Raw genomic sequence first — 72,089 nt, 5'->3', positions numbered from 1 at the left:
GGCCTTCACCTTTGGTTAGCACTCAGCAATTCTGAGCTTTGGCTAGTTATCAGTTCCATAAACTCATGACAGTTGTCATTCAAGATGCCACTCTGGAAAAACACGGAAGCAGCAACTTCCCAAAACTGCTCCAGTAAACCAGACTAAAGAGGCAATGCGTTCAGGCTCACGCAATCTTACCACAGGGGTTCTGTGAGAAGCATTGCACACTGAAGTCTTAATGTTAGATTTTGTGTGCATGTTGCTTTTCATATCCTCATATGCAGATTTCATATTTTCCATGAAAATAATAATTAACACCACCCACCCTTTCTGAGCAGCTGGCAGCTGGCTTCATGTCCTAAATGCTTCAGACCCGAGACAACCACAGGAGAGTGCTAATTGGCAATGCACCTCTCACCAAAGTGCCTCTCTATCAGCTGAACCCGTTAAATTGGTGCCTAACTGGTGTCACCATCATCAGCATGAATCTATTTACTACACTTCAGTGAATGTGAAAAAAGGGGTTAAGTCTCAGGACTGTACAACTTGTGATTTGCCAAGTCAAATATATGGGTGATTCACATGATGCTTATTAGGGTAGGGGACACCTAGTTCTTCGGCTATGTGCACTTCCGACATTTGATCATCTGTGAGGGAAAAACAAGGTCAGAGTCTCCTTCCATGATGGTGTGGTAAGCAGCAGCTGGGCCACAGGGCTTTTCCTCCTACCTCATTCAGCAGCTGGGTACAGCTGCCGGGTAAAAGGGAGGCCACCAGCAGAACTGCTGCTGCTTACCACACCATCATGGAAGGAGACCCTGACCTTGTTTCCCCCTCACAGACGATCACATGTCTGGAGTGCACACAGCTCACAAACTAGGGTAGGAGGCGTCTCCTACCATAGTAACCATCATGTGAACTGGTTTATAGTTAGTCTGCCAACCAGATATGGTGGCCCTCTAGGGACATGATAAACTTTTGTTTGTGTGTGCTCCCTGCCTGTCTGCAAAAACACTGAGGTTGTGTCACACACCTGGCAGGCCACAATAAGTAACTGGTCATTTGCATTCAGCATGCCGTGTCACAAGTTGTGCAGGCCTGTTATAACTATCCACACATTATGTACCAGATCTTTTATACATGGGAGATGGTTTTATACATAGAAGCAAAACCGTGGTGTGTGCACTTCTTCAGACATGCAGGAAACGGAGGAGTGGGGTGGGGGATCCTCTGAGAATGCAGGGCTAGAGTACTATCTAAAGCTACTTTGTGTTCTAAGTGAGGCAACAACTAGCTCCTTAGACAGAACTGTGAAGTTTGATAGTACCCAAAATAATTGGAAGAAAAAAAGAATCCCACTATCCTATCTGTTACAATGAGACCATTTGTTTTCATGTTATACATTAATGCTGGTGGAAAGGGCTGAGATAAATACATAACTACATGTGCATCCTGAATTCCAGATACAGCTCATTAATAGGGTGAGGAGGAGGATTGGGGGAGAAGAACAGAGGAAAGAATCATGAATCTTCAGTGTGAGACATGCATGGCCCACCTGGATGCTGCTCAATGAAAACTTATTGCAACTTAAAGCTGAAGTCTGCCCAGTTAGGCAGATTTTTAGGATGCCTTTTGGTCAGAGTATTAGACATTGCCTCTGACTTTCCTTCATTCTAGGGATGTGCATGAATCACGATTCGAAGCACGATTCATAGCACATCCCTGGCACTCCCTGCATACCTCTGCCGCCTGCTGCCACTTCCTTTACTGGCGGTGCTCCCCCAGCTATCATTTTGCACCCAGGGTCTGCACAACGCAGGCATGTACATGGCCTTCATGAATGCACAGAGGCCATCTGTGTGTTGACATCTCATGAGGTCAGCTGGGGAGAATGCTGATGGCATGCAATGATAGCTGGGGGAGTGCAGCCGATACAGGAGGTAACATCAAGTTGCAGAGGAACAGGTATGCACCTGCTCTCCTCTCTTTTAAAGGTGCCGAGGATGTGTGGTGAATCGCGCTTCAAATCGTGATTCGTGCATATCCCTACTGCATTCCCCTCCTCTTCCTTACTTAGGATAACAGAAGAAGGCCTATTCAGACATTACGCTGTATGTTCATTCAGGCGCACACACGTACATGTTTTTGTGTGAATGACTGCACATGCATTCATTTTTCAAATGCATCGTACAGATAGGAAGTGTGTGCGCGTCCTACTTAATGTGTAAAAAACTGTATTTCAGATTTGTATGTTGGTTCACTGTACACAGATTGTATGTGCGAAGAACATTACGTATGAATAGGGCTTATGTAGTGCTGGTATAAGGAATGGGTCTTTATGGACTGATGTCGGCTGCTTATTACTTTAACATTCATCTCTAGATGGATGATGTTGTGGTGGTGTCTGTCTGCAGAAATGAACAAAAATTCTAGATCATTTCGATACTCTCTCTCCCCCCCCCCACACTTTAATTCATATAAGAAAATGGTACAACTTTTTCCTTTTTCAAAAATCCCAGCCTATTTATAGTCTCCCAGCACTGTTCAATTCAGCTACATCTGGGGTCTGTTGACAAGTATTTTAAATTGTGATTTGAATGGTACATGAGTTCCCATGCCTTCTCTCTTGCCTGCTCTGTGTCTTGGTGTATATAACACGCCCACAACTTTAGGTTCTGAAGAAGCAGCACTTTTGGTCAGTGTTGTACTGTGTGATGGATTCTTTTTGGCCCTTTTTGGTTTTCTGCATTTTTACGGCAGAAGTTAAGTAACCAGACTTGGTACCTTTATTCTTTTTACCTTTGTAAAGCCCACAAGGGGATCCACTGTGGATGTGCTATTTAGAAAATACATTTGTTGTAATTTGTATGTACATATAAGTAAATATATAAATATAAATATATATATATATATATAATGACTATATTGAGGATATTTCTAAATAAAAGTTTTCAAAGCAACATGCTCTCCACTCTCCATCTCTTTTTTCTTCAAGGTTACTGCATGCTTCCACTGTAGCCTGGGCCAGCTCAGCAAGTCAACCCTGTGTCTGCAACAAAGAGAAAGCCTCGGCATTGCTACGCTTAAGTGGCTTTATGTCATTACCTCAAGTCTGGAGGCCTTTTAGCCAGAGAATGACATGGAAGGTTTGGGGGATGGGGTGGGAAGCATCAGATCCACCCGCTCTGCTGTGACCAGATGAGGAGCCCTTTCTAATATCGCCAGACTCAAAGGACTCCGTAGGTCATCCACCAGTGAGGTGGAAACGCCACATCCTTGCCACAGCCTGCATCTACAAAACAGGCACAGACCCTTTAAGCTCTTCAGCCTTTCAGAAGAGGATGTGTGGCCAGGCTCCACTTCCCATTCAAAAGGGTTCAGTCTGCTTCAGGACTTTGCTGAAGCAACATAGCTGTATAGAAATCCTTACCAGAGGTTGCCTTTCTCCCGTGTTGACTTGATTTACTGGTGTGACCTTTGCTTTTTTTGGATTGACTCATGCCTGTTCCTGCATATACCTGACTTATCTGCTGTCGACCTGGCTTGCTTGACCGTGGCTCATGCTGCTCCTGCATAAACCTGGCTCTTGACCTCATCTGGCTGACCTTGTCTCATGTTGATTCCTCAACTGACCTGATCTTTTGGCTCATGACCTCCGCCTTTTGACCCAGTCCTGCCCTGGTGGGTGAAGCCTTGACATGGGCACCAGCACACCTCATCCCCTGAAGGTCATGGTATGATAGTCTTCACCAGCAGTGCCTTGCGAAGTGGTGCAGCATGTCAGAAGAAGCCAGAGGCGTAACTAGGGAAAACGGCGCCCGGGGAAAGCATTGAAATGGCGCCCCCCCGCCCCCCCAACATACTACATTATACTTAGGTTTTTCCTCACAAGCGCCCGCCGCCGCCGCCGCCAAGCCAGGCCACTGACTGGCCGCCAGGCGCCAGCAAAGCAATGGGGGGACGCGAGCGGGGCGGAAGGGACCGCTCGTGGGGGAGGGGGCGCCAATGCGCTCCCTTGACTACTGCAGCGCTGCTGCACTGAGCAGGAAACATTTATATTAAAAAAAAAATTTAAAAAAATTTAAATTTTTTTTTGTCATGGCGGCGCCCCCCATGTGACCAGAAAAGATGGCGCCCGGGGCACGTGCCCCCCCTGCCCCCCCTATAGTTACGCCTCTGGAAGAACCTGTTCCTGAGCAGCACTTATCTTCATTGGTGGGCCTTGTGGGGAGGCAGAGGGGCACCTGGGTCAGCACTGCAGACCCATAACTGCTGACTAGTCACACATGTCCTATTGTCAGGATGCTGATTCTAAGAAATGACCAGTTGCTCCTCTGTCTCCTGTACTGCCTTGCCATGCCCGATAGTAAAGGAATGGAGACTACTCTCCCATGCATTGCTGCTCACGGATGGGCAGCCTCTTCTAAGCTGCTGCACCCCTTGTGAGCATTTTGAAGTGGTTTACTTCCCTGTCTAAAACGGTGGGGACATTGAGCAAACTGAAAAGTGGGGCTCACCCTATTCCAAACCAGGGGATCTAATCACCCTGTGCAAAAATTGCCACAATAAGACCTTTAACAATAAGACCTTTAATAAGACCTTTAATGGTTTGCATTCAATATATGTGGGGACGATCTAGGGAGCCATGATGACATCTCATATATATAGAGGTGCACCTAGGTAATTTTGGAGCCTGGACCTATAAGTCTTTTGCCCACCCCCACCCCACCCCTGCTGCTGCCAGAGAAGCGGCAATGCACTATTTTTTACACCAGAACATGCTCAGGGAAAGCTGGAAACTTTCTCTTTTGTATTTTTAGAATAGAATCTGAATAAGATACTTCCTGCTGACTTGCAAAGAGATACCACGTTTTTCATGGACAATCCTGTAACTTAAATTAGCAGGCCACTCAGCATTTAGAGGACAGTATTTGTCCCTCTAGGACAGCATTTGGAGGCCTACTGAGGACTGGATCTCTGCCCAGAAGTCTGGTCCAAAGAGTGCCACTGCATATATTTTGGTATCTTTTCTCTTCTCTTGCGAATATTTTGGGTAGTGGTTGACCAGTTCTTGTTTCCATCATGGCTCAGATTTGCAAGGGCTGGGCTGTGAAACTTCACAAAACCCTTGGAGCCAATCAGCAACACAGTCTGTTTTATGTATTTCATCATTTTGCACTTCAGCAAAAGAAAGAAGAGGGGGGAGAGAGAGAGAGAGAGAAAGAAAGAAATGTCCAGCAAAAGCAAAAAGAGCTTCTTTCTGGTGCAAGAGACAATTTCATAGATTATTTTTGTCTGCAAGTCACAGTGCATTTCAAGAGACAGCTCTTGTTCGGGGAATAAGGCAAAAAGATTAATCAAAAATAGCACCCCCAGAGGAACCAAGCTCCTTCGAGACTGTCCTGCATGGAGACAGCACCAATAAGAGGAGCTATCAGTAGGCCCAGCCTACTATTGCTGCAGGGACAATGCAAGGTTGGAGTGGGCCCTGGAGTGGGACAAAAAGTGGAGATGAGCCCCTGCCTTCCCTCCTTCAGAGAGGCACAAGGGAGGAGAGAGCAAAGAGCAAGCTGTCACCTTCTCTTCTAGGGACCCAGGGACATTAGCCCCCCACTTCAATTGTAGTGCCACCCCTGCATGGCCATAATGGTCTGTTCTTGGCATGCTGTGGACTTCAAAGCAAGTCCAGGACATCTGCAGATGTCCGGGTTGTCACAAACGGGGAACGACCCTGTGGAAACGCTGCTTCAGAAAACACTGCTTCTTAACTGCAGTTTTTATTTTTATTTTTGACACTGAAGATTAGGGAAGCAAAGCCATGTTTAGGACGAGGAAGAAAACATCTTTTTAAAAAACACCACCATCACATTGTATTATATTGATGCAAAACAGAAAGGTACACATAGTTTCCCCATCCACTGTCAATTTGCATTCAGCTTTCCTTATCTGCTTTGTGAACGGCACCGCTACGGTCACTCATACACTCAGGCATCTTCCTGGCTCCAATCATCCCCAAATCATATTGATGAGAAACGCTTCATCTCCTCATTAGTATACAGAAGCTGCGATGGGAACAAGCTGTTTAGTGCTTTCCGAATCTGCTCAGCACACCCCTTTCCCCATATGTTGGACACAGACCTGCCAGTTATCTGCCTTGTTGCACTATTCTCACTGCAAGACAAAAGCTATAGGTCAGGGAACTAACCAGGCCCAGGGGAGAAAAGACCAGTGAAGCCAGAGTCCCTGGTGGAGTCTTCAATAAGTACTGGCCTTTGAAGCTCATTCTGTGCAAGAGACTTTGGATGTCTCTTGGTGCAATTGAGATTTAAAAGGAATGCTATGAATCTGAGAGTAAAATTTTTAAATTTACACGATTTAAAGCCAGATTGCACAGAATCTTAAAGTGTTTTCACCTAATATATCAAACAATGAAACAGTAAGCCTGAAGAACATGATGGAGAGGACAACTTGCATCTGGAGATAAATTTGGTTTTTTGGAGCCCAAACATTAGTGATGTATGAACCGGCGTGGTGTAGTGGTTAAAGTGCTGGACTAAGACCAGGGAGACCCAAGTTCAAGTCCCCATTCAGCCATGAGACTTGCTGGGTGACTCTGGGCCAATCAGTCACTTCTCTCTCAGCCTAGCCTACTCCACAGGGTGGTTGTGAGGAGAAACTTAAGTATGTAGTACGCTGCTCTGGGCTCCTTGTGCCAAGCTGATGCTGGGAGACTAAAGAATAGCCTGCCTTGGCCTCAGTGGCAAGGCACTTCCTTTCTCCCCCTCACTTGTGCACAAACTCTCAGCAATGGGGGTGGGTGAGTGTGAGGCATGGTGGGGGGAAGAGGGCAACTTGGTATGCCCCTGGGCCCCATGGCCAAGGGATATTCCCCCCACCCCAGCTCCATTATTCCTAAGCACCCGGCCTAAATACAAAACACCAAGAATGAACCCCAGCTCAACCCCTGTACCTATTTTCAAGGAGGCCGTGACAGTTTTTTTTTTTAAAAAAATTAAAGCAATGCAATGCAATATTTCCCTTGCAGAAAGAAAGTTGGTGTGCACATCCAGGACAACATTCTGAGTTTCAAGGATGAACCCCAGCTACTTTCCTTGAACGCTGAGAACTGGAAAGAAAGCTTGTCCCCATGCGCAGGATAAAAGTGTGCTTGTCTTGTTCAAGTCTAAGCTCAGTCTCTGCAGGTGTTTTCAGGAGGGCCAGGAGCAAACCAGGCCTCTCAAACATTCGTCTTTATTAGCTGCCTTAAGGCCTTACTTGGCCCTGACTCCCTTTAACCAAGAGTCTGTGAGAGTCTGTGAAAGACACTTCAAATATCTTTCAATAAATAGAAATAAAAAATGTAAAATAATGTAGAAATGTTTTTTAAAAGAACTGTGAAGAGGCTGCTGTGTAGGGCTATTACATACATTACTATTTTCTTAAAAGCAGGGTACACATGCTGTGAAACTATAGACATGTGTGGATTCCCAGCATGTGGTAAAAGTAAAGTGTGCTGTCAAGTCAATTTCGACTCCTGGCGCTCACAGAGCCCTGTGGTTTTCTTTTGGTAGAATACAGGAGGGGTTTACCATTGCCTCCTCCCATGCAGTATGAGAGCATGCCTTTCAGCATCTTCCTATATCACTGCTGCTCAACCGGCAACCTTCTGCTTGTTAGTCAAGCATTTCCCTGCTGCTACATGTAGCAAAAACTAGTGGGCAGCAGTCAGGCTAAATTACTCTTGAGTAATCCTATTGAAATTAAGAGTCCTATAGAGTAACTGCTGTGTACTCCTATTGAGGAACTTAGTCTGAATGCTGCTTAGCATTTTCAGTCATCACATGATAGCAATGCTGCAGCCTTCTAGACGTCCCCTTCACTATCATTTTACTGAAGAGAAGGCAACTGTGTTCAGTCAAGTGAAAGAATTGAGTCAAGGTATCTTTGACCACCAGCCCCCACCCCTTCACCCAATGTTCAGCTCAGTTTGAGTCCCCTTGGGCCTTCAGGGCACATCTTATATTTGGAATGCTATATTTTATTTGTTGATCCTGGCACTAAAATGAGCCCCCTCCTCCACAAACAACCATCCATCACTTCCCTGATCCTAACCCTAACAAACTCTGAAGAGTAGTACCGGTTGCATTGTGCTGCCTTTGCATTTCAATATATTGTCGGTGGCTGGTGGGATCCTGGAAGAGCTGGCATTTCCACAGCTCCCAGGGGGCTGCCCTGCCATTTGTCAAAGGGGCTTCAATGATCAGTTTGTTCAACATGGCCTGAGAATCTCTGCGTAGAGGATTCATGATTCCTCAGCTGGGAAGGGGGTGGGGGTGGCTTATGATTTTCTAATTAGTAGGTCTCTTCAGTCCTGGCGTCCTGCCTGTTCCCAGGCCCCACTTGACCAAAAAAATAAAAAATAAAAAAAATCTAATTTTTGCAGTGCCAGCACACAAAAAATCTAATTTCCCCACTGCTGACAGCTTTAAAAGTGGTGGCTTTCTTATATTTCACAGGGGAAGATCAACTGTTCCTGTTCAGCCCAGGATAGCATCTTTGTGTTCCCTGGTGTTTCTCTTCATATTATTTATTTATTTATTTGACAAATGTCTATACCACCCAAAACTCACATCTCCTTTTGAATCCTTTTGCTACAGGGAACATCTTCTTTGCCTTCATCTTGCTGTGGAAACTGCTCGGAAAACTTTTATATCGTTGAAAAGCAGTCTATAAATATTCAGAACAAAAATAATGGTGACAACGAAAAAAGTATGTGACTCCGTCTCTCCCACTCCAGCACCAATGTTCCCAATCACAGGGATTCCCAGATGTTGTTGACTACAACTCCCATCATCCCTAGCTGCAATGGCCTTTGGTCGAGGATTGTGGGAGTTGCAGTCAACAACGTCTGGGAAACCCTGTTACAGGAAACATTGCCCAGCGCTCAACAATGAGCAACCTCAGAGACAGTCTTTCCATGAGGTGAGGTGAGCTGGTCACTTCAGGCAGCGGATTACTGGGGCAGCAGAGAGGTGGCAAGATACCCTCCTGCCCCCCGCTTTGTTTCTAAAAGGGGAGAAGAGAAGGAGGAGGGTGCACACTGGGGGGGGGGGGGCGCAGCATTAGACACCCACCTCAGATGCACAGAGGCCTTGAGCCACCCCTGAGCAACCTTCGTTCTTTCGCTATAGCCTCATGCTCTTAAAAAGAAGCAGCAGCATATAGCTTGGAATCAAAATGGACCCAATCCTGTTGCTCTGTCTGCTTGTTGCCAGAGCCACCATGACCCTCAAAGTGCCAGCTTAGTTCTCGTACTAGCACGGCTTTCTTCAGCACCTGCATCTGCTTACTTGGGCCCAGGCCAGCCCCAGGGTGACTGACGAAGGCAGGCAGTTTGTGTGTGGTTTCTTTCTTTCTTTCCCAAAGCCCAGCCAATCCAGCCCAGTTGTTGTGGTGCTTTCGCCTGAGTAGCCAGGCCAAATCCCATCCCACTGTCATGGTAATGTGAGGGGCCTGCTGCCACTGCTAAGCAGATGCAGGTTGGTAAATAAAGAGCTTGTTTAACAGACACCAAAGAGGAGAGGAAATCTTTTGTTAGGCACTTGCTGAGGTTTTGAGTGCACTTGTAAGGAAACAACAGTATGCAACTGGCATTCCCTGAATGGAAGTGGAGGTGATTAGATGCATTTCACTTGCTTCTGATGGGCTCCCCTTCACCCCCACCCCCTTCACTGTCAATCCCTTCATGAGTCTAAGGAAGACAACATCAACAACTGCCTTTCAGGCAGCATCCCCTTGGGTGGTGCTTGGAGAAATAAGTGACTGCTCATACGTAAACCACACCAGCTATTCTGGGGCTACATATGAAGGAAGATATCTAGACATCTGCATGGCTGCAATCTGACAGGAGAGCCTGTTTAGTGCTTGGCTGGTGTCAAATGCAACTCTCTTGGAATTGGGAATGTTGTGTTCTGATTTGTGTAGGCCATCTTCTAGTCCTTATGTGAGTGGGTGGGTAGGCAGGTAGCCTTGAGAACCCATGCAACTTATTTGTTAAATTACTTAGGGCTTCAGCAGGTGACTCCCTGAATTACTTAGGGCTTTAGCATATTAAAGCATGTGTTATGCATTGTAAGGACATAAATAGGCCAGCGTGGTGTAGTGGTTAGAATTCTGGACTAGGACTGGGGAGACCCGAGTTCAAATCCCCATTCAGCCATGATACTAGCTGGGTGACTCTGGGCCAGTCACTTCTCTTTCAGCCTAAGCTACTTCACAGGGTTGTTGTGAAAGAGAAACTCAAGTATGTAGTACATCGCACTGGGCTCCTTGGAGGAAGAGCGGGATATAAATGTAACAACAACAACAACAACAATAATATTAGTCTCCATGCAGCATCAGTGGCACTCTGTCCCCACTCCAGAGTGATCCTTGGCCATGGGAAAAGGGTAGCATTGCTACCCTTAAAATTGTAAATCTAATTAAAAGCCTGGGAGGACAGATGTGTCTTGACCAATCTTTTAAAAGTTGTCAGAGATGAGGAGGCTCTTATTTCAACAGGGAGCACATTCCAAAGCCTGGGGCAGCATGGAGAAGGCCTGTCCCTGAGTAGCCACCAGACAGGCTGGTGTCAACTGTAGATAAACCGCTCCGATGATCTTAATGGGATGAGGGGATCATGCAGAAGAAGTCGCTCTCTTAAATACCGTGGGCCTAAGCTATTTAGGGCTTTATAAGTTATAACCAGTACCTTGTATTTTGCCCGGAAACGTATCGGCAGCCAGTGCAATTTCTTCAACACAGGAGTAATATGGCCTCTCCTAGATGACCAACCTGGCTGCCACATTCTGTACCAACTAAAGTTTCTGCACTACATACAAAGGCATCCCCACATAGAGTGCATTGCAGTAGTCAAGGCTTGAGCTTACCAGCATATGTGCCACTGTTCATATAGTCATTATATGTAACAAAGTACATAGGATACACACTCTCTATGCACAGTCTATGAATCAGTTTTTGAAAACCTGACAGAACTGCATATCCACGTGTGCTGGGAAGTCAGGTGGAGGCTTGCTGCAGGAAGACTGCGCCTGGAACTTGTGCAAAACTTTTGCACATCCCAAAGTTCAATGCCACCTGGAAAGGCCCCGTGCCACACTGTTATTTCCCCATTTAGACACATCTTTACAATGTCTTCTGTTTAAAAACAGGGTACGAAGAGCTTAAATATCAATATTTTATTTCCGATAACCCCTCTTTGTGGACCTCATCCTTCCACCTACAAAATAAGAACAGAACAAAATAAAAGATCAACTACTTGCTCCTCTGTAATGCCAGGTCAGTCCAGAATAAACCTGAAATCATCCATGGTTTGATTCTGGATGAAGGGGCCAATCTGGTGTGTATTACAGTGACTTGGTTGGGGGAGGCTGGTGGCCTAGTCTGGTTCCAGCTTCTCCGTTCAAGGTACTCTGTTGAGAAGCAGGGGAGGGGTGTGGGCGGGGAGGTGGAGTGGCTGTGGTCTATAAGAACAATATCTCTCGTGCCAGGATCCCTGTCGAAGTGTCTGACCATATTGACTGTATGTACTTGAAGTTTGGGGACCAGGAATAGACAGGGACTTCTGTTGGTGTACTGATCGCCCCGCTACCCAATGGAGTCCTTAACTGAGCTGACAGACTTGGTCTCGGGCTTGGCATTGGAGTCTCCCAGGCTTGTGGTGCTGGGGGACAATGTTCACTTTGGGACCAATTTATCCGGGGCAGCTCAGGAGTTCATAGCGGCCATGATGACTATGGGCCTAGCCCTAGTGGTCTCAAGACCGATGCATATTGCTGGTCACATGCTTGATCTGGTCTTTCATTCTGAACATGGTGGTGTTCTGTGGGTGGGGACTCCTGTGATTTCCCCATTGTCATGGATGGACCACCATCTGGTTAAGGTTGGACTCACAACCACATCCCACCTCCTCTGGGGTGGAGGCCCCATTAGGATGGTCCACCCGAGATGGTGATTGGGTCCAACAGGATTCCAAGAAGCCTTGGAGGGATTTAGTGTTGTCTCTGCTGGTGACCCCGTTGACACTCTGGTGGATAATTGGAATAATCAACTCACCAGGGCCGTGGACACAATCGCTCCTAAGTGTCCTCTCTGAGCCGCTTTGAACTGGCCCCTTGGTATACGGAAGAATTACAGAGGCTGAAGTGGCAAGGGGGATGACTAGAGCGCAAGTGGAGAAAGGCTCGACTCAAATTTGACAGATTACTACATAGAGTGCATTTGAAGATCTATGCTCAGGTAATACGTGCAGCAAAGAAGCTATTTCCCCCCTCCAGTATCGCAGTACCGCAAGTTCATGTCCAGCAGAGTTGTTCAGAGTTGTGAAGGGGCTAATGTGTACGCCTTCCCCCTTGAATCAGTACTTGGAACCTACAATTACTTGCTGTGACGTTTTAAATGATTTTTGTGTGTGGACAAAATCCCTCTTATTCGGGCTGACTTAGATTCAAACACCACAATTGTTACAGAGTCTGATGCCGAGGTGTCCAGCAGCTCCTCTTAAGTGACAACCCTGGATCAATTTCAGTTTGTGACTCCTCAGGATGTGGACAAGTTACTTGGAATGGTGCAGCCCTCTTGATCCTTGTCCGGCATGGCTTATACTATCTGGCAGGGAGGCTGTTGTAGAAGGCCTGGTAGGGATTATAAATGCTTCTCTGAGGGAGGGCAGGATGCCTCCTTGTCTTAAGGAGGCAACCATTAGACCCCTTCTGAAGAAGCCTGCCTTGGATCCCTCAGAGTTAAGCTACTATAGGTCTGTCTCCAATGTTCCTTGGCTAGGCAAGGTGCTTGAGAAGGTGGTGGCCTCCCAGCTCCAGGCAGTCTCAGAGGAAACTGATTATCTAGACCCATTTCAAACTGGCTTTTGGGTGGGCTATGGGGTAGAGACTTCCTTGGTTGGCTTGATGGATGATCTCCAATTGGGAATTGACTCTGTTGGTCCTTTTGGATCTCTCGGTGGATTTCAATATTATTGACCATAGTATCCTTCTGGACGTCTGAGGGGACTGGGGGTGGGAGGCACTGCTTTGCCATGGTTCCGTTCCTACCTCACGGGCAGATTCCAGACAGTGTCTCTTGGAGACTGTTGTTCTTCAAAATCTGAACTTTCATATGGTGTCCCTCAGGGCTCCATATTGTCTCTGATGTTGTTTAACATCTACATAAAACCACTGGGAGAGATCATCAGGGGATTTGGTGCAGGGTGTTATCAGTATGTTGATGACACCCAAATCTACTTCTCCATGTCAACTTCATCGGGAGAAGGCATAACCTCCCTAAATGCCTGCCTGGAGGCAATAATGGGCTGGATGAGGGATAACAAACTGAGGCTGAATCCAGGTAAGATGGAGGTAGTTATTGTGCAGGGTAGGAAAGGAACAGGTACGTAGTCTGGGGGTGCTTCTGGATCTGAACCTCTCCCTGGTGTCCAAGGTTGAGGCGGTGGCCAGAGATGCTTTTTATCAGCTTCGGCTGACACGCCAGCTGCGTCTGCTTCTTGAGATGGACGACCTCAAAACGGTGGTACATATGCTGGTAACTTCTAGGCTGGATTACTACAATGCGTTCTATGTGGGGCTGCCTTTGTACGTAGTCCGGAAACTGCCGTCGGTTCAGAATGTGGTAGCCAGGTTGGTCTCTGGGTCATCTAGGAGAGACCATATTACTCCTGTGTTGAAGAAATTGCACTGGCTGCCGATATGTTTCTGGGCAAAATACAAAGTGCTGGTCATTACCTATAAAGCCCTAAACAGCTTAGGCTCTGGGTATTTAAGAGAAGGCATTCTTCACCATGAGCCCCACCGTCTGTTAAGATCATCTGGAGAGGTTCGTCTGCAGTTGCCACCAACTCATTTGGCAGCTACCCGGGAACGGGCCTTCTCCATTGCTGCCCCTGGACTTTGGAATGCACTCTCTGTTGAAATTAGAGCCTCCCCATCTCTGGCAACTTCTAAAAGGCACTGAAGACACATTTATTCACCTAGGATTTTAATTAGATTCATGGTTTTAATTTTTAATGTTGGTTTTAAATGATTTTAATATTAATGATTTTAATGTTTAAATGATTTTAATTGTTTATTTGATTTAATTTTTAAAATGATTTTAATTGTAAACTGCCGAGAGACGCAGGTTTTAGGCGGTATAAAAATATGTTACATACATACATACATATATACATACAAAAGGGGATAAATTCAATATTTTCTTCTTCATTTATTTTTCAGGAATCTAAAGTGAACAAATTGACTTGTTGTTTGTTTCTCCAGAAGTGGCAGCTTAAGCCATCTCCAAGAACATTTTTTGTTCATGCTTGTCCTCTTCTCAACCACAAGGTGGCACCATTGAGCAAGAAAAAACCACCCTTGCTTCTGTTCTATTTTCTTACAGAACACAACTGAAAGACCAATCATGTCAGTGGAGGGTCAATCTGTGAAGAATGAGTAAATGTTAAACACAGGCTACAAGCTGTGCTAGTTTGGCTGTTGCCTGATCCTTTGCCTCTGCCTGGCCACCTCTCTGTCTCCCTGCAGTGTGCTTATTGGCAGTGTATGCTGTCAAGCACCAGCACCTTCTGTTAATGCTACTCAGCAACACTGGCTCTCCAGCTTTGATTACTTGCGGCAGAAGCACTGATACTTTCCTTCTGTTTCACATGGCTGTGTTAAATCCCATTAATTATTTTCTACCCGCAATTCAAACGAATAAGGAGTTTGCACAGAATAAATGCCTCAGGAAGATGATGGGATTAGGGGACAAACCAGGCATGGATGTTAATAAAGTAATTTCCCCTTACCTGTGTGTTTTACTTTGTAAACAGCAGCTGTGTGTGTGTGTGTGTGAGAGAGAGAGAGAGGGAGGGAGGGAGAGATCAGACGGAAACTGCAGTGTGTGTGTGTGGAGGGATGATAACTCTTTCCACCTGTGCCACTGTCCAAAGCAACTTGCTCCTCTAATGTTACTAGCTAGCCTAAAGAAGGGGAAACCTAGAGGTGAATAGTGACTGACATAGTGTGCAATATCCCATCTGTGCCTTGTAATGAAATGTGTGCCATTGCATAAGAGCACTTTGGTGCAAAATGCAAGAATTGCACAAGCAGTTCAGGGGCTTTTTCTGCGAACAGGTGCCCCCTATATAAAGGTTTAGGGTTCTTTGCATGGGCAATATGGGCTCCCTCTGCAAGCTATGGACTGTCCTTGCTCACTGCCTAGGAGAGGGAATTGGTAGATTTATGGACCCTGCCTCCTCTTTTACCATTGCTCACTAGCAAAGGATGCCCATCGTTTTTCAAAAGGTCAGTGGAAGACGAGTTAAGCAAATGAATCTATCGCTACATGTCCGCACATGTAAAAGTCAGTTTTCCAAGAGGACAATGATCCTGCTGGCTTCCAGCCTTGTCACTGTGGACCACCACAGAATTAAGTACACCAGCTTAATCTACAAGCGCATTAGAATGTAGAAAAACAATAATCCCAAGAAGGAAACACATTATCTGGCCTTGTTACTTCATAAAGTAATTTGAATTAATTTTTCCCTAGAGTGGTTAGGGACCACTGCTGCTTACCCTTGTCTTTTCTCTTTGGCTAATGAAGCTTTACCGGTGACTGTTAGTGAATTTCTATTAAGACCTCATTTTAGAGGTTATTATGGGGCAAAACAATTCTTGCTCCTGGGAAAGATGCCTATGAATGTGTAATTGTAAGTCTGTGTCTGGTAGGGATTAGCATTTGAAAGGAATAGAATTGGTGTGTGAACCTGGTTGGGGCAAGGGGAGATAATTTCAGTTAGCAGAAGAAAAGCAACGTAACATTTGATTATAGTTTACGCATTTAATTTCCCCCTGCTCAGGCCTCTTGGATAATTATTTTCACAAAATATGGCCTCCCCTCCTCCCATAACTCTAGTGACATGCACATTAAAGTGTGTGATGAAATAACAGACTTTTGACCTCTACTTTCCCTTCTAGATTACATTCACACACTCAGATATCCAGGGGGGAATAGTCCCTGTCTGTCTGTCTATTTGCTGAAGGGGACAGAGCTAAGGCTTTTGTTTTATGCTCGCTCATTGTTATCAGACAAAGAAAACTGGAGGGTGATTTTGTTGTACAATCCTGAGGAAGTGAAAGAAAAAACAGGATTCTAGGAAGGAAGGGTCTCCTAACTGGGAGTTCACTGGAAAGCCCTCCAAGATAAATAAATCAAACTTTCATGTTCCAAAGCTGCAGCAGGCCCCTGCCTTCTCCCTTCCAAAACAAAGGTGAGAAAAATGTCCCAAAATAGCCAAATAACTTACCAGGAAGATTTTCACACAGGGCTTTTAAAGCCCTTTAACGCGCATCTCCTGCAGAATGGAGGGGGTGCATTGAGATATCGGTCAGGTTTACCCCAAAGTCCCTGCAAGGCCACACACAATTCAGGGTTTTTACTGTGTGTTAGGGTGTTACCCGATTTATATCCAGGGTAAAAAGATCCACTATTTGTGTTGGTTTTTTGGGGACAACTTCAGTTTCTCAGTAAAGCTTCCCTGTAAACTTATAGTAAAGCCTGCTGTGTGTAAAAGTCCCTGGTGTCACAGATATACTGAGGTATACAAGAGGCAAGAAGATGGGTAGCAAGGGTTCTGCGATAGGTGCTGACCTGCAACATGACTGCTATATTTGTTTTCTTCCTTGAAAGCATCAGAGACTTCATCTCTGTCTTCTCTTCCAATACAGCCAATGTTGGAAGAGATGGTCGGGACTAGAGGAGCAGGTTTCTACATTTTGCCTCACTGGAGAGGATGAAGAGTTCTTGGACAGGACACAGGGGATATCGCACCAAGGACAACAGAAGAGGGCAACTGTGAAGATGAGATCTATAAGGGAAAGAAAACTGTTTGGAAGAGAATCTGGAGCAGGAGAATCAGAAGGCATTCCAAGCTACTGGAGCTAAGAAATTCCTTTCAGTAACAAGAGTGGATCTGAGCACTCATTTGAAGGATGGGTACAGAAAACTACCTTAACTGAGAAGGAAAATCCTCAGTTCCTCAGGGACAGTAGTGACTCAACCATCACTTGCAGGAAGAGAAGAAGATTGGTGGTGGTATAAGTGATGAGCTCACTGCCCAACGGAGATGGTTGTGTGCAGGACAGACCAGTTGTGGTCTTGTAAAGTATGCCCAGTGCATGGTTCCAGGTTGTGACAGACAGATTGCCACAACTTTTCAAGCCCTTTGATCCTTATACCTTTTTGCTTATTGACATGGTTACAGTCAGAGGTGCTAACCCTGGACTTGGCTGAAGTCCAGGGCCTCCTCACCCCCTTGGACCCCCAAATCATCTCTAGTCTGTCCTGGGTGGTGTGGTTTGTCCCCTCAAAAACCTATGTGTTAAAAAATGATACTTAACTTGCAGTTTAGGTCTAGGATCCAAAATTACCTAGGTGTACCCCTGGTTACAATTACTACTGCGAGACACAGCTATTCACATATTGCATCTAGACTACAAGGCTCTGGGAAGGAAAGTGAAGGAGCTTTGAGGAATTCTCATCAATTATTCTTGTAAAAGGCAGAGAGACAGCGAAGAATACTTCAGAGGAATACTTGACAATGCAGATGACATTGATGTGAAAGATTCAGTTTCTTGGATTAATATAATTTTTTTCTTGACACTAGTGCTAGCCTCAGACCAGCACCAGTAGTGTGAGACCCACTTTCTGTGTAATACAAAGAGGAGAGGTGCTTGAAAAACTACTCTTGCAAGTCTGTGCATGGTGTTGACTTTTACATGTGGCACCTATGGCTGGAAGCCAGTGCATGTACAGGGGATACCTTGCCAGAGAGGTCCTTAGGATCACAGCCTAAGAAATCCCATAGTACCATTTTAAAAAAGGCCCTTTCAGTAGGAGTAAAATCCCCCTTCCTTGCTTCATCTCAAAGACATCCTGACATGTAGCTTTTTGAAAGGTGAAAAGGCTAATTGCAGGTGGTCACTGCTGCTGCCCAGCAGACACCAAACAGAATGAATAATTGACGATTTCATTGTCCCTAATCTGCACCCTCCATCGAATTGGCACTGTGAGGGGAGCATATCTCCAGCTGCAAGCTGCAGTCACTGATAAGTCACAGGGCTGATAGTACTGGAAGTCACATGAAAGTGATAATCTGTCACGGAAGCCTACGCATGGGAAGATTTTCTGACCTTCTTCAGCCATCTAGAGTGACCCTAGATGGAACAGGTGATCTCCCTGTAATTGTAAGGGGAAGGCTGGGGACTCCCCCCATCCCAGCCATGACATTTCTAGTCCTGAAAACTGTTTGTAGATTTGCCGAGGAACAGTTAAACCCAATCTTACAGAGAAAAACAGTTTAACCACAGGTCACCCTCTGGAGTCAGTATAATTTGATTCCTGTTGAGTTGTCTAGAATCTGAAAGATTGTTGAAAGCAGAAGTATGATCTCAATACTCAGCCTGATCCTCAGCATGCTGGTGGATGTGCAACATGAACGTTCATTGACATAGGCCCCATTTACATGTAACGGGAAACCAGAAACACTGAAAAGGTTGAGAGACACACTTATTTATTTTATCTTTTTTCACTTATTCCAGAACGAATCCTTGTCACCTGAAGAGAGGTGCACCCTTTTCATTTAATAGCAGTTCTGAATAGCTGAATATTTCCCCTTCACAGCTGTGAAGGGGAAAATTAACTAGCAGCTTCAGGAGTTCATAAACGTAAGACCATAAGAACAGCCCTGCTGGCTCAGGCCCAAGGCCCATCTAGTCCAGCATCCTGCTTCCCACAGTGTCTCACCAGATGCCTCTGAGAAGTCCACAGGCAAGAGGTGAGGCCATGCCCTCTCTCCTGCTGTTGCTTCCCTGCAACTGGTATTCAGAAGCATCTTGCCTCTGAGGTTGGAGATGGCCTATAGCCACTTAACTAGTAACCACTGATAGACCAGTCCTCCATGAATTTGTCCAAGCCCCTTTTAATGCCATCCAAGCTAGTGGCCATCACCACATCCCGTGGCAGAGAATTCCATAGATTAATTATGTGCTGTGTGGGGAAAGTACTTCATTTTGTTGGTCCTAAATTTCCCGGCTTTCATTTTCATGTGATGACAAGTGGCAGATCCAGGAGGACATTACAGGGGGTGCATCAGGAATCCCCCCCACCATATATAAAAATATTAGGGCTTGGATTTTCTCTCTCTTGCAAATGCACTATGGCAGGATTGTCAAACTCAAATCTGGTGCTGGGCCAGATTGGATTCCAATGAACCTCTGGGGTGCTGCACACAGTCTTACACCACCTTTTGTCACTAGGGGTGTACATGAAATCAGCTGGCCTGGTTCAGTTCAAGGCTGAACCAGACCTGAACCGGACTGGGCCAGTTCAGTTTTGACCCCCATTGACCCCCCCGGTTTGGTTTGGGGGGGGGTTTCACAAATGTGAAAAAACCTCCTCTGTGGAGGTTCCCCCTCCCATCGCCGACCTCCGTTATGCAGTAAATCGCCCCATCTGGGTGTTCTTCAGCCCTTTTGGGACCTTCCCTCTGTCACAGTGGCCATTTTGGAAGCCACCGCACATGCCCAGTGGGCCTCTGCATGGCCTGGGTCATGACCCAGCCATGCAGAGGCCCATTGGGCATTTGTGGCAGCCTCCAAAATGGCCATCGTGATGGAGGAAAGGCCTGGAAAGGGCTGAAGAATGCCTGAATGGGGCAATTTATTGCATAACAGAGGCTGGTGGGGGAGGGGGAACGCCTGTGGACCCCCTGGTGGCCTCAGAGAAATCCTGCAGAGGGGGTAAGTGAAATTAAAAAAAAAAAACACACAAATGTTCGCAAACACACCCAGAACGGTCAGGATGGGTTTGGGCCAGGGTCGAACCGAACCAGGGGTGGTTCAGTTTGACCCCAAACTGTCAAACCAAACCAGTTTGATGTCAATCTGGTTCGATGTTGAACCAGTTTGATGTTGAACTGGCGTGCACATCCCTATCTATCACCTCACACCCACCTTGCATCACTCTCTGTCTTCCTCTTCCCCCACTTCTCTCATTCCTTTTCTCCCCCGCCCCTTGCCCTGCCATTTAAATTAACTGAATGCACTACTTTTTACATCAAAACTCACTCAGGGGAAGAATGAATGTTTATATATATATATATATATATATATATATATATATATATATATATATATATGAAGAAATTCTGAACAACATACCTGCTGCTACCAGATTTTGCATGAACAATCCTGCCACTCTCCCCATTTCCTCTCTCCCTTGCAGAGGTGTTGCTAGGTAAATATCCTGGGCTTGGGCCTAGAGGACCTGCCTGAGGCCCACAGCCTCCCCACATTTCGATAATTAAACCATTTCATGCTCTCTAAAGGTATCCAACACTCTCCTACCTACTAGTTTACTTCACCACTAAAAATGAATCTACCTTTTCTCCTGCATCATGTTTCTCCTGCAATCAATACCCACACAGTTTAGACCCAGTGTGGTGTAGTGATTAGAGCGTTAAGACTAGGATTTGGGGACTGGCATTCCCCAATCAATCATGAAACCCTCTGCAGGACTTTAGGTGAGACGCTCTCTCTCTCTCTCTCTCTCCTCCAAACCTGCCTCGCAGGATTGTTGTGAGAATAAAAGTGAGGAGGAAGATCATGTACACTACCCTGAGCTCTTTGGAGGAAGAACAGGATATGTGTCATAATAAAATATATGTGTCTATAACATAAACATATTTATTTTGACTTTGAGCCACATGCACTCCAATCCTAAACATGTAAACTCAGAAGCAAATTCAAATAACCTTTTTATACCTATCACAGCAGCAAGCAACCCAGTTTGATCTCCTCTATGAACCACATTTTGTTTAAGCAAAAAGTGTATGAAACTATAGTGTATGTCTATACATTACAGTGTATAGACAGTGTATAGTGTGTGTCTATACACTACAGAAGGAAAAGCCACCAATTTGATTTTAAATAGGACAACAGAAGGTCATATATGGAGTTACCCCCCTTTTTTTAGGATTTAAAGACAACCAAGCATTTCATGGGCAAAGGAGTATTTAAAATGAGTTTCTTGTGATCTGATTTGCAAAACCTTATTATGAAGCAAGTATATAAAAATAGACTTTTGGTAGGGGAGCGGAAATAATGTTCATTTTAGCAATTTGTGAATTACTTCACAAATTTAGCTACTTTCAAGAAGAGGGATATTTTAGTCCATTACAAACTTATTAAAGCACAGTATGTAAGTTATTTATATATGAGCTACTGTTACAAGCACAAAGCAAAATAAAATAGTAATGATTATAAGGGGAAACGTTGAAGAAGAACCATTTTCTCATATTTTGCTATTTAAGCCCTTTTGAGAACTTTGTTGCTAAAAAGTCAGCATAGAAATATTTTTAATGGGGTGTGTGTGTGTATAGAGAGAGAGAAAAAAAGAAAGATTAGAGCAATAAGCAGTTTAGTATCTTCAGGAACAAATAACAGGAACAAAAACGAAAAGAGATCAGTTTTGCTAGCGTTCCCCCCGCCCTATCTTTTATTATTTTTAAAGGGTTTAATACTTTTGAACTGACTAATTTCCTCAGAAGAAGCTATATTGTTGGGATGGAGAGGTTTTTTTTTTACAAGTTTGTATTAGCACAGTTTTGGCTTATACTTTGACAATGATTTTTTAAAAGATGTGTAAAATTCTCTCTCTCTCTCTCTCTCTCTCTCTCTCTCTCTCACACACACACACACACACACCACATACACACAAATTGAGATCACTTATCTCACATGTGCATACACACAGACATGTTTCATAGGGGTGAGGGGAAGAGAAACACAGTGACTTAAGCAAGGGGAACAAATCTCTCTCTCTCTCTCTCTCTCTCTCTCTCTCTCTCTCTCTCTCTCTCACACACACACACACACACACACCACCACCACCACCACCACCACCACCACCACCACCACAACAACAATAACAAACAGATAAGGGTTGGATTTTTTAAAATGTTTTACTTTCCTGGGCGCTTTCCAGATTACCCTCTTAACAGCGGTAAAATGCTTTGGCATTGGGCGGAGAGCATTGAAACTGTAAATAAAGGCTGTTGCGCAAAGCCAACAGCAGGAGGAGCAGTTTTACGAAAACGCCACAACAGGAAAATATAGCTCTTTATTTGTGCTGCACATGCAACGTTATCAGATTGTAACGTGGCAATAAAATCCGAAATAAGGCATTGGAAATTTGAACGGCACCTTGCTGACAGAGCAGGGACTGCGATGTCAAAACACATACAGTTGGAAGCATACTTAATGGACATGTAGTGACACTATTCTAGTGTCCAATCTGGAAAGCACCATGAGGAGAGAAAAGCCCAACAGCCATCAATTCCATTGTCCTCATGGCAAATTGCAGTACATTCAGAGGCTGGCCAGAGTGGGGGAGGAGCACAAGATCCAGGAGAACAAATCAGGCTGCTCCTGGTCCTGCAGGGAGAGGGCAGGACTAGCAGCACGAAGTGAAGTTAACCCTTTTGTTGACTCTGCAGCCCCAAGGTACTGCCAATCTGGATCCAAAGTCACAGGGGGTGCAACTGCACCCTTGCACCCTCCTTGGATCTGCCCCTGGTTCTAGTGTTGTGAGAGAGGGAGAAAAATTTATCTCTGTCCACTCTCTTTACTCCATGCATAATTTTATACACTACTATCATGTCTCCCCATAGTAGCCTCTTTTCCAAACCAAAAAACCCCAGATGCTGTAGCCTGGCCACATAAGTAAGGTGCTCCAGGCACCTGATCATCTTGATTGCCCTCTTCTGCACTTTTCCTAGTTCTACATTGCCCTGCTTAAGATAGGGTGACCAGAACTGCACACAGTACTCCAAATGTGGCCACACCATACATTTGTATAAGGGTATTATAATATTAGAATTTTTTATTTTCAGTCCCTGTCCTAATAATCCCTAGCATGGAATTGGTCTTTTTCACAGCTGCCACACACTGAGTCGACACTTTCAATGAGCTGTGCACTAAGACCTCAAGATCTCTTTTCTGGTCAGTTACTAACAACTCAGACCCCATCAGTGTATGTGTGGAATTGGGGATTTTGCCCCAATCTGCATTCCTTTATACTCCCCCCCACTTTGAATTCAGACGTAATGGAGAGCTTGCTTGCATGAGCCCCCATGAGGTATTTGCCTCAGGTGGCAGACAGGAGGTAGCTGTGCCCACAGTGCTGCCTCACCGCGTTTGATACAATAAGGGGGTGGGCATTGGTGGTGGTTGATTTCCCCCTTATCCTACCACATGCAGCCAACAAGCTGCCTCAAATGTTCATTTTCTGAGATTCATGGGTGATTCTGGAGAAGGAAAGATCACACACACAACTGTGAGTTTTATTAAGTGGGCTTTATTAAGGCTAATGATTACAAGTGTAGGTGATTAGGCATCTAGGCAAGTAGTTATCAAATTCATTTTTCTATGATTGTAGTGTAGTGTTCAGTAACAGCTAAAAGCATTCCTAAAATCATTTTCCCCCTTCCCCCCCTCAAAATGCAGAGCTGCTAGCTAGGAGGGAGTTTTGGCCTCACCAAGAAACAGACAGCTGTGTTATCAGCAAGCTGAGGAATTCCTCTTCTGTGTGCAAGAGCACCTTATCTTGCTGTTACTTAGCAACAAGTCAAAACAATCTCCCCAACCTGGTGATTCAATCAGTGTTTCCCCTTTAATTTGGTCTAATAATTTATATGACAGTTAACTCATACCAATAATAAGTGCAAGGCAGCTTTGACTCTTAACAGAAAAAGCATTTCTTTCTAACCCTTTAAATGCTGAATAGTTTAAAATACTTTCATTCCATTAGGAGCAAGTAGCTGAAGGCCTTTTTGCTATCTCCTGATTGTTCCAAAACAATCCTAGAAGCTCTGTTGGCAGAAAGCTAAAAACTAAAGTACAGTTTTCAAGGATGGAGGGAGACCGACAAGAGGAATGTCCATGAAGGCAGCTTAGGAAGAGGGGAGGAGGAGGGACTGGAAGGAGGAGAGGGGGAGACAGACGCAGTTTCCTGCCACCTGGCAAACGATGGCTGTGGCAGGCACTTCACTGGAGCTTAGGATAGGTAAGAGATAAGATCCAGGGACAGAGGGGAAAAGAGGGAGGGGGAAAATATGTGTTAGTCAGAAGTGGCTGGTTTGTGAAAGCATGGCTCTGGGCAATATTTACCAGTTTCCAGGTGAGCTGGAACGAAATCTCCACTGGCTTCTCTGGTGAGAGGGTGACTGGCTCTGAAGATACAGAGAGGGGCTACATGGTGCCTCTTCCCTGAAGAAGCCCGTGCCTACTCTTCTCCCATGAATGGCCGCCTGCAGCTTTTTATACATTTTTGGCCGACTCTCTAAGTCAAAACAATCACTCAACAATTAGAGTGTCTCCACTTTGATAAACAATCTCCAGCCCGGCTCCTGGAGTCCTCTCTCGCCCTTCAGGCAAGGAGCCAATCAGGAGCTCGGCCTGGCTCTTTATTTGATTAATTTCAAGATAGAGACACTTTTTAAAAATGTCCAGCCGGCCCTGACTTGTAGCCATTTCAGATCTTTGTTGATAGTCCTCAGCCCAGAGAAATAAGTTAGAAGGACAGAAAATGTTACATGAGCAAGAGGAGGTTCTCGGTGTTATAGGAATGTAATATTCCCCATAGTGCAGCGTAAGTGGTTATCTATATGTGGTTTCTTATAATTTCCTAAATCAGCTAGATATGATTATGCTTGACATGTCAAACTAGTTCTCATGATTGGTTTTAGCAAGTCACGAGCAACCCAAGGCTTTTAGCAAGGCAGTAAACAGCTTCAAGACTGGGAGGGTGAGGGAAATTTCCCCTGGAATAAGCATTTTTGTTCACTGGCTTGGCTTAGAGAAAAATCAAAGTCAGGCTTCAGCTTCCTGTCAAAACGACAATTCAGATGCAGGCCTCAATTTAGCCTTTTGGCTTTTGCGGGGTCTCAGAGCAGGTCCTGGTTCTAAAAAGGGGTCCACCCACCTGTTCGTATCAGGTTGTCACGATTGCTGTTCAGAGTCCATCCTTTATCTCCCTCACCAGCTTCTAATTTCTATACTCTTCCTGCCTGCAGGGAGCAGGGAATGGAGCAACTGGAAGTACTGACTTATGCTTCCTATTGCTCCATTCCCCTTTGCCCCCACCCCTGGCAATGAGAGCAAGAAAATTATAAGCCATTGAGGGAAACAAGGATGAGTCTAGCAGTGGCAGCCATTGCCACAGCCCCCACACTGGGTAAGAAGAGGGAAGGTTGGAGTTTGGGGTTGTTGGAGAAGTTGCTCCTTGACATACTTCACACATTGAGAAGGAGGAAAATGCTGGTGGAAGGAGAAGAGGAAAGGCTGGCATTTGGGTTGCAGGGAGTCATTGCTCCTTCGTGCACTTTTCTGCTTCAGATGCTGCTTGGGCTGGTCTTGCGACAGGAGTTCCAAACATGGAGCTCACACATCATACCTAGTCTGGCCCCCATTGCCATACCCCCATGTGACAGCCACATCCCCTAGCTATGTCCACCCAATGGTCACACCTCTCACTTAGATAGATGTAATAATTTGGGAGCTTCTGTTACAAGATCATGTAGTCTTTAGGGGATATAATAGAATGAATGACAGGAAATGCTCACTGCAATGCTCTGGTTCAATTTCTCTGTAGCCTATGTTCAGATACCCAGATACGCACATGTATTTTTACGTCCTTCACACATTTTGATTTGCACCTATAACTGGAGTTGAGGAGGCATGGCTATCTGATACTAGGAAGTAAAGATTTGTTATGGCTTCAAAAGTGGAAGTGGAAGAGATTCTTCTAAAACCCTGAATTTTAACTAGCGGGAATGCTGGTTACATTTTTTTTTTCATTTTTCAGAGACTCATATTGTTATAGGAAGAATTGTGAAATCATAAATCAGACAAAGGAGTAAGATTTAATCTTGGGAGATAATGTTTCCTGTTGGTATAGCTGCTTGCCACTTCCTTTCCACATCTGGCAAGTTTAAATAATCAGATGCTTTACTGAGCCAGTGTATGGCAGTCATTGTAACATTTCTTTTAAGAACAGTTCTGCCTATAATGGACAGATCATGAAACCAGGACGATTTGCTGGAGTCATTGACTCAGCTCTAGCCTGTATGTGAGATTATTTATATCAGGTTACTGAATTGTTAATGCCTTTTAACATTGTAGTTATTCACATAACATGCAAATATGAATGTGAAGAAAGAATGCAAATGAAGAAATTATATGGAAAAAGAATTTTACCACCCACAGGTTTTTCCCTACCCAGCCTGTTGAAGCATGAGTTTGATGGGATCTATGATTGGCTGGGAAGCCTCAGAGGGCGGGACAAGCTAGTGTTGGGGACGCTGCTCATGGCTGTGCCTGCCAGCAGGGGCGTAGCTAGGGGACAGGGGGCCTGTGTTCATTCTTGTCTCTGGCGGCCCCCCAGAGTGAGGGGGACAATGAAGAAAATAGGGAGGGATGGAGCTGGAGGGCCCTCAGGAGCTGGGGGCCCCTGTTCTTTGAACCCTTTTGCTCAATTATAGCTAGGCCCCTGCCTGCCAGGCCCTAAATTTGGCTTGAGAGTTGTGTCTCTCCTTCCCTGGAGCAGAGTGTGGGGTTTTTGCTGGTCATCCTGTTGGGGACCAGGTACACATTTTGTAGCTCTCCATGAAACGGCCTACATGAAGGGCCCTTTTTGCCTGCCTCACACTATTTCTCTTAGTTAGGTTTCCTGGTCACAACTGGCAGGTACAGTGCAGGTCAGTGAACACTTATTGTGCTTATTGGTGAGCACCCTAAAGTTTGTGTTTGGCATAATGAGGACAAATAAATTGTGGCTGGGGATGATGAGAGTGGTAGTTCAGCAACAGCTGGAGAGTCAAGGTTGCCTGCCCATACCTTAAAGGCTGCACAGCTGGTGGGGAGGGGCAACGTTTTCTGTCAATACCTTGACCTGGTCACCTTGGCTAAGAGGGCCAGTTATCAGCCTTATGGCTGTGATGATGATGCTCTGAGCCAGGGCATAATCGCACAACATAAACTCAGGCAAGGGGCTCATATCTGGGCCTTTGCCTGAGATTAATTTCATAGGAACACAGGAAGCTGCCATATACTGAGTCAGACCATTGGTCCATCTAGCTCAGCATTGTCTACACAGACTGGCAGCGGCTTCTCCAAGGTTGCAGGCAGGAATCTCTCTCAGCTCTATTTTGGAGATGCCAGGGAGGAAACTTGGAACCTTAGATGTTCTTCCCAGAGCGGCCCCATTCCCAACTAAGGGGAGTATCTTACAGTGCTCACACATCAAGTCTCCCATTCATATGCAACAAGGGCAGACCCTGCTTAGCTAAGGGGACAAGTCGTGCTTGCTACCACAAGACCTGCTCTCTTCTCCAGCTCTCCTCTCCTCTCCTCTCCTCTCCTCTCCTCTCCTCTCCATACAGCTCCATTTCATACGGTTGTGGGATGGAGCACTGTTTTATAGCTGCTTCCCTCACAAACACAAAGTAATTTTATGTAGATTTAACTAAGAGTTTTTCCAGAAACAACTCCATTTTCTCCTTCTCCTTTCCCTCCCTTTTCCTCTCTGACTCCGCCCCCACAAATTTTAAACAAGAAGACATAAAAAATACTGGATGGAATACAAGCACCAATCCAGGGGCATAGCTAGGGGAGAGGGGGCCTGTGTTCATCCCTCTCTCTGGCGGCCTCCCCAGAGTGAGGGAGATAATAAAGGAAATAGGGAGGGGTGGAGCTGGAGGGCCTTCAGGAGCTGGGGGCGCGTGTTCTTTGAACCATTTCGCTCAATTATAGCTACGCCCCTGCACCAATCCAATTTGCTACCTCAGTTGGTTGCTGAACGTAAATAAAGCGATGGCCCTTTTCTTCCACGGTCAGCCTTGTGTCTTCATTGGTGTGGGGACAATGCATATTTTACTCAGCTAGAGACACAAACCAATTAAACAAGAATATTGTTATTTAAGCCCATAAAAGCTGGAGATCAAAGCTACTTGGAAGCAAGAGCCAATTCATACAGTCATTCTGCTCATGGGGGAATATTCCCATCTACCCCACCTTTGATTCAATCCAAACTCATTGCCATGTGCTGCTGCTCAACCCACACCTGGGCACTTTCCAGATTACCCACTAGAACGGTGGTAAAATTCTTCAGCTTGGCAGGATCAAATTGAAAATGATCCCCAGAATCTACAATGGAAAATACAGCTACTTTTTGGGGGGGTAACAGACATACAATGTTATAGCATTAAATTGCAGAGATAAAATCTGAAACAAGGCATCCGAAATGTGAACAGCACCCTGCTGACAGCGCAGGGACTGTGGTGTCACAGCACAGGAAATACAAAAGCATACTTCACAAATACATTGTAGGGGTTAATCTGGAAAGTGCCCTAGAAGGGTTCTAGTGGCAAGCAAAATGGTGGCTTCTGCTCATGGGTGAATCAGACAGATAACCTGTTTACCATTAGAAGCGAAACAAATAAAAACAAGGCAAAAGGACAATTGACTTGCTGCTAAGAGATTGAATTGATTCACCTGCTAAACACCAAGTTGCTCTTTTATCCTCTGGTTACTGCCAAAAGAAATTGGTCACAAAAATTCTAATTTGAGGTGGATCTTATTTTGAGACATATAAAAATATCATGAACAACATTTGCAGATCAATCACTCATAGCGCAAGCTATGCCTATTTACTCAGAATTTTGTAAGCAACCATTAGGATCCAAAACCTTCCCAAACCCACTGCTACACAGAATATTTGCCCACAGAGTAGGAGGAAACACAGCAATAAACCACCACCTGTTGCAAAACCGAGGAGCAATTATAAGCCATTTACAAGACGGGGTGGGGGGCACTCTAGCAGCCCACACAGTATGTTTAAAAATGAGGAATCTTTCATTACCTAAGAGCCAATATCATTATTCTATACTAGTGGAGAACTCAGGTGGTTGAGAGTGCCCCAGGGTTTCAGAGCAAACTGAACTCAGTTGCTAGGAATGTTGGGCAGGGGAAAGCAGAGAAAAGGAGTGCTATAGTTTTATCCTGTTCTTTTGAACAAGGGCAGAGTTCAAAAAGGACCCCTAAGCAACTCTAATTGAAGATCTTCTCAGCTCTATCTCAGCTTTGGGAGGGAAGAGGGAGGGAAGAGGACTATCCAGCAGCAGCCTCCCTCCTGCCCTCTGGATGCTCAGCAACATTTGCCTTACTGTTGGGTTGTTCAGGAGTGGGCTGAACTTGAGCACTAACCAGCCATTCAGGAGGAGAAGAGGAGGGAGGGTTGCTACCTGATACTCCTCCTCCTGAAGAGGATCCATCTCACTTGAAGCCAAAATTAGTCCTTTGATCAGCACTGGCAGTGAGATGGGGAGGTAGGAGGGGTAGAGCAAAGAGCGAGTTGTTGCCCCGTGGGTGCCCCTACCTTCTCTCAGGGCCCCAATGACATGCCCCAACCCTTGTTCAATTATAGCTATGCCCCTGAAGAAAGCTAATCAGTACCTCTCCTGTGGTGGGGATACATGACAAGATTTTGTTGCAGGTCCCACTTGGCATTCGTAAATTCATAATATTAAAGAACACAGTAATAGAAACAAATCTTTCTAATAGCTATTGAAAGATAAAGTAGCAATAGAAGGTTAGAGACAGTAAATAAACTGCCAATAGACACTGACCTTTGATCAGAACAAGTAAACTGGAGCACTTAAGTTTTAGCCAAGTTAGTCCCCCTAACTTCAGCTAGTTTGAATTCATCTACTTAACTTTATTGACATGTGGATTACTGCCTAAAACAATGAAAACACTGTTGACAGAAAACTTTCTTGTGAATTCAGCAGTGATAAAATAGTGTTTGATCTTAGGAAGCAACAAAACTAGATTCTACCAAAAAGGTGACTCTGAGATAAACATTTCCTTCAAATATAAACACAAGCACACTGCTAAATAGAATCTCAGATAGGTTTTTAAAAAGTATAAAACAAAATAAAATATGTCATTTTATTCATGCATTTAAGCCAAGATATACACTTCACAATTTTTCAGGGTAAAAATATAAATTTTAGGGCTGTCACCTTGTTACTATTTAGTCGATTGATCATAAGAGTTTTTGATGATATACTGATTGATATGTCAATGTAGTCTGTACAAATTGTATATGAGAAAAAAACAATAGGTTGCATCCTTCAAGGGAAGTAGTCCTATTCAAGAAAAGGAACCTCGAATACAACCCAATGGGTAAAAACAAAAACAAAAAAACTACTATGACTACTCCCACTCCCATTACTAACTTTGCATTTAAATTATGCACACATTCGATGCAGAGTATAACCTTGGAAGAGGCATTCTCTCCTGTGTGTGAAAGCATCTCAGAATGCTTCTTCTGAGATGGTACTTGTCATATGCATTTTGTATAACTACAGGTTTTTAAAATAATAATTAAAAAAGAATTAAAATTTATCTGCTGCCCAGTTAATCAGATCCACTTTTTGGTTGATCAAAACATTTTTAATCAAATAATCTAATTTACGGAATTTAGCAGTCCTAATTATTTTTTAATCCAAGGAAGATAAGAAATGATGACCTTTTAAAACTTCCCACAAAGTTAATAAATCAGGAAGGATGGATGAGATGTCTTGATGATTGTTATAGATGAATATGAGCAAGTAGTTGATATCACTTGAAAGAACAACCTAACACATTCAGGACTTCTGGGACACAAAATCTAGAAATTGGTACTTTAACATCTGTGGCACCTGAAGGCATTGCATGCTACAGATGTTAAAGTATTGATTTCTAGATTTCCTGTTCCGGGACTCCTGAATAGTGGTTAGGTTGTTCACCCATCCCAATGACTTGCTTTTCAGTCCAGTCCTTGGGATGTCTTGCTGGTGTTCCTTCCAATTCATTTGATGCTGGGCCAAACTCCTCTTCACACAGGATTTATGACAACATGTTCTGCTTTGAGATAATCTGCCAAAGTGGTAAATAATACTCCAGCAGTTACAACAGGAACCAGATGCTGCTGCTGACTCCACAGCTACAGAATTTTACACTCAGCTAACCTTCACTGCTAAGTTTTCTGCCACTTTGCCCAACATTCTAAGGACCAGGAACACAGGAGTTGCTCAAGCCAGATGTCTAAAAAATTAGGCATTTTCTATATTGTTGCAAGGGGAGGTATATGGGTGTCTTGGGAACTGGGTAGATGCCTGCCATTGTTATTCCTGCTTTTTTAGATGGAAGACTTAAGATAATAGAGACCAGCCAAAGGCTTCAGGGCTGAGCAGAGCTGAGCTGAGTTCTTCTCGCTCCAGGAAGAACAGGTTATCCTGTGACCCACTCTTGATTTCAGTCAGAATTCATGCCAATCTCTTATTGCCTTTGGCGAGGGGCAGGGGGAGATACAAAACCAAACCAAACCCACCCTGCACCAAAAAAGCCAAATGGCACCTCAAAGACTAACAGATGCATTGTGGCATATAGCCAGCGTGGTATAGTGGTTAGAGGGCTGGACTAGGACCAGGGAGACCTGAGTTCAAATCCCCATTCAGCCATGAGACTAGCTGGGTGACTCTGAGCCAGTCACTTCTCTCTCAGCCTAACCTACTTCACAGGGTTGTTGTGAGGAGAAACTTAAGTATGTAGTACACCACTTTGGGCTCCTTGGACGAAGAGCAGGATATAAAATGTGAAAATAAATGAATAAATAACATGCTTTTATGGGCTACAGTCCACTTCATTAGATGCTTCAAAAATGAATTCTAGTTCACAAAAGCTGCCCCAAGACTCTCTTTTGAGTTTGCTCCTGCAGACGTAGCTCTCCCCTCAGATCTCTCTCTAAGATAAGCCATTTTGATCATATGCCCTAGAGGGCAGCAGTGTACACGCACAAATAGAAAATTCAGTACCCGTAACACATGTTAATGTATTGGAGCAGTGGAGTGTGGGTTAGGGTGCACTTTACCTCAATGGCCACATTTCTTTCCCTCATCCTTGTGTGCATTGTTGTCACCTGCTCACAGCAAATGAGTTAATTTGACTGTTCTTCTGTGATGAGAAGCTCAGCTTTTCCACGTCCCTGCACATCGAAACTGATCTGAACAATGCCATGCAACATTCCAGCTTTCGCTTGAGCCAAACACTCAGATGTCCTGGCTTTTGACTCAGAACAAAAGGCATGAACAGAGCCACTATTCCGTTCCATAGTCTGAAGTGACAGGAGTTCTTCTTCCCAGTTATTTTTTATTTATTTCTTATTTTATTTTACATATTTATATACTGCCCCAAAGCTGCGCCTCTATGCATTTCATGGGAGGTTAGCTTTCATTATGACTGGCCATTATCAGCCACCAATCACAGCACATTCTTTGTGGAAACAAACAGAACTACTTCAGTGTTACTCTCTCTGTATAGGCATAACACGATAAAGTTAGATATCTATTTATTTATTTATTTATTGTTAAATTTATACCCCGCCTTTCATTAGAAAACCCCAAGCCGGCTGGTTCATGACTTTATCTAATATCTATCTAATATTTATCTAATATCTATCTGGTTCATGACTTTAGTATGCACCAGGATTCACTAGTGGGCTAAAATGGACGTGACATGGGAGATTCATGACTGGATTTCCTGCACTTGTTTCACTTTAGAGCAGGGACCCTGATTGTTATCAAAGCAGCAAAAGGGTGCAGGGGCATAAGTAGGAGTGAGATGGCCCGTGTTTGCCTCTCTCTCTGGACCTCCAGACCAGTTTGAAAGTCCGGCGGTTCCACTGGTTTGAAGGTGGCGGGGGGATAGCTTTAAGGACCGGGGAGGGTGCTCTTACCACCACCCCCACACCGGCAGCTGTGCTTTAAAATGGCCCCACAGAGTGGCAGCATACCTCCTTGCTGTCCTGATGCATGGCGGGGTGGCAAGGAGGTATGCTGCCACCCTGCAGGACCATTTCAAAGCACAGCGCCAGCGGGGGAAACACAGTGAGGGGTTAAGAGCACCCCCCCCAGTCCTTAAAGCTACCCCCTGACTTTCAAACCGGCAGTTGCTGGTTCTGTGCACATACCTACACAAAATGGCACTTTTCCTCTGGGGAGAGCTGGTCTACCAATTGGGATCTGTGGGTAGACCAGTCCTCTGAGGCAGGCTGACGTGCCAAGTCTGGAGCAAAGGGTTGGTCTACTGGCCGATCCCAATTGGTAGACCAGCTCTCCCTGGAAAACCAGGAGAGCTGGTCTACCAATTAGGATCAGTGGGTAGACCAACCCTTCACTCTGGACTTGGGCCATCAGCCCACCTTGGAGGGCTGGTCTACCCACTAATCCCAATTGGTGGACCACTCTCCCCAGAAAGAAGTGCCATTTTAAGTTCAATTTTCCCAGCAAAATGAGCCTCAAAATGGCATCCCAATTGCTCAGATCAATTTGGGTCGAATCAGGGGTGATTCTATTCTACCCTGAATTTGGTTCTTTGTTTTCAGGGTGATTCAATTTGGGGTAGAATCATTGAATCACCCCCTATTAGACCCAAATCAATTTGTAGCTGAATCAAATTGCACATCCCTAAACACCATCCCTTTCAACTGCATCCTTTACAGCTGGATGCATTCAGAAGGCAGCCTGAGGGCCAAACTACACATGACTGTAAACCCAAACCTGAGAAGTGTATCAAAAGTGGCCCATTTATATTTTTTTAAAAAGACGCACCAGAGTATGTGGCAAGTTTAATACTTTCCCCCATGAATTTTCACACCAAAATCAGTTATTTCTCTCCCCAGCCCCATATCTACCAACCTACCCCACCTTTTTAAAAGCATCTTGTTTGCCCAACTGCTCTCATGGTTAGGGAAGTTTTCCTAGTGCCTAACTTCAGCCTACCTTCCCCCAGGGGTGTACCAAGTTTGGAGTGGGCCCAGAGACAAGATTTTAAAATGCCTCCTCCCCCCTGAAGCTCAGCTCATGAAGTAAATAAATCTTAAATGAGGCTGAATAGTGGTAACAAAAAGCATGGTGGACGATGCAAGTCATTTAATGGTACTAGAGAAAGACATGCTATTCTGGTAGCTCCAGGTCTTAACACTCACATCAATTTTGGAGAATGAATACAACTGAAGGAAGCCCGGGCGGGTGTGTGGCTGGGGGAGTCAGTCATGTGACTTGCCTCTGGGGGGCGCCCAAGGCAGTGGGCCTCCAGACAACTGTCTCCCCTTGCCCTATTATAGTTACGCCCCTGCCTTCCCCTCTAGTGTAAGCCATAAGCCCATTTTCCCTTATCCTGTTCTGGCATCAGAGAACCATGGCTCCCTTATCTTCCTTCATCCGGCCATTTAAATATTTGAAGGCTGATCAGGTCTCCCTCTAGCCTTCTCTCTATGGTAAATACAGGGTTAGCCCTTCCTCCTTCAGCATCGAAGAGTGTTATCTTCTCACTGGAGCCACACAATGAAATGCCTAGAATAGGTGCAAAAGCAACGATAGGGTAATACCTTTATAAGGATCAAGTAAAACATCAAAAAAGTAGTGAGTTTCCCAGAACTCTCCTTCAGGCTGGATGCTAAGTAAAACCAATAAAATAAATTAAAAGGGGAATGAGGGGAGAGAGAAAAAGAGAGATGTCCCTGGGCATGGTGAAAAAGCTTCAGTCTGCAGTCTGCAAGACAGAGTGCAGGAGGAAGGCTTATGATTATTAAAGGCAAACCACACGTGATGTTACACCAAGCATATCGTTTTAGGTCTGGCATGCCTGGTTCCCCTCCCCTTCAAGTGACAGCTATCAATTCAGTCTTGGAATATGGCAGGAGCATAGAAGTAGTCCTCCTCACCCATGCCACAGTCCTCTAAAGGGTTTGCAGTCCCTTGTAGATCTATGTCAGCTTCAGATATGATTTCATATGTACCATACCCATGTCAAGCATATTCACATGTATTGAACAGGATTTTCACCAGGGCAACAGCCTGCTTGCCACTGATAAGAATAACATGCTATAATGACCTTCCCCATGCTCCCAAATTAAAGGAGACTCTTTTCTGTTCTCGTTATCCTGCCCAAATGCAGCAAAACAAAAGGAACAAACTCTGGCAAAAGAAATGCAAGGAGACCATAAGGGATGCAAAAAGAGAGTTTGAGGAGCATATAGCTAGAAGAGTCAAGGGGGAAACTTCTTTAAATATATCAGAAGCAGAAAACCTTCCAGGAAGGTACTTGGACCCTTAGATGGTGAGGGAGTGAGTTATTAAGGAGGATGAGAAGGTTGCAGAGACGCTAAACAAGTTCTTTGAGTCTGTCTTCATGGCAGAGGATACTGAGCATATACCCGCTCCAGAACTGAGCTTCTCAGGCTTGGATGCTGAAGAACTGGACCAATTTGAGGTGACAAGAGAAGATGTTCTAAACTGGCTTGAAAAACTATAAATTAACAGATCTCCAGGGCCAGATGGCATCCACCCAAGAGTTCTGAAGGAACTCAAATGTGAAATTGCTGGTCTCCTAGCAAAAATATGTAACTTGTTCCTATAGTCAGGCTCCGTACCAGAGGACTGTAAGTAGCTAATGTAACTCCAATTTTTTAAAAGATATGCAGGAGGGAACTGGGAAACTACAGGCTGGTTAGCTTAACATCTGTGCCAGGTAAATTGTTGGAAAGCATACTTATGGACAAAATTTTTAAACATATATAGAAGAAAAGGCCTTGCTTAAGGAGAACCAGCATTGTTTCTGCAAGGGCAGGTTTCACCTCACTAACTTTTTGGAGTTCTTTGAGACTGTCAACAGGCACACGGATAAAGGTGATCTGGCTGATATAGTATACTTGGACTTTCAAAAAGCTTTTGACAAAGTTCCTCATGAAAGGCTCCTGAATAAACTTAGCAGTCATGGGATAAAGGGGACAGGTTCATGTGTGTATTGGTAAATGGCTAAAGGACAGGAAACAGAGGGTAGGAATAAATTGACAGTTTTCACAATGGAGGGAAGTAAGGAGTGGAGTCCCCCAGGGATCTGTACTGGGGCCAATGCTCTCTACTTATTCATAAATTATCTAGAAGTTGGGGTAAGCAGCAAAGTGGTCAAATTTACAGATGCCACTAAACTCTTTAGGGTAGTGAAATCCAAAACAGATTGTGAGGAGCTCCAAAAGGATCTCTCCAAAGTGGGTGAGTGGGAGACAAAATGGCAAATGTGGTTCAATGTAAGCAAGTGTAAAGTGATGCATATTGGGGCAAACTCCACTAACTGCACATATACACTGATGGGGTTTCAGCTGTCAGTGACTGACCAGGATAGATCATCAGTGACTGACCAGGAGAGAGATCTTGGGCTCATAGGACCATAAACAGCTGCCATATACTGAGTCAGACCATTGGTCTATCTAGCTCAGTATTGTCTACACAGATTGGTAGCAGCTTCTCCAAAGTTGCAGGCAGGAGAGTCTCTCAGCCCTCTCTTGGAGAAGCCAGGAGGGAACTTGAAACCTTCTGCTCTTCCCAGAGCGGCTCCATCCCCTGAGGAGAATATCTTACAGTGCTCACACTTCTAGTCTCCCATTCATAGGCAACCAGGATAGACCCTGCTTAGCTTGCTACCACAAGACCAGATCTCCTCTGAAAAGTTCCTTTCAATGGAACTTAGTCATGATTAACTGGGTCTGGGTCATGACTAAGTTGGTCTTGGTCTAATTCCATAAGGGGAATTTCAGTATCTCCCATTCAAATGCAAACCAGGGTGGACCTTGATTAGCAAAGGGGACAATTCATGCTTGCTACTACAAGACTAGCTCTCCTAGAGCAGCAATCCTCTTCCAGGACATGATGGACAGCTCATTGAAAGTGTTGACTCAGTGTGCGGCAGCTGTGAAAAAGGATAATTCCATGCTTGGGATCATTAGGAAGGGGACTGAAACTAAAAATGCTAATATTACAATCCATGGTGAGGCCACATTTGGAGTACAGCATACAGTTCTGGTCACCGTATCTTAAGAAGGACATTGTGGAACTTGAGAAGGTGCAGAGGAGGGCAACAGGGGTGTAACTATAATTGAGCAGAGGGGTTCAAAGAACCAGGGGCCCCCAGCTCCTGAGGGCCCCCCAGGCCCACCCTTCCTATTTTCTTCATTATCTCCCTCACTCTGAGGGGCTGCTGGAGAGAAGGGTGAGTATGGGCCCCCTCTCCCCTAGCTACGCCCCTGCAGGGCAACCAAGATGATCAGGGGACTGGAGCACCTTCCTTATCAAACAAGGCTACAGCATTTGTGGCTTTTTAGTTTGGAAAACTAATGACCATCTCCATTGCTGCCCCTGGGCTTTGGAATGTATTCCCTCTTGAAATAAGAGCCTCCCCATCAATGGCAACTTTGTAAAAAGCACTGAAGACATATTTGTTCACCCAGACTTTTAATTCTATTTATAGTTTTAATACTTTTAATGGGTTTTAAATGATTTTAATGTATATATGATTTTAATTGTAAACCGCCCATAGACACAGGTTTGGGGCAATATAGAAATATGTTAAATAAAATAAAATAAAATAAAATAAAATAAAATAAAATAAAATAAAATAGGTGACCATGGGGAGATGATAGAGCTGTATAAAATTATGTGTGGAGTAGAGAGAGTGTACAGAGCTGAATTTTTCTCCCTCTCTCACAACACTAGAAGCAGGGGTCATCCCATGAAACTGGAAAGGAAAGGAAAGGAAAGGAAAGGAAAGGAAAGGAAAGAAAGATTGTGTCATCGAATCAGTTTTGACTCCTGGCGACCACAGAGCCATGTGGTTTTGTTGGTAGAGTGGTTTACCATTGCCTTCTCCCATGCAGTATGAGATGATGCCTTTCAGCACCTTTCTATATCGCTGCTGCCCAATATAGGAGTTTCCCATATTCTGAGAAACACCCCAGCAGGGATTCAAACCAACAGCATCCTGCTCTATAGTCAGGTTGCTTCCCCGCTGCGCCATTAGGAAGCACTGTTTCACACAGTGCATAATTAATCTATGGAATTTTCTGCCATGGGATGTGGTGATGGCAACTAGCTTGGATGGCTTTAAAAGGGTCTTGGACAAATTCAAACAAATTCACAAACTCTGTGTGAAACAGGATGCTGGGTTAGATAGGCCTTGGGTCTGACCCAGCGGGGCTGATCTTGTGTTCTTGTGTTCTCTCCCTTCCCCTTCTCAAAACTCCTGTATTCTCTCTGGCTTTAACAGTGGGTGCTTCCAAATACAAAAGATAAAAATATACATCTACAAGGCTTTGTTCTTCAAGAGTCAGTTGTGAGATATTTCATTTGTCCTCTTGAAATATTTCTCTGTGTTTGTCATTTCTTGTATACACACACACACACACACACACACACACACCCCTTGCATTGTGTTCCTCCTTAGAAGCTAGTACTTACAGTACTTGGTTTCAGTTCCAGCCTCTTCATGTCACATGAACAATAAATAATCTTTTTTCCTTTTTTCTGGATCCTTTCCAAGTAAGGTGCCAGAAACTAAAACCCCACTTGTGTGAATTTCATAACAACCTTATTCATAGAGCAAAGAGGAAACAGGCTGAAGCATTCCATCCTTACTTAAGTTGCTAAAAGTGCGCTGGCATAGCTTGATTTGCCTACCTGCTGGTGAGTGGCAACCCTCCTATTAGTGTGTTTGATAATTTACTAGGCTCACTACCTAGGAGGGAGGCATACTCAAATACACCTCAGATCCTGCAGATTTCACATTTTGCCTGCCTGCATTCTTCAGAGAAGACGCAAGTCCACTCCTTTGCTTCCAGTGCAGAGACATTTCTCCTGTCTATCATCATGAATGCAGTTCTGGCTGTTACCTTTTGCCTCTTGGTTATTTTGGAACCTGTGAACTGCCGAGGTAACATATTTTATTTGGCTACTCTGTGTGATTGATATCGATTAACGTCCTTCTAGCAGGCTGTCTCTGCCAGGTGCTTTTATTTGGCTTGTTCTCGTAAATACCATCTATTTTGCGTATTTAGTCTTCTGCCGCTAGATTATTAACTTGTGCCCTAGTTTTTGTACTGCTTATCTTTAATGTTAAAATTAAGGCCTACTATTACTATGATGTCCCTTAATGCTAGCAGTGATTATTTGGATGTATGCTCCACCGTTTCTTTCACTCGCTAGCCTTATTCCCGCTTCCATCTTTAACAGGTTGGTTGTTGTTTTTAAACAAACTGACTGAGTGTATCACCAGTATTTACTAGTATTAACTTCTTCTCTCTTTTTAAATCCAGAACTTGCACATTGCCTCTCTGCTTGTACCCTGCCATTTTTATGGTTTCCTCCTAACTAGAGAAAATAGTACCTTTGAGCATGTGCAGTCATTCTGGCTAAATTCAGTGCATTTAGGCTGCAGTCCTTTGCAGATTTACCTGGGAGGTAAATTAAACACAGGGGGACTTGCTTCTGAGTGAACCTGCATAAGATTGTTCTGTATGACCTGTAGTGAGACAGAAAGCCCTTGTCTTGATTCAAACCTTCGAATACATTCTCATTCAGCAGTTTGCCACTAGAGTCTCCCTTTGATGTTCCTTTACTTCCTTTACTTTACTTTACAGCAGGCTGACTTTTGTGCTTGTCAACTTGTTGGTCTTTAAAGTGCCACAAAATTCTTTATTGCTTTTGTTGTAGCAGACTAACATGGCTAACATGACTGGAAGCTGTTACCACTTAAATCATGAGAGTCTCAAGCAAATCAGCATAGAGAGGGAGAGTTGATGGAATGGAAGCCCCAGGCTGAAATGTCCCAGGAGGAATGCCCCAGACTTCTTCCCAGCGTGTCATTGCTGTTCTTTTTATATGACTGAAACTTTAGATAATTAACTACACAGCTTTTGTCATGCATCCATGGTGTAAACTATGTTACTTTGCATATGCCAGCACAACTGCCTACTCACAGAATATGCTAAATGTACCAGGTGAACCTAGGACAGACTCAGTTACAGACAGGCTGGCAGTGCACTCTTTTCATGTTTTGACATGCTCATTTCCACCTTGCAAGGCCCTACTTATGTTCTGCTGGCGCCAAATGTTCCTGACGGCTGGTCATGCTACCTGCTTTAAACTAGCCTCTGAACCTGAACAAAACACAAAGGTGGATTTGAAACCCAGCTGGGTGGATCAGGGCAGGTGAGAAACTTGAGAACATAAGCAGCTTCTTTTAAAATAATCTAAATCTTCTCGAAGATCACTGTTGTCCTTGCTTTTCTAATATAAGCTTTTAGGCACACTGAAGGCAAATGATATTGTGAGCTGCAGAAGTGGAGACATCATTTCTATATTGGGAGCTGGAGAAGTAGAGAGATTGTTTCTTAATTTCAGTGGCATAGATAGGAGCATACACCAGGCCCATTCACACATTTTGTTCAACACTCGTACAATGAGTGTACAGTGTATATAAGTACAGATCTATTCACAGGTACAACTCACACATTGTTGAATACAGGACTTTGGAATGCACTCCCTGTTGAACTAAGAGCCTCCCCATCTCTGGAAACTTTAAATAAGGCACTGAAGACACGTTTATTCACCCAGGCTTTTAATTAGGTTTATAGTTTTAAATTTTTAACACTGGGTTTTAAACATTTTAACTGTTTTTTAAATGTTTTAAATGATTATAATTGTTAATTGATTTGATGTTTTAAATGATTTTCATTCTAAACCACCCAGAGACACAAGTTTGGGGCAGTATAGAAATATCTTAAATAAACAAACAAACAAATACATACATAAATAAATAAATGAAACAGGTACAGTAGTACTTCCTATTTGTACCATGCATTTGAGGGGCCTGTACCCAGGTTCACTTTTAACATGAATGCAGGTACAGTCATTCAAACAAACACAAGTATGAGCATATAGACATCTGTACACTCGTACAGCATAATGTTTGAATTCAACTCATATTGTACTCAGAACTGGGATTATGAGGGTTTTGAGCGTATGCTTACTGGTGAAGTGAGGGTTCCAATTGTTTTCGTGTTTATCACGCGTGTGGATGGCAGAACCTAGGAAGTTGTGGGACTACTGCTTAAGGATGTGCACAAACTGAGTCTCATGCACTGGTTCAGCACCATGGGGAGGGGAGCAGGGAGCGGGGAGCGGGATCTTTCAAAAAGAAGAGAGCAACTCCTTACCTGCTCTCTGCTGCCTCATGCAGCTTCCTGCTGCAGCAACGCTCATCCCAAGAAACTGCGTGCAATACCAGGGCACACATGGTGTCTGTGCATGCGTGGACACCATGTGTGTCTTGGCACTGCACATGGGTTCTTGGAATGAGCGATGCACATTTAGGGGAAATGCCACATTATAATAACAGGGTAATGAACAAGCTTCTGAGGAAAACTTGATTCTTTGGAGATTTTTGAAACTCATTCACATGTTATTTAGATCAAAGATGCCATGGACATGGGGTGACTAAGCTAAAGGTTCTCACATTAGAAGAACTCCTCCAGCCCACTCACCTGTAAATAGTATTTGACCCACCCAAGAGCTTGAGAAAGTTCTTTATACTTGATTCTACACTAGCTGCTGGCCTAGTAGTCAAGGGGCCTTTATCATACATGGCCAGTGGTATTTTGGTGTTAAAGTTAGCAATCTGGAAGACACATCAATAGATGATAGTCCTGTCCCCCTGGGGATACTTGAAAACCAGTACAGACTTTTCTGGAATATTGCATAACAATGGTTATATGTGAACAAACCATGTATAGACAGTGGTGCTCTTACCCCTGGACTTTGGGGCCAAAGTCCAAGGCCTCCACTCCCCCGGGGGGCCCCCAAATCCTCCTCAGTCTGTCCTGGGTGGTGTGTTCGCTGTTGGCCTGCCCAGCACCGGGTGGCTGAGTGTGATGATGACCTGTGCTGGGTGCTTTAGAGACAGATGGGGGAGGAGGAAAATAAATATGTGAGATGGGAAAATGTTAAGTGGCTTGTTGAAATCTTTCTGCTAATGCATATTTGCATAAATATACCTGTTTTATTTTCTTACATTGTTGTGAGTTCAGTTGCTATAATTGTGCCCACAAGAACCCATGTGTTAAAATATATTATGTGAGTCATGGGGTGTGTGTGTGTGTGTGTGTGTGTAGGGGGGTGATGCTTAACTTGCAGCAGGAAGTGGGGGCCTCCAGAGGCGGCGGGTGGGGGCCCCTCCAAAGGCCTTTAGGTCCATGCTCCAAAATTACCTAAGTGAACCTCTGTGTGTAGAGGCAGAGGCAGAAGATGTGTCTGTTTTGTCACAAGCCTACTTTGCTCTCCCCATTCACCAGAGTAGCTGTTTCTTTCTTTGCAAAGCTAGGAGGTGTGTGTGTGTGTGTGTATAAATAATATTTCCACTTGGAAAGCAGACTGCTTGATTTATAGGAACCTAGGAAGCTGCCTTATACCAAGTCAGACCACTGGCCCATCTAACTCATTATTGTCTACACTGACTGACAGCGGCTCTCCAAGGTTTCAGGCAAGGTTTCCTTCTCAGCCCTACCTTGAGGAGACACCAAGAATTGAACCTGGGACTTTCTGCATGTAAAGCAGATTCTCTACCACCCGTTACTCATCCACTGATAAGCAGAGGGACAGGATCTGTGGTTGTTCAAGTATTTGTCAGGCAAGTTATGATTCCAAAGGTGGAGCAGAGGTATACCATGGATGAAGAACCCATTGTGAGTGTTCTTTAAATTGTCAGTCGGCCTTTACCCAATGTCTAGTCACCTTAGCAGAAAGGGCTGGGTAGCATGCCCTTTTCAAAAACAACATCTGACATGAGACAGAGTGAGAAAAGCCGCAGGAAGAGTCCTAGTGTTAATGCTGGACTTCAGTGTCTCTGTTTTGTACTGCTGAGTGGAATGCTAAAGATCCACATGAATTATTTACTTCCTAGGAAATGCACAAGCATAAACACTGAAGCTCCACCTGTGCATGAAATTTCTCTTTCGGCTCTGATGCATATCCATATGCAAATTCAGAGCAATCTTAAAAGACAGAAGCTGTGCAGTAGAAACAGAGGTGTTGCAAGCCAGGAAATCCTACGGCAATTTGGCATGATGACTTTCTAAAGACATCATGTCCTAGCCATGTGCTAAATTACTGGCTTTCCAAGGTACATCATGCCTGTGAAGATCAATTAAACAGCTAGGAAGATATGATGGTCTAACACAAAACATGCTAGAAGTTATAGCCAGGTTGGAGTTTCACTAAAGAAAATATCCGGACAGCAGCTGTATAATGTAATATTAAACTGGAAGGGCAGGAACTGGTCTCACAATAAAGAATTACAAGACTGCACAGGTTCTTGTTCAACAGCACAGTGCCACTGTCTATTCTTGGATGGGATTAAGCCACCCAATGAGTCCTGGCAGTGCTCAAAGTTTCTCTTTAACTAGCAGGCGGCAGCACACTCTCTGGCTGACTGGCATATTGACTAGGTTGGCATATCGACAGCTGGCCCTGCCCTCCTTTGCCTATGATCATTGCTGGTTTGTTTAGCCAGCTGGGCTGCCTTGCAAGTTGCAAGTTCCATCCTTGAAAAGTACCCCTTTTTTGCGAGGGGGGTGGGCAGGGTAAAGTTAGGAACTAACAGAAGAGTACACTTACAGGCAGTTTTTTAAAAAATAAATGGCTCATATTCAGATGTATACAAGTAATGATTAATAACATTATTTAGCTTTAGCTTACACTTTCTCCTACAGACATTCTGAATGCAAGGGAAGCATTTTTACCTTTAGCAAGGCAAAGTACAGCTCTGCTTGAAGCACGGAAATCTCAGCTAGGACTACCCATTCAGACAATGAGGAATGCTGACCTCAGGTGAATGTAACTGAGGGTTGCCATGTTGTCCGAACTGGGCCATAGGTTCAAATTTCTACTCTCAGCCATGAAACTCACTGAGGTCCTGGGGCCAAAAACCTTTTCTCACCTTATCTACTTTACAGGGTTGTTGTGTGGATAAAATGGGGAAGTTTGTGTACATTGCCTTGAGTTTCTTGGAAGAAGGGTAGGATAAAAGTATAGTAAATAATTCAAGTCATGCCATTATGTTGGTACTTAGCAAGTAAATATAATGGGCTATAAAGAATGAGTATAAAATATGAGTATAAAGAATACTAAGTTACTGCATTCTTGTCAATGATGAGATATTATAAACATCTGGCCTGAAACAGCTGTTTAAAAATGGTGTCACATAAATAGAACAGGCAGGATGCACTCACACTTTGTGGGTTTTTATTTAAAATTCTGATTTTTCATTCAAAAATGGGTTTCTAGATCCATGGTTGTGGTGATAAACTAAAAAAATGTAGAAATACATGTTAAAGTTCAATAAGCCGACATCATTTTTAAGGCAGGAGAAATGAGCTGATCCATCCATCTAGTTTATTATACAGTACATGTTTACTTGCTATTAAATATCATTGAATTGAAAGGGACTTTCTCACAAGTAAGCATGACTAATATTAGAGTAAATTCCAGAATGCATATCGGAGGACCTTATGTTACAAAGCCACAGCTGATAGATATTACCTACCATGTTCATGCCCCACAAATCCTGTAAGATGTATGTATGTATGTATGTATGTATGTATGTATGTATTTATTTATTTAACACAGTTCTATACGGCCCAAAAGTCACATCTCTTGGCGGTTTACAGCAAGCAAACAAACAAAAAGTTAAAACATTAGTTAAAATAAATGACAGCTATAAACTTAAAACAGTAATTAAAACAAAATAAATGACATAGTAAAAGTTAAAACATTACAACAATTTAAATTTTAAAACAACATTTTAAAATGATGTTAAAACCATTAAAACAATATTTAATTAAAAGCCTGGGTGAATAGGTGTGTCTTTAAAGACTTTTTAAAAGTTAACAGAGATGGGGAGGCTCTTATTTCAGCAGGGAGCACGTTCCAAAGCTCTGGGGCAGCAGCAGAGAAGACCCGTCCCTGGGTAGCCACCAAACGAGCCGGTGGCAACTGCAGACAGACCTCTCTTGATGATCTCAATGGGCAGTGGGGTTCAAATCGAAGAAGTCATTCTCTTAAACACTCAGGGCCCAAGCTGTTTAGGGCTTTACAGATTATAACCTACACCTTGTATTTTGCCCGGAAACTTATTGGCAGCCAGTGTAACTCTTTCAATACAGGAGTAATATGGTCTCTCCAAGATGACCCAGAGACCAACCTGACTGCTGCATTCTGAACCAGCTGTAGTTTCTGGACTACACACAAGGGCAACCCTACATAGAGCGCATTGCAATAATCCATCCTGGAGGTTACTAGCATATGTACCACTGTTCTGAGGTTGTTTATCTCAAGAAATGGATGCAGCTGGCATATCAGTCGAAGATAGAAGGCACTTTTGGCCACTGCCTCAGCCTGGGAGACTAGGGAGAGGCTCGGATCCAGAAGTACCTCCAGACTGCATACCTGTTCCTTCTGGGGAAATGTGACCTCATCCAGAACAGGCAGCTCAAACTCAGCTCCTGAGTTTTGACCCTGCACAATGAGTACCTCCATCTCATCTGGATTCAGCCTCAGTTTGTTATCCCTCATCCAACCCTTTACTGCCTCCAGGCAGGCATTTAGGGAGGTCATGCTCCCTCCAGATGATGTTAACATGGAGAAGTAGATTTAGGAGTCATCAGCATACTGATAGCACCCTGCACCAAATTTCCTGACGATCTCTCCCCAAGGTTTCATATAGATGTTAAACAACATCAGAGACAATATGGAGCCCTGAGGGACACCATACGAAAGTTCAGATTTTGAAAAACAACAGTCTCCAAGGGACACCATCTGGAACCTGCCCAAGAGGTAGGAGTGGAACCACCGCAAAGCAGTGCCTCCCACTCCCAACCCCCTCAAATGCTCCAAAAGGATACTATGGTCGATATTACTGAAAGCCACCAAGAGGTCCAAAAGGACCAACGAAGTCACACTTCTTCTGTCAATTCCCCATTGGAGATCATCCATCAGGTTGACCAAGGCAGTCTCCACCTCATAGCATGCCTGAAAGCCAGTTTGAAATGGGTCTAGATAATCAGTTTCCTCCAAGACTGTCTGGAGCAGGGAGGCCACCACCCTTTCTATTACCTTGCCCAGCCATGGGTTGGAAACAGGCCTGTAGCTTTAATAATCTCTACCAGGCCTTCTACAACAACCCCCCTGCCAGATAGTATGAGCCATGTCGGGCAAGGGACAAGAGAACAGGTGGTAGGTCGCACCGTTTCAATCAGCTTGTCCACATCCTCAGGAGCCACAAACTGGAACTGATCCAACTTAACCACACAAGAGGAGTTGCTGGACACCTCCACATCAGACACTGAAGTAATTGTGGAGACAGAAGCTAAGTCAGCCTGAATACGAGAGATTTCCCCCACAAAGAATTCTTTGAACATATCACAGCAGGTAATTGATGGATCCAGATTCTGATTCAAGGGAGGAGGGGCACATATTAGCCCTCTCACAACTCTAAACAGCTCTGCTGGATGTGAATTTGTGGATGTAATACAGGCAGAAAAGAATCACTTCTTTGCCGCACATATCGTCTGAGCATAGATCTTCAAATGTGCTCTATGTTGAAATCTGTCGGATTCATGTCAAGTCTTTCTCCACTTGTGCTCCAGTCATCTGCCTCACTGCTTCAACCCCCATAGTTCTTCCGTATACCAAGCGGCCAATTCTGAAGCGGATCAGAGAGGACACTTTGGAGCGATCATGTCTACTGCCCTGGTGAGCTTGCTGTTCCAGTTTTCCACCCGGGCATCAACAGGATCACCAGCAGAGCCAACACTAAATCCCTCCAAGACTTCTTGAAATCCAATTGGATCCACTGATCTTCTCTGGCGGACCATCCTAATAGGTTCCTTACCCCTGCAAAGGTGGGAAGTGACCGTGAGTCCAACCTTAACCAGATGGTGGTCCGTCCATGACAATGGGGAAATCACAGGAGTCCCCACCCATGGAACACTACCCTAATCAGAGTGAAAGACCAAATCAAGCATGTGACCTGCAATGTGTGTCGGTCTTGAGACCACTTGGGATAGGCCCATAGTTGTCATGGCAGCTATGAACTCCTGAGCCACCCCAGACAAATTGGTACCAAAATGAACATTGAAGTCCCACAGCACCACAAGCCTGGGGGACTCCAACACCAATTCTGCTGCAAATTGTTTTAATGTCCACTTACTGGGACATTTCTACAGTCTTTGATGTGCTGCATCAGCATCCTTAACCCATTTTTGTACATCTTCCTGCAGACCTTTGGGCACGAAGTTCTAAATGTTCCCGTTCTACTCCCGTCTACCACTGTCATCAAGAAGCTAATCCCATGAAAAATATCAATGTTTTAACCTTCATTGTGGGAGCATTCACCCTTGAGTCTAACTATGTGTTAATGTGTAATTCTTTAAAGCTATAAGGTTGTTCTCACAAGTGACTCTACCCAGGCTAGGGCAGCCTTACCTGGCTAGAGCTGGTCATGAAAAGCACTGGGATCAGTCCCAATTCCAGCGCTCCATGACCAGATACCCCAGGTTTTTTACCCAGGCTTCTAGTGGGTAGAAGGATGCAAGTGCACCTTTCCACTTCACTTCCTGGTTGTGTGAACACTCAGGCTGCCCGTTCACAAAGCCAGGCATCAAGAGTCCCTGACAATAAGGAAATTCTTCAGCACACTGCACACTTGGTTTCCTCCACTGGCTCCTGGCTGTGCTGCTCACTGAGGCACTGTTTGTGTGCTGTGCAAGCGGCAGAGGCTACTGGGGAAGGTAGATTGTGTGCGGGGAGGCAGGTAGGAGCCTGCCACCCCACTAGGCCTCCCCAGCTTGGTCGTGAGAATGACCTTTGTGACTGCTTAAAGCCTTTTAAAGGAACTAATTTTGGGCAAAATTCAGGGCAATAGGACAATATTCATGTTCTGGCTGCATCAAGTTGTAGAAGTTTGGAGATGAGTTTGTCCTGCTAATGAAATGCTCCATAAGTAGTTTTATAGGCCTATTCTTTGAAGTGCTATAAAAACTTAATGTGATCCTGGGTTGTCAATTTGCTTACTATGCTTGCTTCAGTACGCCTGTTCACACAATTGTTTTGAATCTAGGTTTAATGCAGCTTACCAACATAGCGTGCTTGGGTAAATCCATGCCAAGGTTCTCTTTTGATTGTTAATTGATTTTAATGGTGTTGTTTTAATGTAAACCACCCTGAGCTTTTTGGAAGGGTGGTATAAAAGTTAAAGAAAGAAAGAAAAAGAAAGAAAGAAAGAATCTCAGGCCAGAAGCCACCATGGCATTGGTTCACACACAATCACTTCAGTGTTGGTAACCAACATTAAACCTAGATTCAAATTATTGTGTGAACAAGCCAAGTATCTTGTAGAGTGGCTTGACACAGAAATGTATTGGGAAAATTTCAGGAGTGGTAGTCCAAATAATGTACAACAAGCAGAAGAATGGAAAATATGTCAGAGATGCTTGTAGGACAAAGAAAAAGTTTCGATGAAACACATTCAAAGCAAAAGTTAACTTGCAGCCTGCATTTTTATGTAGGTAAAGTTTCACCTGTTGAAACTAGGCTGCTGTTGAAGGCAGAGAACAGGATGAAAGGTGGCACTCCCAAAAGTGGCATTCAAAAGCTTGGGGTTAGATTAATGTAATTAGCAGGGGAAACAAGCTTGTTATATTTGATATAACATATATTTCATATATTTATATGAGAGCAGTGTGGTGTAGTGGTTAGAATGCTGGACTAGGACTGGGGAGACCTGAGTTCAAATCCCCATTCAGCCATGAGACTAGCTGGGTGACTCTGGGCCAGTCACTTCTCTCTCAGCCTAACCTACTTCACAGGGTTGTTGTGAGGAGAAACTTAAGTATGTAGTACACTGCTCTGGGCTCCTTGGAGGAAGAGCAGGATATAAAAATGTAAAATAAAATTAAAAATAAAATAAAATTTGGCATTGCTCTTCTTGTCTTTTTTAGTTTTTTCTCCTGAAGAACAGGAAAAACCACAATGAAAATCTTTGGTTTATGTTTGTTTTAGCCTCTTGTTAGCTAAATTATGTATTCTGGGAATGTTACATCATGTTTCTGGTTGCTTTGGTGTTAAATGCTACTTTGGGCATTGTAATTTAGGTGAGTGAATGAATCAAACTTTTACGTGCAAGAGATCATGTTGTTATTTTAGAACTGTTGATTGTTATTTGTTATTCTGGCATGGTTCCTGTGACCTTCACAACAGAGAAGCAGTTCAGCAGGTGAAACTTTTCAGATCACTTTATCTACTTTCTGGGAAGAACTCCACCTTCCTTACCATCATGCCTCACTTAAAGAAATAGGAGCCCTGCCAGTTAAAAGTTGGCAAGCCTACTTTTGCTTCACTTTAAAAGTGTGTTATGAAGATGTATCCTTTGTCCTACAAGCATCCTCGCTCTTCTTTGCCTCTTTCACGCTATTTGGCTGTTAATGGATAACCTATTCAAATTGTTTGGGAGGCTTCTGATTAATGGTGGTGAGGAATGAACTAGATGCCCTTTTGGTTCATTCCAACCCTCTAATTCTGCACAGGATGATCAGATAAGAAGGAGAACAGAGCTCCCTTGTCTTTGATAGAAGTGCACAAGAAGGGCTTTGGGGAGGGAGTCTCAGTTTGTCCTGAAGGGGATGAGAACAAGCTGCAGCTGTTGAAATCCCCACCCCCTTTTTGCAATTATGGAAAGTACAGAAGTCCTGCCTTTCTCTGCATCTGGCCATCCCAATCCTACACTTTCACCTTGGTAGCTCTTCTGAACTGGATCACATTGCTTCTCTTTTGACCAAGCTAATGCTGTGACAAGAGTTTCCCTTCTGGCAGTTCTTGCATTTCAGAGGCAGAAGAACACTCTGCTTTCTAAAAGCAAGTAAGATGCAAAATGATAGGAGAAAACTTTGGCCTGGTTTGGACTGGACTGTAGCCCAGTGGTAGAGCATCTGCATGCAGAAGGTCCCAGGCTGAATGAATGAATCCCTGAAATCTCTAGGTAGGGCTGGGAAAGACTCCAGTCTGAAACCTTGAAGGAGCTGCTACCAGTCAGAGTAGACCAGTGAAGCTCAACTGTGGCCTTCTTCCAGCTGTTTTTGGGCTGCAGCTCCTAGCAGCCACAGTGGCAAATAGTCAGGGATGATTGGAGTTGTAGGCCAACATCTGCAGGAGGAGGGCTGAAGCTGAGTAGCTCTGATGTAGACAGGAAGGTTCTTATGTTCCTATGAGATACTCTTGTCCAGCATTTGCTGAGACAGGACAACTGCTGTCACGTTGCCTTTCTTAGAAGTTTGAATTTCTTCACACCTAGAATTCAACAGATGTTTCAGCACTAGTGAGAAACACTTGAGGAGTTGCAGGGACAATCTAAGATGGGGTGTTTTTTTTTTTTTGCTTGAGGTAAAGGACAATATGATGCCCTCTATTTGTGGGAAGATGTACCTGTGGTGGTGGGAGAGCAGTGCATGTTGCCCCTGAGCCTTTCGTAACACCCACATGTGAGCCACAGCTTCCCCCTGCCTCATGGAAGGGCCACCCCTCAGGAGTTGAAGGCAGCTCAAATGCAAGCTTTCATTCTTATTTTATTTTTACAGTGCCCCATGCTTAATTATCTAGATGGTGCACAAATAGTTTATGCCTTTCTATCATCATGAGACAAACTCTTTTCACATGTTCAGTGAATAGGTGTGTGTGGGGGGGTATGAGAAACCGGGATTGCTTCCACTCTTACTTAACTCCATACATATAGCCTCTGTATGTACAGTTGGAGACCCTGCCTTATGCCTCTGAGAGTGCCTAAAGGTAAAAACCTATCTGTTTGGCCTGGCCTTCCAGGGTTTTAAATGATTGACAAACTGTTTTAAATTGTTTTAAATGGTTGCCCTGATTTCCAGGGTTTTTAGCTGTTTAATTGGTATTATTGTGTTTTAATTGTTTGATTTTAAATGTTAACTTGTTTTAATTGTTTTTATTGTGCTGTAAACCGCCCTGAGTCATATTGGAAGGGCGTATATAAATCAAATAAATAAATAAATAAATAAATAAATAAATAAATAAATGTATACAACTTGGACATAGGAAGGCTCTATTCAGACTCTGGGATGAATACATGAAAGTTTGGATAGCAGGCACAATCCCGGTTTTATTTCTCTCCCATTTATACATATCTCACTGAAAATGTGAAATGCACTTTACAGAAAAAGAAGGCACGCTGAGAAATTTAGGAGATGGAGCAACACATAAAAATCCATATTATTTGGTGGAGAGCTTAGTGGATGCATAAGAGAAAGTAAAGGTTAGCTATACACAAATAAAAACCCCTCTATATTTCAAAGTGATTATTGTCTTCAGTGGCGTAGGGAGGACATAGGTGGCCTGTTTTTGGGCCGCCCACGGAGTCCCCCCACAGCACCCCTTCTCTCCTCGCCGTGTGCATGGGGGCAGTGATGGCATGGCGGCAGTGATGGCGGCAGTGATGGCAGCAGTGTGCATGGCAGAGTGTGCATGTGCATGGTGGCAGTGATGGCAGCTTCCCTCACAGAGCAGCCCAGGGCAGGCTGCCCTGACCCCGCCACTCAGCTGGCTGCCATGCTGAGCGGTGGGGGTGGGGCAGCCTATCCCTGGCTGCTTCCTCGGGGAGGCTGTTGCTGCCACTGCCAGGAAGAAAAGGGGCACCATGCACACAGTGGGGAGAGAGAAGAAGCACGGGGGGGGCTACCCCAGGGTCCTGTCGCGGGAAGCATGGCGGCCTCAGTGGCAGATGCACATGGGTTCCTGGAACCCATGCACACAATGACTACTCTGCCCCAATTGACTTTATCTACATGCCACATTTGATTCCCCCTCTCCCCGCAAATATTTTGTTTTCTATCCTCTTTAGAAAGACCTTTGCAGTGAAGGTAATGAAGGGAAAACTGGGATGCAAACACACCAATAAAATACTCCTCTGTGTAATTCCATAGCATTCTTATTTTATTTTATTTATTTATTTATTTATTTATTGTTGCATTTCTATACTGCCGTTTGTTAAAAGACAACCCCAAGGCGGTTTACAAAAGTTAAAACATACAATAAAAAGGCAATAAAAACATCAAGCTAAAAAAATATAAAAACATATAAAAACAGGCATAAAAACAATACAACAGGTAAAAACACACAGAAGCAGCAGTAAAAACGATTATGTAAAAGCCTGGGTAAAAAGCCAAGTCTTTACAAGCTTTCTAAAAGCCGTGATGGAGTCCGAGGAACGAATGGCCACTGGGAGAGCATTCCAGAGTCTAGGAGCAGCAACAGAGAAGGCCCTGTCCCGGGAGTGCACGACAGCCGGGCCTCTCTCATTGTTGGCACCCGGAGCAGGGCCCCCTCAGATGTCCTCGTCAAGCGGGCAGCAACCCTTGGGAGCAGGCGGTCCCTCAAATACCCCGGGCCCAAACCATTAAGGGCTTTAAAGGTCAAAACCAGCACCTTGAATTGGACCCGGAAACGAACCGGCAGCCAGTGCAACTCTTTCAAAATGGGGGTGATGTGTTCCCAACGGGCAGCTCCGGATAAAACCCTCGCTGCTGCGTTTTGCACTAGCTGCAGTTTCTGGATATTCTTCAAGGGCAGCCCCACGTAGAGCACGTTACAGTAATCCAGTCGCGACGTGACTAAGGCGTGGGTAACCGTGGCCAGATCTGCCTTCTCGAGAAAGGGACGCAGCTGGCGCACTAGCCGAAGCTGTGCAAAGGCACCCCTGGCCACCGCCTCCACCTGAGCTTCCAAAAGCAGAGCCGGGTCCAGTAGTACCCCCAAGCTGCGTACTTGCTCCTTCAAGGGGAGTGCAACCCCATCCAGAACCGGTAAAATCTCCTCATCCCGATTGGCTCTCCTACTGACCAACAGTACCTCCGTCTTATCCAGATTCAATTTCAGTTTGTTAGCCCACATCCAACCCATCACGGCCTCCAGCCCCCGATTCAGGACATCCACCGCCTCCCTAGGATCAGATGACAAGGAGAGATAGAGCTGAGTGTCATCCGCATATTGCTGACAACTCAGTCCAAATCCCTGAATGACCTCTCCCAGCGGCTTCATGTAGATGTTAAACAGCATGGGGGACAAGACCGATCCCTGCGGGACCCCACAGGCCAACAGCCATGGGGCCGAGCAGTAGTCCCCCAGCACCACCTTCTGGACCCTCCCCTCAAGAAAGGACCGGAACCACTACAACGCAGTGCCTCCGATTCCCATATTCGAGAGGCGGCCCAGAAGGATACCATGGTCAATGGTATCGAATGCCGCCAAGAGGTCCAGCAGAACCAACAGGGACACACTCTCCCTGTCTAGTTCCCGGCGTAGGTCATCCACTAGAGTGACCAAGGCAGTCTCAGTCCCATACCTGGGGTGGAAGCCAGATTGAAAAGGGTCCAGATAATCTGTATCATCCAAGACCCTCTGCAGCTGGGACGCCACCACACGCTCCATCAACTTGCCCAAAAAGGGAAGGTTAGACACAGGTCTATAGTTATCCAGGTTGGAGGGATCAAGGGAGGGCTTTTTTAATAATGGTCTTACCACCGCCTCCTTGAGGCACGATGGCATCCTGCCCTCCCTTAATGAAGCATTAACGATCACCTCCAGCCATCTGCCTGTCCCCTCCCTGGCAGCTTTTATTAGCCATGAAGGGCAAGGGTCAAGAGCGCACGAAGTCGCCCGCACACTGTCCAGGATCTTGTCCACATCCTCAGGCCGCACCAACTGAAAAGAATCCAACACAACGGGACCAGATGGTACCAGAGGCACATCTGCCGGAACTGCCAAAACTCTGGAGTCCAGGTCAGCACGGATGCGAGCGACTTTATCTGCAAAGTGACAGGCAAACTGATCACAAAGAGCTGTAGATGACTCCTCCCCCATTATCTGGGGGGATGTGTGGAGAAAGGTTTTTACCACATGAAACAGCTCTGTTTGTCTGCACTGAGCAGACACAATGGAAGTGGAGAAAAAGCATTTCTTCGCCGCCCCCACCGCCACGGAGTAGTCCCTAAAATGGGCTCTAGCCCATGTTTGATCGGATTCGTGACGACTTTTCCTCCAGCGTCATTCCAGCCATTGCCCGAGTTGCTTCATCGCCCGAAGCTCTGAGGAAAACCAAGGAGCAGATCGGGCTCCACCAAGCCGGAGAGGGCGTTTAGGAGCAACCGTGTCAACAGCCCGGGCCATCTCTCCATTCCAGAGATCAACCAGGGCCTCGACAGGGTCACCAGCTCTGGACACTGGAAACTCCCCGAGGGCCGTCTGGAATCCAAGTGGATCCATAAGCCTCTGGGGGCGGACCATCCTAATCAGCCCACCACCCCTGCAGAAGGCAGACGGAGCAGTCAAACTAAACCCCACCAGGTGATGATCTGTCCATGACAAGGGAATTATCTCAAATTCCCCCACCTCCAGATCATTTATTTCCCGGTCGGCAAAAACCAGATCCAGAGTGTGTCCCGCCACGTGGGTAGGGCCCGATACCAATTGAGACAGGCCCATGGTTGCCATGGAAGCCATAAAATCCTGAGCCGCGCCCACTAGGGGGGCCTCAGTGTGGACATTGAAATCCCCAAAACAATAAGCCTGGGGAAAACCAAGGCCACCTCCGAGACCACCCCTGCCAGCTCAAGTAGGAAGACTGAAGTGCAGCGGGCTGGTTGGTATACCAGCAGAATCCCCAGCCTATCTTGGAGGCCCACCCTCAAGGACAAACACTCGAAATTCTGAGATTGCCTGACCGGGCACCTGGAAACGGGGAGGGTCTCTCGAAAGATGACTGCAATGCCTCCTCCCCGACCCTCAAGGCGGGGCTGTTGCACGATCTGGAAACCTGGAGGGCAGAGCTGAGAGAGACCAACCCCGCTCAGCGCATCCAACCAGGTCTCCATCACACATACCAGGTCAGCACGCTCATCCACAATCAAATCGTGGATGAGAGAGGTTTTTGCATTAACGGACCTGGCATTCAGCAGCAGCATCCTAATCCTCGAGGGAGTGTTCTCAGAGCTTCCTGGGGTCAGAGGGTTGGGAAAAGGGCCGGAAAAAGGAACAGGCCTCAATTGCCTGGACCGGTTTCCCCTGTAATGGCCTGCCCAACTCCCACCACCATACCTTCCTCTGCCTGCTACCCGTGATATTACTGCCCCCACTCCATAACCACTTTTTCGCTCTCCCAGACACATCTCCCCAGACTAACCCACCACGGCTTCTTGGCTTGATAAAAACCAGAACCAGACTTGTGCAACCTCTTGTAGTCATGTACACGGACCGGTTCGGAGGCCATTCTAAAGGCCTCCAGACTGGTCCGGACACGGGGTGGTTTTGGTTTGGGCAGATGGGGTGGGGTGTTCCAAATAAGGACGGGGGGGGCCTTTACTTACCCCTCCCAAGAACAGCACCGTATTTCTTTGAGCAAGCGGGCGGCATACCTCCCTGCCGCCCGCTTCATTCCGCCTCTCGGTGTGGCGCGGCTCCCTCCTTTTGAATTCTGAATCGGGCAGCAGGGTATCTCCCAGTCCCTGTCGCCCTCTTCAATGCCCCCACTCGGCTGGCGGCCGCCCCCTTCGAGCCCCCAAGACCCCTGCCGCCCCTTCCCTTCCCATTGCAAGGGGTCGGCAGGAGAACTCCCCTGCCGTACCTGTCCCCTTCACTGGCTGGGCTGCAAATGGGCTGCAAAGAAAGAAACTTTCGAGAATGGGCGGCGGGAGAACTCCCTGCCATCCGCTCACTTTGCCGGCTGGGCTGCAAATGGCTTCCAGGAAGCCTTTTGCTCACACACGCAAAAGGCTTCCTAGAAGCCATTTGCAGCCCAGCCGGCGAAGGGGACGGGGACGGCAGGGGAGTTCTCCTGCCGACCCCTTGCAATGGGAAGGGAAGGGGCAGCAGGGGCCTTGGGGGCTCGAAGGGGGCGGCTGCCAGCCGAGCGGGGGCATTGAAGAGGGCGGCAGGGACTGGGACATACCCTGCCGCCCGATTCAGAATTCAGAAGGAGGGAGCCGCGCTGCGCTGAGAGGGGGAATGAAGCGGGCGGCAGGGAGGTATGCCGCCCGCTTGCTCAAAGAAAAACTGTGCCGTTCTTGGGAGGGGTAAGTAAAGCCCCCCCCGTCCTTATTTGGAACCCCCCACCCCAGTGCCGGACCGCAGCTCCGCGGTTCCGTGCACACCCCTAACCTCTTGCTGGCTTCTTGATTGCATGAAGAAGGATCTTCAGGGCAGAAGGAGAAAGATCTTCTGGGCCTCAGGCAGCTCGCCCCACAGCTGAGAGCCACAAGGACGAGAGCCCTTGTGCTCTCGCCCTTCAGCTCGCGCCCTTGGGCCAGCCTGCCCTATATAGCAGCAGAAAAGCCCCAGCCACAGCAACAGCCCAAGGAGATCTTACACACCTGAGGAAAGGTGGGGCAGAGGCAAAGACAGCACAGTCAGTCAGTGCCCCACCCAAGCTGTTCCTTCTGTCTTCTTCCCCCTTTAAATAGTGTGAACCATTTTAAACCTGCCATATTGTCCAACAAAAAGAACAGGGAAAGGAAAGGAAAGACACAATGGAAACAAAAAATCATCAGGGAAGTGCTGGACTTTTCTTCCAGCTTCATCATCTTTGAATACTGCCAACTCAGTTTCTTGCTGTTTTACATTGGTTCCTTGTGGGGAGGCTACCTTGAGTGGCACAGCGGGGATATGGTTCGAATCTCCGCTGGTAGTTTCCCGGACTATGGGAAACACCTATATCGGGCAGCAGCAATATAGGAAGATGCTGAAAGGCATCATCTCATACTGTGTGGGAAGAGGCAATGGTAAACCCCTCCTGTATTCTACCAAAGAAAACCACAGAGCTCTGTGGGCACCAGGAGTCGAAATTGACTTGATGGCACACTTTACCTTTTTTACTTTACTTGTAAAGTCCACCTTATAGATTTTTTAAAAAAAACATTTAGTCTTGGCTTTGTTCATAAACCTAGAGTTTTCCCCACACTTCAGGGTGGGGGAAAAAAAAATCAGGCTAAGAATATTACTTTAAGCATTAGACAAAAATTGCTTTTGTAGCATTTAAAGACATTTACTTGGCTGAGAGTGCAAAAAATATGATGATTCCAAACTCAGGACATTCAGATTTTTTAAAATGTTGGTGACTTTTTGTTTCAGTTGACTAAACAAGGCTGGGCACATCAGTTCCTCTTTTGACAGGTCTATTGTGCTAAAAGTCACCCTAATCCTCTACATAACATCCTAATGATTAGTAACAGGTGGATTGCAGCATCGGAAGAAAACCACCTTATTTTCTTTTGGGGGTGAGGCAAAACTAGAATATTTTCTGTTCCAGGAAAGAGCTGCTGGGACAGTTAGGCTGGAGTCATTAGTCATAAGCTCATGTAAGGGAATCAACCACCCACTTCAAAAAGAACACGTTTGCCACAGTTTTTGGAGCTGCCCTTATAATGACATACAGCAGCATCTCCTGGCTGGTGTGTGCTGTGGGACATTGACCAGTGTGCCATGCTGACTCGCGCTGTGTCAGCTCAAAAGGCAGGAAGTTTAAACTCCTCACTCAAACAGATGATTTGCCCCACTATGCACCAGGAAGGATATAAGGGAGTATGTCAAGTCCAAAAGTGGGGAGCTTAAACTTTTTGCTTTTGGAACTGACTCATTCCCTTACACACCAGGAGGGATGTGAGGGATAGCTATGAGCTTCATAGCACATGAAAGAGGAAGGAAACAAAAATAAATAAAAATGTGTGGTGATTTGGCCACTGCAATGATAAAAAGGGGTGTGTGTGTGTGGGTGTGGGTGTGTGTGTGCCCCCATTAATATATATATATATATATATATATATATATATATATATATATATATATATATATATAATTGTGCCTCAGATTGAAAAAGGTTGGAAAACACTGACATGTAGCATGAAGCAGTTTCTTTTGGCAACAAATTCCAAAGGATGCATCAGTTTTGTGCCTCCAATCTATCTGCTTAGGTGAAAAAATTCTTAAGGCCTGTATAGTATTTTTGGATTAATTTAAATATGTGGCCTGGCTCATCCACTGATATGGGAAAGACAGAAGCTGCCTTATACTGAGCCATTGGTCCATCTACTTCTGTACTGTCTACTTTGACAGGCACTGACTGTCCAGGTTTTCAGGCATAGGTCTTTCCCAGCCCTACCTAGAGATGCCAGGGATTGAACCTGGGGCATTCTGTATTCAAAGGACATGCTCTACCACTGAGCTAAAGCTGCATACACAGGGGAACTGACATCAGGCATTGGTCCCCTGACAGATGACCTTTGCTGGGAGAAAATGAGGGGAAATGTGACCTTCCTATTTATTTTGGACCTCCAAGCCCCTCCCCATCACCACCAAGCCACATTTAAACTTCGGGATGGACAGCGAAGAGGAAGGAGCTCTTTTTTGGGGCCATTCAATCTGAAGTTTAAACTGTGTCCCAGCAACAACAAGGAAGGGTGGAGGGTGTTGTGAGAGGGCACTTGCACTCCATTGCAACCCCATTGGCCCCTTCCCATTACCACCAGGATGCTTTTAAACCAGGTTGGATGGTGAGGAGGAAGAAGATCCCTCCTGCCACCCAACCTGAAGTTTAAAAGTGTCCTGGGAGCAATAGCGAAGGGCAGTGGGGGTGGCCAGGAGCAGGAGGCAGGTGAGGCAATGCAGGTGAGGTGGTGGTGGGTAAGTTGCTCACATGTACCATCCCATTGTGGATGCACCGTCTGAGGCCATCACCTCAACTCAACTCATTAACAAGCCGCCCCTGCCTGCCAGCTGAGGTGAGGAAGGTGGTGACCCGTGATAGAACTTCTCTTCTGTGGTCTCTTGTTTTGGAATGTTCTCCCAGCAGAGGATCACCTGGCACTGACTCAGCTTCCTTTCATGGTTAAGATCTTTCTAGTTGTCAAGATTTTTTACTGGTTTTTTGTTTTTTTAACATGACCACTGTTTTATTCTGGTGCCTTCTTCGATTGTTTTAAATTGTTTTTATCTACACCATTTGGAAAGGTTCTTACTTGAAAAGCAGTATGCAAGTCTCTTAAAGACATAAAAGTACTGGCTGACATCTCCACTAGGTTCACACCTGCAGCTAAAAAGAAAGAAAGAAAGAAAAAGCAGGTGTGCAGTGCTAGCAGCCCTGCTTTTGAAGTGTTGATGGTTGTGTGGATAGAGGAACAATTTTTGCCAATACCCCCTCCCCTCAGAAGTGCTCTGTGCTCACGGAAAGTAGGTCCTTGAGGGTTGTGCAGCTCTCAGTGATCTGTTTCCTGGGGGAGTGTGGATTGGTAAAAATCACCCTCCAACCCACACAAGCATCCACACTTCAGAAGTAGGGCTGTTCATGCTGCACACATGCTATTTTTGGTTGTACATGCACATCATTGGTGAGGATGTTGGCCACTCAAGGGAGGTCGCTGTGTTGAAGCCCCAGGGATAGCTGCTACAATCCAGATGTCTGACAGAGTTACCACCTTTCTTTTTAAAAGGTGGTAACTCCACTTGACATGTGTAGTTCTATTCAGACTGTTGGATACCAAGGAAGGTGACCAGTGGGTACAGCCGTGGGTCTTGTCCTCCTTTTCTGCGTTTATTGAACATAGGCAGACTTTCATGAGAAGGGCTACAGACTTTATGGGGGGAAATCAAAGAAGTTCTTGATTCCCAGCTCTTCATATTCACCTTGGTTTTGTGCTTCAATTGCTCAGAAATGATACTTGATTATCATGAAGCTCATTGAATCAGTCCACAGTGACTCTTATTGTTCATAGGCAGGGACATTGTAGGTTGTGAACATACAAGAAGGGATAGAAACTTCTAAATTGGTTAGATATTACTCTGCCTTTAACAGTATGAAGCACCAACAGTAAGCCTGGCAATGAACAGAAATGAGATTATCCCTATATAGAGAATTTACAATTTTCATAGACATTTTGTTGTATTTAATACTACAATAGATTAGTCTTTGAATATTAGGGCCCACAATAATCTTCATTTAATTCATTTTCTTGGCAGATCAGAGGAAACTCCAGCCATGGATGCAAGGCACCATTGCAGTTGTCGTGTTCTTGGTTTTGACAGGAATTGCTTTTGTCGTCAATCGGTTATGGTGCCAGGATAAAGAGTAAGTGCTGTCTTTCCCTTCCCGCGGCCATCAATGCAAACATGGTTGTATGGTTTTTCTGTCGATACAGTCATTCTGCTCTCAGGCCTCTTCAGGTCAAACTAGATGCAACTCCAGGGCACTTTCCAGATTACACGCCACAACAGCAGTGAAATGCTTCAGCTTGGTATGCAAGATCATTCAGTGTGGCCAGAACCTAAGGGGTATACTCGTGAGTCAAATGGGCCATAACCCAAAATTTGGCTTTAAACAAGCCAAATCTGGCAACAGAGGATCATACTGAAAATGTAAATAAAAGGTTCAGCTGTTTGTTTTGCAAAACCACCAGCGGGGTGGGAGGGCAATCTTTTCTAGCTTGCACAAACCTCCTACAATAGGAAAATACAGCTACTATTTCGCGACGCACATGCAACATTGTAACACTATAACACAAAGATAAATTGTTACCAGACCCCAGCCCAAGAAGACACAGAGACAGTATATGGTGAAAAGGGCCACACTTTATTTAAAATTACAAACAGGGTGAACTGGAAGCTTAGGTGATTAATCACCTCTAAACAACAGTGCGGGCTCCTAGGCATGAGCAAGGACACAAAGCCCTGCCCCATAGCCTGTATGGGCGACACACCCTGGCTCAGGAAATAGGGCAGGAATGACCCGCCTAATCCCTTCACAGCCAACCACCCCCTTTTCAGGAAGTGGTCTGGATACTTCAAGGACTTAAACCACCCCGGCCCGCAGAGCCCAAAGGTTGGTGAAGTCCTGAAGCTGGTTTCTTGGCAATCGTTCTCCCCGTGCCGCACAGGCAACAAAGGAGCGATTAACCAATCAACCTTTAAATACCCAAGGGTGCTCACCGAGATCTAACCTCAATTTCCCTTAGCCCGCACTGCTACTGCCACACAGGGAGGTTAGCACACGCTTGACCTCCCTGCCCCACAATCCTCCAAAAACTCGGCAAGCCCCGTCCGAATATTGCCCAGGTACACATCACACCCGGCTTCGGACAGATGAACCCCGTCAGGCCGGTACAACTCAGGTAGGCGTGCGGTTATCCATGGTTGTGAAATAACTCGACCTCCAGAAGCCCTAATCCAATGGCCAATTGCCGCCGAAGCCTTGCGGCGGGCTTTTTCCATTACAAGACCCGAAGATGCCCCCCTCCAGACTCTACGCTGGAGCCAGTTGACCCAAAGTATGCAAACCCCCGGGATCCAGACCTTAAGAGTCTCCAAATCGGATGCGGCTTGCCGAATAATTGAGAGGCCAGTTCGCCGGCCCAAATCATTCTCACCCAAGTGTAAAATCACCACTTGAGGAGCAGGGAAACTAACTAAATGGCTCCTAACCACGGGGAGGAGTTGACCCCAAAGCATGCCCCGCATGCCTAACCAATATATAGTGGCCCTCCGACCGAAACCCAGCTGTGTGCCCCACTGCGAGGTGCTGGCCCGCTTGAAGGCCCAGAAGACCAGCGAATGGCCACACACCAGGACCCGGACCGGAGCCGCCACTCCACCAGCACCTGCCAGGAAAAACAAAATAAGATGAACCATGAGACATTGGCCGCTGTCAGCGCACATACCGCCTGACCGCCACGGACCTCCAACGCCCAATCCGCCGGACGGCATCCTCAGTCATGCCCAGTCCGGAAGCAGTAGAGGCAGCCCCAATTCGAAAGGAATGTAGAGTGAGTCCCTCCGGGGGGATCCTGGCGGCCTTGAGGACCTTCTTAACCACCGCCAGAAACTGATATTGTGTCAATGGGCAGCCGCTCTCATGCAGAAACAAACATCTTCCTGACCATGGACCAAGCCCGATGTAATGTCTAAGGGCCGCCACCGGGCAGAGCGCAGAACCGGTAGCTTCCGCTAATTTCACCAACTGCCCCCTACCCCTCTGATCAGTCTTAGAACGTCGGAGACACAGGCTGGCTGACCCGGGCGCGAATGATAAGTCAGACAGTTGGATGCAGCCATCCCGGGGGGAATAGCTGCTACGTGGCAGCAACTCAGAGGGGCGAAATGCGCCAAAAAAGGCAACCAAAAGCGCGGCCCGGAAGAGCGAGACTTCCCACGGGCTGAAGCAATAGCCCCCCAGGCAACCCAACATAGAAGCTAACACTTCTAAAGTAAATGGACGCCTGCAATCCGGCAAGGCCAGAGCCATCCTGGCCCAGCCTTCCAACATACGCCAGATCCGAGGGTCAGATGACAAATCCCCGACCCCCCTTACCTGGGCCTCAAAAGACAAGGCCGACAAGTAACCCCCCAACGTAGACACGGATTGCCCCGCCTTACGTAGTGCCACTAAAAACTGCTGCAAGTGGCCAACCGGGGCAGGCCAAGACTCTCCCAAATCTTCAGCCCTCCGGAATTGGGCGAAAGCCTCTATCTTGGCCGCGTAGCTTGCCCTGGTACTAGGAGCCAGCGACGCTGCTATGGCCCGCTGTGCTTCCAACTGCCAAGCTGCCACAGGACTGCTGGCATGGGGTCTGGGAGAATTGCTGCCTCGGGGGCTAAGGCCCTGAATCTGTCTACCTGAAAACGAGACAAGGCATCAGCGATCTCATTGCTCAACCCCGGGACATGGCGGGCCCGAAAGACTATATTCGCACGCAGGCACTGAAGCACTAGTGCTCTTACCAAGACCATGACCCTCCGTGAGCGCGAGGTTTGTGTATTAACAATGTGCACTACAGCCTGGTTATCGCACCAGAATCTCACGGAAGAGTTAGCAAACTCCCCCTCCCAGATGTGGACTGCCACTACGATGGGGAACAATTCGAGAAAAGTCATGTCCCTGACTATCCCGTGCACAACCCAGGAGGGCGGCCAAGGGGCAGCACACCACCTGCCCCTAAAGTAGATTCCAAACCGGGCCCCTCCGGCCGCATCCGAATGGACCTGTAAATCAGCCTCCAAGGCCTGTTCAGATCGCCAAAACGATATCCCATTAAAGGTGAGAAGAAAGGACTCCCAGAGGGCCAAGTCGGCCCTGACCCCCTCTGAAATCCTTACCCTGTGGTGTGGGGCCCGAAGGCCAACCATGAGATCGCAGAGCTGCCGGAGAAAAGCCCTTCCTGGGGCAACAACCCGGCAGGCGAAGTTCAGGTGACCGACCACTACCTGCAGCTCCCGCAGAGAAGCCTTACGGGCTCGCCCAAGGGTCCTAACTAGAGTCAGCAAGGCATGCAGCTTATTCTGAGGCAACCTGGAGCACCCGGCTACAGAGTCAAGTTCAATACCTAAGAAGGACAACTGCGTAGCTGGGCCCTCCATCTTGTCATGCGCTAGCGGGACACCAAGGTCAGCCGCCAACTCCATGAAGGAGTGCAGCAGGTGACGGCATTCCACAGAGTTGCCCCTCCCCACGAAAAGAAAATCGTCTAAAAAATGGGCTGTTGACACTAGCCCCGCTCTCCGCCGCACCGCCCATTCCAAAAATGTGCTAAAAGCCTCAAAAGCTGCACACGAAATAGAGCAGCCCATGGGCAACGCTCGGTCAAAATAAAACTGACCAGTGAAGGCAAATCCCAATAGCTCGAAGTCAGCAGGATGGACGGGCAGCAGGCGGAAGGTGGACTCAATGTCACACTTGGCCATGAAAGCCCCCGCCCCCTTACTCCGGACAACTTGGACCGCCTCATCGAAGGACGTATAACGGACGGAACACAAAGTGTCCGGAATGCCGTCGTTGACGGACGCCCCTTTGGGGTAGGAAAGGTGATGAATTAGCCGGAATTCACCTGGTACCTTCTTAGGCACCACCCTGAGCGGTGAAACACAGAGACCTGGAAAGGGAGGGGACCGAAAAGGCCCAGCAACCCTACCAGCCACGACTTCCTTCGTGATTTTCTTCAAAACAACCTGCTCCTGACCTATAACTGACTTGAGATTGTGGGTTCTGACAGATCCCTGCCGAGAAGAGGAAGGGATGCGAAACCCATCCTTAAAACCGAAAAACAAGTAGGAAGCCGCTGACTTTTTGGGGTAAGCCTGCAACAGGCGACCCAATACCTCAAGCTTGATGGGGCTGGGCCCCTTTACCCGCAGCGGGTGGAGGGGGGCCCCCTTTCCTATTGCCACCCAACCTAAACTTGCCCCCTGAACCTGAGGAACGGGCCCGAGGGCAAGCGGAACTGGGGTGTCTAGCCCCACAGAGGCCACACGCATGCCTGTAACGGCAGGGCAACCGGGAGCACTTACCACTCGAGTTGAACTCCCAACCCACTGATGGCCTGGACCAGCCGCCGCCACGGAGCCAGAGGGTCTGGACAGCAAATGCCCACTATCAGACCTGTCCCCTTCAACCGGACGGGCCGGAGACATTACCACAAGCCACAATTCCTGCAGCGGGGCATCCCAGGGCAACGATGGATCCAGGGCGGCTCTAATCCTAAAACTCTCATCATAGCAGATCCAAGCGGATCCAGCAAAATCAGAGACAGTCCTGTGTATAATGTCCATATATTTTAACACAGCGGGGCCCCTAGCCGGTTGTACTTGTACAATCACCCCCATATATATGGTAAACCCAGAGAGCCAGTTGCTCCACGTTTTCTCCACAGGATTACGCTTCGTAGCCTCATGCTCCTTACAGGACTCCCCTTCCTTGTGTTTAACCTCGGGTTCCCGGAACAACAGGCTAAAAATGTCTATGTACTCCCCTTTCAGGATCTTCTCTTTCATAGCCGGGAGCAAATGGTCTCCCAAAGGAAGCCCCATCCCACCATACGGGGCATGTTGAGGTGTGGGGGTAATACCCATGGGGTATAACCCCGTGCCGCCAGCCGCAGGGACAGCGGCGCCCGAGTTGCTTGTAGATGGAGCCATAGGAGCGCCAGGAGGTCTATTGACTCCCCAAATCTGCTCAGCAGAGCCCTGAAGGCCCAATGCGCATCCCCCCCATGGGTGGAGTGAAACCCAAACCCCAAGTGTGCGCGTAGGGGGACCAGTATGTGGCTGGTCCCCAGCCCCCCATGGCAGGCATCGGCCAGGGCACCGAAGGCTACTGGCCGGTGCCGCCGGGGGGTGTGGGTGCTGCTGGCTCACCCGGCGGCAAAGGAAGAGCTGGATCCTGAAGAGGCGGTCCCGCCGGCGCCACAGGCTGAAGTAAAACAGGTCCAGGCAGAGCAGGAACGGGGTCCTCAGGTTGCGCAGGTGCTGGCTGTCCCAGTAGATCTGGAGATGGTGCCGGAGGACCCACAGGTTCAGACGAAGCATCAGGTCCAGCGGGGCCCCCGCCTTCTCAAGGGCCTCTAACCTGCTGGAAAGAGACTTCAATAATTGGCTCCTAGCAGCCCCGCGCGTCCTGCGAGGAACCTGGGGGGTGGAACGCCCCCACCTCCAGATAGGCCTGCTCCCGGATCAGAAGGAACCTTCCGGGCCTTCTCAAGCGCCTCCATCCTCCCTAGAAGGGCCCTAATAACAGCCATCTCATCGTCCTTGTCCTCAGAGGAAGATGGAGGCGGAGCAGCAGGTCGTTTGGGCGGTCTGATAGGTTTCCCACCCCTCTTTTCTTTAGCCTTTCTGGGCATGACTTACACAGCAACCAGACTGACCGCAAATAAATCAGCCAAGAACCAAGCCCTCCCGCACGAAGCAGCGGCCCAAAGCAATCAAATGCACCCCCAGTCCCTGCGGTACAACAGCAGCCCCCAAAGGTGTAAAGCCATGTGCCAGAGGAAAGCACCGCCCCCACCCCCCAGGCCAAATCCCAAACCCTCCACCCAGCTGGGCCAACCACCCACAGCCCAAGGCCGGCCTAAGGAGACAAGGGAAGCCAGAGAAAGTAACAGGGAAAACGACTATAAATGGGGGGGGGGATGAGCTAGCTTTCCACCACTGCCTCAAAGGCAGGGCCTATGCCGGAGCCGGGGGAGGGAGAGAACAAACCGTAAAGGGCCGGAGGCCCGGGAAGCCCAGAATGCGCTGCGCCCCGCCGGGCGAAGAGAACCGAAGCCGCGCCGCTGACCCCCGATGCAGCGGCTTCACTACTCCCCCAGCCACTGCCTTAAAAGGCAGGGCTGACTCCGATGCCGGAGGAGAGGGATGAAGCCCCGCAGGGCCGGGGACCCAGGAGGCCCAGAGATGTCGCGCCCAGCCGGGCGACGAAAAGCAAGCCGCGCCGCTGGCACCCAATGCGGCGGCTTATTCTGCTCCTCACGCCCGATCCCGGGCGAACCCAACCACCCCCGCACTCTAAAGAAGGAGCTCGCTACAAGAGCTCCTTCCTCCACAAGAGCCTGCGCAAACTGATCAGTTTGGGGCGTGGAACGGCCGGTCTCGGCCGAAACCACGCCCCCTCTTGTGCAAAGCAGCCAATCGGCTGCGTCTTGGGCCCGTGCAGGGCTGGAACAAACTCCCTCCCTCAGCACGAGGCAGAGGGGAGGGGGAATCTGAAAGAAGGCATTGGAAATGTGAACGGCACCTTGCTATCAGCACAGGGACTGTGGTGTCACAACACAGGAAGTATGGATGCACACTTAGCAAATACATAGTGACACTGTTGTAGGGTGTAATCTGGAAAGCACCCAGGAGATTCATAATGAAACATCCTACTCTTAAAAAAGATAAAAGCAGCCACAGGATTTTTCAAAATGGATCAGGGCCAGAGCACATGAGGAGAGTTTTGAGAAAACAGCATAGGGAGTGTTTTTAGCCATTTAAATCACCTCATGATGCTGCAGTATGCCCTGGGAGAGGTGGAAAATGCAGCTCCCCTGTATGTTTCCTCCCATGGCACACATAGCAGTTTGCAGGAGTGAGGTGGTGTAAATTGTGAAAATAGCATAGCATGGTTTAGTCCTTCCTCTCCCAGGCTATTATTCCCTCTCACTATGATCGCTATTAACTTCTTGAAAAAACTTCCACACTTAGTTTCAGAATGCAGTATTTTGGGACAGCATTACATCAATTGCCCTCGATAATATACTGGGTTATGGAGAAGCTGCTGATTACACTATTGTACAGTCTTGGTTAGGGGTGTGCATGGAACCAATTTTCTGGCCGAATTCAAATAGTGGTGGCCAGATATTGCTGCTGCTGCAAGGATTGCGGGCGGGGTGTGTGTGCTGCAGGCCTCTGGGTAAGCGCCTTCTATTTGACTTTTAAAGGTGCATGTCACTCACTGATCCCTGGCTGCACTTTACCAGAACCGTTTTTACTTCAGAAGCAAAAGGGATTCTCACCGGATTCCCCTTTGCAGTAGGGATGTGCAGAACCGGTCCGACGATCCGCGGTCCGACAGTTCGGTCTGGGGGTTTGTGGGTTTGTGATCGAACTGACCCCACCCCCCGCCAGTTCCATTGGACTGGAATCGAACAGCCGGTCTGGTCCCGGACCAGTCCGCAAATTTTTTTTTTTAAAATGTAAATTAAAAGTAAGTACCTGTAGCCCCTTTGGGGGGCTTTTTGTAGCTGTGGGGGTGTGTGTGTCCACGAGGGTTCCCTCTCCCCCCGCTGGCCTCCCTCAACAACTGCCACAGCCAGGTTAATGTAGCCTTTTTGGCCCTATTCGGGCCTCCGTAAAGGCAAATGTCCACCATTTTGGCTGCCACCGCGCATGCACAAATGCCCTCTGCGAGGCCGCAGGCCGCCATAGGCCACCATGCATGTGCAAATGCCCTCTGCGAGGCCGTAGGCCATGCCTGGTCTCGCAGAGGGCATTTGTGCATCCGCGGCAGCAGCCAAGATGGCGGCCACTCGCCTTTACGGAGGCCCGAAAGGGCCAAAAAGGCTACATTGACCCAGCCACGGCAGTGATGAGGGAGGCCGGCGGTGGGGGGGAGGGAACCCTCCCCCCTGCCACCGCAGCTACAATAAACCCCCTGAAGGGGCTACAGGTACTTACTTTTAATTTAATTTATTTTAAAAAAAGGTCGCGGACCGGTCCAGGACTGGACTGGACCGGACCGGGGTGGTGGTTCGCTGGGGGCTGGACTGAACCGGGCCAGACGGTTCCGTGCACACCCCTACTTTGCAGCTGCTTGAAATGACAAACTGGTCTGTGGGTGAACTGGGCTCAGTCTGGTTCGATCGCAGACCCTTTTGCAAGGGCTGGTCTGGACTGTGATCAAACCGGCCCAGTTTGCAGTGAGCCGGTTCGATTGCAGACTGGTTCAGCACACCTCTAGTCTTGAAGACGCCACATGCCATCACCATGTTTGTGTGTCCAGGTTAGGTGCTAGCTAAGTGAATAGGAAAGCTTGTCATATTCTGCATCATTGCAAAAGTCTGGTGCTTTGTATAGACACTCATAAGATCAGCCCAGGTTAACATGCAAAAAAGATGGATTGTGTGAAACCAACTCTTTGGCATACAGGATAATTGCCATGTTGATCTTAGGAAGACTTTGGGCTGGTTCAGATGAACAATGGATCCTGCATAGGTTACATTAGAGCTCTGGCGAGAGTGCACTCACCTCGACATCACTAAAGGATGTGTCAAATCACTCCTCTATACACACTACAAAACTCTCTTTAAACAGGGTTTTGTAGCTCATGTAGTGATGTGATTCTGATTAACCTTCACACATAATTAAAGGATGTGCTAATATCACGTCAGCACATCCTTAGCAACATTGGAGCTGGCGCATTCTTGCTGCAACCCTGACATGATCATGTGTAGGGGCTGTTGTTCATTTGAACTGTCCCATAATGAAATGAGATGTTCTATTATGTTCAACAGGAATTTGTCTAAATAAATGCATTTACTCCTATGGCTGTAGGACAATGGCTGTGTGCTATAGCATGATGGATGCCCATACATCCTATATCTTTGTGGTTTTTGAACTTTCTATCTGCAGGGAACCATTTCCATCTTGACCTGACTGTTCACTGCAGAACCTCTGTGCACTGCAGAATTCTAGGGGACATCTTCTAATCTAGAGGGTACACAAAATGTTGATGCAGTGTGCTGGTCAAATTAATTTGGTCTCATTGTTGCCTAGAACATACACATTGCAGGGAAAACTGGCAGTGGTGAACAATTTGCCTTTCAGGGATGCTTGTCCATCATACTGGCCTTTCAACTGCTGATAAGCTGCTGAGGCTGCAGGGTTACTGAAACAAAGTTTGGAACCACTGGACGATGAGGACAATCATTCCTTGGTGCCAGTACTGCATGCCCCAATGAGATACCATTTTATCCTTCAGATGGTTCCAACCATGTACGTTCAATTGTATCAACAAACCTGGACATATCCCCTGGTCCTTTATATTTTCTACTACACGGCAGTTCCCTTTGGAAATTGTCACAAGCACACACGGCAAGCTTATATGTGGTATTTAACTATAGGGTCCATGTACGCAAAATCTATTTTTCTGATTTCCTAGTGATACTTCTAATTGTTTCTACAGGGATTCCTTAGGTGGAAAAAACACAGAACCCTCCATGGGAGGCCACAAGGAGGAGCTGGTCATATCTAATGGCACAGAAGGGCAGTATTCAGTGATTGCAGATAATTTCAGGTTAGGCTCATTTTTTAATCTCATAAAAACAAAAATATTATTTCCTAAACTTGTCTTATATGTAAATAATGTTGACATTACAAGGTCCTTATTGAGAAAGTGTATCTTCAGACTCTGAAGATAACCCAGCCTGTTCTTACAATCCATGCTAGATTTGTTTTGTCTCTTTTGATTTGTCTGATCTGCTGCCAATTTTACAGTATGTTTTAACATAACAGCAGGGAAATGACTTGCCTAGGGAGCAAGAGGTTGCTGGTTCAAATCCCCACTGGTATGTTTCCCATAACACTATGGGAAACACCTATATTGGGCAGCAGTGATATAGGAAGATGCTGAAAGGCATCATCTCACACTGTGCGGGAGGAGGCAATGGTAAACCCCTCCTTTATTCTACCAAAGAAAACCACATGGCTCTGTGGTCGCCAGGAGTCAACACCAACTTGACAGCACAACTTTACCTTTACATATATGAAAAATATCAGCAAGCCAATCAGAAGTTGTATTTGAGTATTTCTCATTTAGTCATTTCCACCACTTGTTTAATTTGGCCATCTTGTCTAGAAATCATGTATGCTACCCTGAGCACCTTGGAGGAAGAGTAAGAAACACAAAAAATAATTTCCCCTCATATTTCAGGTGCAAAGAAGGCCGTCATGTCTATGAAAACCCAGTTGAAGCTGACTGTAGAAGTACAACTGAGAGTCATGACCAAAATACAATCAAAGTTCTTACTACTTGCATGTAACATCCATCCTCATTGCTGGATTACACTCACTTTTTGACCCCCACCTCTTTTTAAAATCCTCCCCATACTATAGACTTCAGGCATGATGTGACCACCTCTTGCACATCAATTATTCTTTATGGATATAATCACACCATTGTGAGGCACTAACTAATGGCTGAGTGAAGCCATTTTCCTTTCTTCTGGTGTTAAAAGTTTGCACTCTTTTCTTTTTTTGTATAGGCTAAGTTCAGAAGTCTACCACACATCTTGAATAGAATAAACTGGCACAAAGGGTTAGTCCCTGCATTTTTCACAAGATGGGCCCACTAACAGAACATTGTGGTCCTCCAGAATACATCTGTTGGGCTCATTCCCTAACCACATATCATTTCTACTTAGTACCTTTTGCCAAATTACTGTTGTCTTAGACAGACTATAAACCTATTCACAAGTCTCTCACAGCCCATTGACATGCTCCAAGCTGGTCTTGTAGTAGCAAGCAAAAAGGGTCTCCTTTGCTAAGCAGGGTCTAACCTGGTTTGCATTTGAATGGGAGACATATGTGAGCACTGCACGATATTACCTTTAGGAGATGCAGCCGCCCTGGGAAGAGCATCTGCATGCTTCTGCCTGCATCCTTGGAGAAGCTGCTGCCAGTCTGTGTAGACAATACTGAGCTAGGTGGACCAATGGTCTGACTCAGTATAAGGCAGCTTCTTATGTTCCTATGTAATGTAGATACCACTTTTACTCCATTATAGGAGTTCTCTGCATTGTGAGAGAGCAGCTTAAGCAAGCAGCTACATAGAAACCGTAAGTGGGTGGTGTCAGCTCCAGGGTCAATCCGCAGTGAAGGCATGTTGATCCTCTACCCAGGCTGCCACCATATTTTTCTTTCTCTGATATGAAATTGCCAGAGGGACAAAGCTCTAACTAGAATGGGATTGGATAAGACAAATATTAAGAAGATATGTGATCCTACAAATGGGCTTACTATGAGTTTCTTACTGATACCTGAAGAATTCATTCCATGCAAATGCATCTTGATGTTTTCTAATTTACAAATGAAGTTTTTAAAATGGCTGCTTTCTTCTTTATGCAAGATATAATTTGTCATTATAAATATGGACTACTCAACATATTTGTAATTGTAATCAATAAAGAAATGTGTTTTTAAATGTAGTGTGGGTCTCTCTTATTATACACATCAACTTGTGGATATTGACTGCTCCAGAGTAGCCAAAAATGCTAGGGATAAGTGGGACACAACAAGACATTCATGTTATAGAACCACCCACCCACCACTGCATGTGCTGGACTGCAAGTCAGGTCCTGTGTGCAGCTAGTTTGCTGATTCCTTCCTTACAATGACAGAGCTCATGCTTATAAGGCTGCGTTGGGCTCCAACACGTTAGCCACTGTTGTTAGCAAACAATAAAGGAACATCACAAATGTATATCTCGGTCGATAACCAACAGGTTCTAAATGCTCCATTGAGAGAAACAGTCCAGAAACTGCAGCTGGTACAAAATAGGGCTGCAAGATTATTAATTGGGTTGGACGTTTGGAGCATATTACACCAGTGCTTCATCAGCTGCACCTGCTCCCAGTCAGTTTCTGGGCCCAATTCA

At 46.1% G+C, this 72,089-nt stretch overlaps 2 protein-coding genes across 4 annotated transcripts in view; both read left to right on the top strand.

Annotated features, from left to right (window-relative positions):
• TAL1 (TAL bHLH transcription factor 1, erythroid differentiation factor) overlaps window positions 1-3,329 on the top strand; it is a 24,493-nt gene extending 21,164 nt beyond the window's left edge. For all 3 annotated transcript variants that reach the window (XR_008307440.1, XR_008307439.1, XM_053251147.1), the window contains one exon: window positions 2,978-3,329. The gene's annotated coding sequence lies outside the window, so the exon portion shown is untranslated. The remainder of the gene's footprint in view (window positions 1-2,977) is intronic.
• Window positions 3,330-38,848: 35,519 nt separating this feature from the next.
• On the top strand, window positions 38,849-71,576 carry PDZK1IP1 (PDZK1 interacting protein 1). The gene is made up of 4 exons (XM_053249806.1): window positions 38,849-38,954; window positions 60,152-60,260; window positions 69,621-69,731; window positions 70,368-71,576. The coding sequence occupies exons 1-4, from the start codon at window positions 38,891-38,893 to the stop codon at window positions 70,474-70,476; spliced, it is 393 nt and encodes a 130-aa protein (XP_053105781.1). The 5' UTR covers window positions 38,849-38,890; the 3' UTR covers window positions 70,477-71,576.
• The last annotated feature ends 513 nt before the right edge of the window (window positions 71,577-72,089 follow it).

The sequence above is a fragment of the Hemicordylus capensis genome, chromosome 4 (assembly GCF_027244095.1).
Source record: "Hemicordylus capensis ecotype Gifberg chromosome 4, rHemCap1.1.pri, whole genome shotgun sequence".
In the NCBI taxonomy this organism is placed as follows: domain Eukaryota; kingdom Metazoa; phylum Chordata; class Lepidosauria; order Squamata; family Cordylidae; genus Hemicordylus; species Hemicordylus capensis.
The sequence above is the reverse complement of the archived record's forward strand: the minus strand, read 5'-3'. Positions and strand labels throughout refer to the sequence as shown.

Bases quoted from the DNA above. Each gene is read 5' to 3' on its own strand.
- PDZK1IP1 (XM_053249806.1), top strand. From the start codon at position 38,891: ATGAATGCAGTTCTGGCTGTTACCTTTTGCCTCTTGGTTATTTTGGAA. The intron at 60,261-69,620 runs GTAAGTGCTGTC...TTGTTTCTACAG, and splicing joins TTATGGTGCCAGGATAAAGA to GGATTCCTTAGGTGGAAAAA. The intron at 69,732-70,367 runs GTTAGGCTCATT...CTCATATTTCAG, and splicing joins GTGATTGCAGATAATTTCAG to GTGCAAAGAAGGCCGTCATG.